We start from the raw sequence: 72,089 nt of genomic DNA, 5'->3' as shown, positions 1-72,089 counted from the left end.
GCTCACAGATTCCTGTGGTATTGCCACTCTCTGAGCTGGTAAATCTCAGGGATATAAAGAAGAGAATTCATATCCTGTCTTTAGGTTGGAAAGTGGAGAGGAGAGTAAAAGACCTTTTTTTCTTGTGAATATCTCTTCTGCTTTCAGCCAGAAAAATGGCAGAGTTCCTGCGTTTTGATTTTTTTTTCTTTTTTTGTGGGAGTACTGAGTGAAGTTAGGGGCTCTCTACCACTGAGCTATGTCCCCAGCCCCCCCTTTTGGACAGAATACCTTTATTTTATTTATTTTTATGTGGTGCTGAGGATCAAACCAGTGCCTCACACATGCTAGGTGAGCACTCTACCACTGAGCCACAACCCCAGGCCTCCAGACCTTTTTTATTTTTTTATTTTGAGATAAGTTCTCACTAAGTTTCTGAGGCTGGCCTTAAATTTGTGATCCTCCTGAATCAGCCTCCAAATCCCTGGGATTAGGGGCATGTGCCACCATATCTGACTTCCCCCATATTTTGATTATCTTCAGCTCAATAGTCTTTTATATTTTGGGGAGAAATATTTTGGTTTCCTTCACTTCCTTAATACATCCATTTATTTTATTTTTTTCTGTTTCTCCCTAGTTCTTCTCTGTCTCTCTGTCTCTGTTTCTCTCTCTCTCTCTCTCTCTCTCTCTCTCTCACACACACACACACACACACACACACACACAACACACCCTTTTTTGCTCTCTCTCTCTCAACTTTGTGTGCATGTACTTTTATGCTTACTTTTTAAGTTAACACTATGGTCTTAAAATACTATTTTCATAAATTATTACATCATCTTCATAATTACATTTTTGTTTCAGTATAACATTCATCAATTAGTGAAGCATAGCTTTTTAAAAAACATTTATTTTTTTAGAAGTAGTTGGACACAATACCTTTATTTTATTTATTTTTTTATGTGGTGCTGAGGATCGAACCCAGGGCCTCACACAGGCCAGATGAGTGCTCTACCACTGAGCCACAACCCCAGCCCAAAGCATAGCTTTTAAAAACCATTCTATTAGCCTGAAATCTTAGTTACACAGGAGGCAGGAAAATCACAAGTTCAAGTTCAGCCTGGACAATTTAGTGAAACTCGGTATCAAAATAAAAATAAAAATGGCTAGGGATGTAGCTCAGTGGAAGAGAATCACTGAGTTCAATGCCTAGTACTTAAGACAATAAATAAATTAATTAACAAAAACAGAACCATTCTTCTATTATTGGATGTTTAGGTTTATTTTTAATATAGACTCTTATATAGAATTATCATTTTTCTGCAGATAACTCTTTTTCAACTGAATTAATCCCTTACATCAATTCTGAGTAGTAAGATGATCAAGTGAAAGTGTATGGGCACTTTTACATCTCTTGATACCAATTATCTTATTGTTTTTTTTAAAAAATGATAGCAATATATGCTGCTAGATCCAGGAGCATTTCAGCACAATGTCTCTAGCATTAGAAATTATCAACATAGAATTTTCTGGTGGTTTAATAAATGCAAGATAATACCTCATTATTGCATTACTTTGTAAGTTTTTCAGTAAATTCTGGTTGAATTTTTTTTCTTTTTTTTTTTTTTCATTACTGGGGATTAAACCCATGTGTGCTCTACCACTGAGCTACAATCCCAGCACTTTTTTTTAGTTGTTGATAGACCTTTATTTATTTATATGCAGTGCTGAGAACCGAACCCAGCGCCTCATACATGCCAGAGAAGTGCACTACCGCTGAGCCCCAGCCCCAACCCCAGCACTTTTTAATTTTTATTTTGAGACAGGGTCTTGCTAAGTTGCTCAGGCTGGCCTTGAACTTGAGATCCTCCTGCCTTGGCCTCTGGAGTTGTAGGGATTGCAGGTGTGTGTGCCTCTGAGTTCTGGCTTTAGTTGAAATTGTAATGTTAATTATTATTCAAAATTTCTCCTGTGTCAGAGTTCCTTGAAATAATGACATTTTATAAATTGGAAGGCATTCTCTTGCCATTATCACTATTTAGAAGTGAACTGAAAGCATCTCTGAATAAAATTCAAGTAGAATCAATTCAACAGTATATTGGAAAGAACACCAGACTGGGAGTCTGTGGCCTCTAGTTCAGGTCAAGTCAGTTGCCACCTGTATCTTGAGAATGACTTAGACCACTAAAAATTTAAGAAATCTCAAAGTAGGCCAGACTATTTTGATTTCTTTTTTAGAAAAGAAGTTTGAAAGTGACAGAAACCAAAGATAGAGACTGGACAAAAGGGCTTCAGTCCCCCTTCATGCCCTATAGAATGCTACCATAGTAGCTGGAAGTAGACAGCTCACTTCTCCTCTCTTCCCAGAGCGTGGCGTCTTTTCCTCTCCCATCTAGAGCATGGAGCTGACCAGCATGGTTCACTTAGTCCTTGGCAAAGGGTGTTAAGTGAAAGAGAAGAGGTGTCAGGTATCTGAAGCAGATCTTTGGTTGGCAGAACTCTGAAGTAGGCCAAAGTGAGATGGAGTTCTGACCTAAAAAATATTTAGGAGAAATAGGTTAGTTAACATTGTTGCCAGACAACAGTCTCAAGCCTTAGGCTCTTAGTCCAGCAGATGCACACTCACTCAGACCACAGTGATTAGGTCAGGGACCCAGGCAGGCTTGTTCTGGGGTGGAGCTGATGGTTGGTTGAATAGAGGGTCATAGGGAGAAGTTGCAGTTCTCACCAGGGCCAAGATGTGGCTGTAGAGTTTGAGAGTGGTGAGGAAGATGCAGAGGATCAGGCAAATGATGAGAAGAGTTAGGATGTCAGTCTTTGTCCTCATTAGGCTCTCCAACATGAAGGTATCAGTGTCAGCTGGTTGAATGTTCTGTTATTTGCTCCATCATTTACACTAAATTTTGAGGCGTTGTACCCCCCTTTCAATCCCTATCAGCTGCCACCAGATTTCTCAGTGATATCATTTGCCCTGGGGTTAAAGCATCTGGTCTGGTGGTCCCCACCCTGATTTTCTTGCCTCTCCCCCTTATTGGGGCGAGGGCAGCCTGTCAGAGACTTTACTGAGCTTGTCAGGGTGGGGAGAAGTGACTTGTTTATGTCAGGGCTATGCCTGATGATCATATTGGAGGGCTCCATAAGCATGCCTGGTGAGACTGCAGGTTTCAAAGTGGAGTTTTTAAAATGGAGTTGCTTAGGCTAAGGCCTAAGTCCATCCTTACAACCACTGACATCCCAAGCCTGGAACTCTGTAATTTAATGAGGGAGACAGCTATTAAAATAATTGTAACTACAAAATGTAATTATAACTATAAGACTGTGGTAGGTCTGGGGATATAGCTCAGTGTTAGAATGCTTGTCTGGTATGCATGAGGCTCTGAGTTTAATCCCCAGTATCAGAAAAAAAAAAGACTGTTATAAATGTGGCTTATTGTGAATCATGTGTTTTAGAGTTTTATCATTTTAAAATATTTTGTACTCAATTGAAGCAAAATTAAGAAGTTAGAGGCCTAAAAATTTAAAAAGAGGCAAAAATATCATTACTTGAAAGTGATATAGTGGCTTACCCAAAAGCTGTAAGATAATTAGCTACAAAACTATTAGTAGGAGAATGCAGTAAAGTGGTTGTAAGTTAATATACAGAAATAATTTATGCAAACAATGAGTTAGAAATATATAGAAGATACCCCACTTACAAAAAAACTTTAAAAAGATAAAATACCTACATAGGAACTTAACTGAAAATGCATAACACTTACATAAAGAAAATTTTAGAACACCAGTCAGCAACACAAAATTTGAGCAAATGAAAAATCAAAGCATTTTCTTGGAGAGGGTGATGAGCCATCATCATAAAGATGTCTGCTGTTTCCATATTAATCTATAATTGCTTCAATCATTCCCTCTTAATTTAATTAGCAAGCGAATCTAAAGTTTATATAAAAAAATAAAGCAAGTAAGAAAGACCAGGAATATGTTCAAGTTAATTACAAGGGGCTAGCCTTCACATATGTTAAAACATAAGACTATATTTTTTAAAAAAAAAGAGTTCTGGAGGTCAAACCCAAGGTCTCATGCATGGTGCTAGGCAAGTCTCCAGCCCCAGCTACAATTTTTAACTCAGTACTGTATTCTAATGACTTGTAAACAAATAGATCATTGGAGAATACAGACATCTACGAATGAACTCAAATACACATGGAATTTTGTATAGAATAAAAGTGGCAAAGAGGCATATGAGTCAATATGTAATATTAGGAAGACAGTGCAGTAGGGGCTGTGGTGTACCATCCATACCCTCTTCAAGACCAGGGCACTGGGGGGGGGGGGGCTGGGGATATGGCTCAAGCAGTAGCATGCTCGCCTGGCATGTGCAGGGTGCTGAGTTTGATCCTCAGCACCACATAAAAATAAAATAAAGATGTTGTGTCCACCAAAAACTAAAAAAATAATAAATATTAAAAAAAAGACCAGGGCACTGATTCCCTTTGCTGCCAGTAGTGTTGTTTGCTTAACTTATAAGAAGAGAAATGCAATTCAAATCACACTGAAATTCCACCTATCAGCTTAGCAAAGATGACAAAGGTTTAATTTCAAAAGGGCCAATGAAAGTCTAAGGAATCACATTTACATGGCCACTGTATGAAAGAAAAAATCGGTTCTAAGTTATAAGAGCATTTGCCTTTGGCCCAGAAATTCTATTCCCAGGAATTTATTCTATATGAATACTGTAGTTCTGACATATCACAAAGTTATTGATTGCAATATCTTTTATATTAATAAAAGTTTGGAAATTATCTGAAATTCCAAGAGTGAAGAATTTGTTACAACTATTTCAAAAGGAAAACAAGCTTTGGACTGAAGGAATAAGTGTCAAGGGATTTGTGGAGTTCCACCCTTCAGGTGACACCTGAAACTCCAAGAAGTTTCACCGAGAATTTGGGTAAACGGATGAGTCTAGTGCTCTGAAATATGGGTGATCACTCCTTGGTTCAGGGAATTGGAGTCCTCCGTGTTCTGCAAAGGAACTAAGGGCTGGAGAAAGAAACACAGAAACTTTATATAGTTAATGCTGGGAAGGCTGCCAGATCATTAATTCTGAAGAGAGTTCCAGGGATCTAGACAAAGACATGCACACAAATATTTTATGCTGATGGCTTCACAATTTGATACACTTATTAAAAAAATTATTGAAATGGATGAATTATATGACCTGCACAATGCCTTAATAAACTCATTTTTCATAAGTTCCTGTGCAAGATGCTATCTATTCCTGTAGCTGTGGAACCTCTCTAGTGAGGTTTTGTTGGTGGCCCTTTCCTTACTCTCCTCATTGATCCTTTGCTTTTTGCCAGCTAGAATCATCCTTAGCAAAGACTGGTGGATCAGAGAAAGGGTCAGGGAAGTGGGCCGTCCTTTCAGAAAACCAAGAGTGATGTACTCTCCTGCTCTAGAAGGAGAAAATAGGAAAGAGCAGGGTGGCCTGAGCCACAGGTTAGTGCAGGAGGGGAAGCTCCAGGATTTTAAAGGAAGACCCTCCCTCTGCCAGCTCTGGACTGGAGCAGTGCATGACAAGCCTTATTGGCCAAGAGAGGAAGTATAAACCCAAACTGAGGTCTTGTCTCCTGCCAGAGAACAAGGAAGTAGAGTCTACGTCAAGAGGATAGTGAAGTTTCTGGTCTGGATTGGTCTTCTTCCTTGTGCCAGGTCCTGAGCTTGCACACATAAGGCCACTCTAGACAGCACTGCTAAGGATACATACCATCTAGGATATAGAAACAGAGTCCAGCAGGAGGGTCGCACAGAGGCCTTTGAGATAGTGCTTAGTTTGATTTCATCATTATGTGGCTGCTACAGTGAGGTTCTAGTAAGAACTTAGAACCTCACTAGTTAGCCATGTTTACATGCCCAGGGTATGGCCATGACAGGAAAGAAAGACAGTGTAAGGGGATATGAAGGTGTTGAACGGCTGCAGTCCTTGATAAGGAAAATGCTGAGAAAAAAAGGAAGGAAAAAGAACCTACAGGAAAGGTGCTAACGGTGGCTCAGATAATCTGCTTTGCCATCATTCAGACTGGACTCTGGTTCCAGGCTACCACTCACTACTGACGTATTTGTCCTTGAAGAAACTGCACAACCTTTCAGAGCTTCAGTGTTTTTCACGTGTCAAATGGATATATAAAGAGAGAACAGTGACTTCTGCATAGAATTCTTATGGGGATGAAAGGATACACAGCATGTAAATGATTGGCACAATCCCAGGCACGTGGCGTTTGTGACATTGGGCAATGGTGGAACATCAGTGTGGCATTTCCTCTTTCACAAGCAGCAAATAACGGTCAGCCCACACTCCCAGGTGATGTTGACATGTCTTGCCAATGCCGTAAGAAATTGGTCCCAAAGAGCATGACCATAACCCAGGAGTAGGTGTGTTCAAGGACTTGCCATTTCCCACCCTGTCTCTTTAACCTTGAAATCAGCCTGGATTAAGGCATCGTGGTGACTCATAATAACCATCTGCGGAGGGGACAAAGGTGCTTTCTACTCTGGTCAGAGAAAGCATTAAAAGCCATTTTGTAGTATAATCTTCCCAGTCAGAATGCCAGACTGGCCCCTGGCCTTGAGCCTTAGAAGTCCTAATAGAAGCATCAGTGACTGTGAAAGTTTGGGGGAGGGGCAACTTTTTGAACCTTAAATATGTACAAATAAATTAGGTGGCTATTTAACATTGAGCATGTTAATCTTTATTTGTAATACAACTGATAGAATGTGTGCATTATTTAAAATGCCCTGTGGTTTCAATTTTGTAAGATTTATGAGATGGTGGCTGTGTTTGCACTTGAATTAAATTAGAAAGATGGGTCATCATCTATCATGTAAGCCTAATTTAAATGGGAAGGCCATCTTTTCCTGTTTTTATATCAAGTATGCCTTTATCCCTCAAGGGTACACCAAGGTCACCAAACTGCCTTCACTCAGCCAGGACCTTTCTTCTTTAGGTGGGTCTAGTTGCAAGGCTGCAGGACTTGAACTTCCTCAGGAATGTCAGTTCTGCAGTGTGCACTCAAAGCCTGGTTTTCATACCCTAGAAAATTCTACGACTTTTCTAATATTTTTTAAAATGAGTTCCTTTTGTTCTTGAATTAGCTGGAATTGGCTTCTGTTGTTTTCTATCAAAAAACCTGGTACATATGCATTTTCCATATATCATTTTTTATGTAAAATATGGTTACTGTTAGCTATGTTCACCCTAAATAAGACATTAAAATGTTAAAAAAGTAGTCTAAATATCTTTCTTGAAAATAACTACAAAAAAGAAAATAACTACAAAGAAATTATTGCCCATTTCAAATGAAATTAGACCATTTGCTTTTATTTCCACTAACTCTTATTTTTCTTTCAAAGAAATTTAAAGGAATTAAGTAAGTAAGAATAATGTCCTTGAGTGGTTTGAAAGGTGGTTGATATTTAAAATACTTGTAAAGTATTTTGGTAGTAAGAATATTATAATACACTGGACACTGGATATTGACATCTTACTTAATGAAAGAGGTATTATATCTGAAAAATTTTAGAAAGTTTTGAACTTCTAGAAAAAAAGGAGATATAAAATATAAGATATTCTTTTTTTTCCCTCCAGTATGGGGATTGAATCCAGGGTGTCACAAATGCTAAGTAATTGCTCTACCATTATGCTACATCCCAAGCCTTTTTTATTTTATTTTAAGATAGGGTCTCACTAGTTGCTGAGGCTGGTCTCAAACCTGTGCCTCTGTTTCTAGAGTAGCTGGGATTTTAGGTGTGCACCACCACACCTGATTAAGATATCCTTATTTAAGCATGCTATAGAGGACTTAGACACAAGTCCACATTTAGTTTTAAGAGACAGCAGAAAAGACAATCTGTGTTCTGGAGGGAAAAGAACTAGCTGATCACTGGTGATTCTACTATATGGACCAGAGAAGAGTGAACCTAGGGGTTGCTGTTATATGGGTTTCTTCTACATAAAAAAATAGAAGTACACAAGTGAGGCCAACTGTATTGGATTCCCAGCACACACACACACACACACACACACACACACACACACACACAATAGCATTGTCATTTTAAACAAATGCATAAATATTTACATTTTAAATTCTTTAATCAATGTAGTTTTAGTATCAGCTTTGTGTTTCACATGACGTAAATATTTTTCTCACTTTGTAAGATCTCTGTTTTGAAGAGAAAGTTTAAAAGAACTAAGGAGGAAATACATGGAGATACCCAGTCACAGAGGACAGCAGTGAATCTGGCAGCTGTCAAAGATTGCAGAATTGATGATTAGTGCTTAGTAGGCAAATGATGACGTATCAGGCCATGTGAGAAAAATGGTTAATTAATATTTAATTAGCATAAAGAATAGTGGGCATTTTCTCCCTGTGTCCCTGTTTTCCATTTATACAATGAAGACTGAATAATTGTTTTCTCAATTTAGTGCGGAAAAAAATGTAAACTCATGCTCTAATGACTTCACATATGATCAAACATGAAACAAAGTCAGGCATGATGGTGCATGCCTGTAATCCCAGCTGCTCAGGAGGCTGAGGCAGGAGGATTGCAAGTTTGAGGTCAATCTGGGCAATTTAGTGAGACCTTGTCTCAAAATAAAAAAATAAAAAGGGTTAAGGATGTAACTCAGTGTGAGAGTGCCCTTGGTTCACTCCCCAGGGTAAAAGAAAAGAAACCAAAATAAATCCATGGTTCCAAGTGTTGTAAAGTTTCCAAGGAAATTTGCTTGATTTTTCACACTTTTTCCTAATGTATACGGGTTACATTATGTTTTCTTCTCTATGTTAGCTACGACTGAAGTCCTTGGAATTTAGTATGTTATAATGATGAGTTTAAAAGAATAAAAAGTAGGATTTGTGCTTTCAGAGAGCACAAGGTCCTGCTAGTCTATGTCCCTGAACACTGAACTTTGTCTAGTTCTCTCTCTTCCCTGCAATTCATCTCCCACAGCCCATGTCTTGTTTCTGATCTCCTTTCAATTTTAGGCACTTTGCATTGCTCTTTAACTGCTATAGGAGGGCCTGGCTATTCTCTCTTATTTATTGAAAAAATGTTTGATAAACACTTACTGGCTGTCAGACACTGTGAGAGGCACTGCAGATACAGGAGTGAACAAAACAATCCTACCTCCATTCTCCCCTCCACAGGGCATGATAGACTGTAAACAAAGAAAATCATGAAGTAGTTCCTCTTGTTTAGTGTTGCAAAGGCAAAAGCAAAGACAAGGACACTGGGTAGCTATGGAAGAGTAACAGACAGTACCTAAATTAGATGGGAGGGAGGAGGCAGAGTGTGAAGGGAGGTCTCTGTGGGAGTGACAGTAACAGAAGATGGAAGGATGGAAAGGAATTAGGAGGCCAAGCAGAGGGTGGCAAGAAGAGTATTCCAAGCAACAGTATGTGCTAAAGTCCTGAGGTACAAAGGAAGGAGCTCAGTAAATCTGAGGAACTGAAAGAAGCTGGGGAGAGGAAAAGGAAAGTGGAGAAGCCCCTTCTTATCAATTACCTGAACTCCTTAAGCCAAAGACTTCATTTTATTTTTGTGTATCACCCCCCATTCCCACACTGTGCTGAGTGCAGTATTTAATATTTAGAGTAGATACAATAAAATGCTGAAGGGTTTGGCTTCCTATTGATTGATGATTTTACTCTGATATCAAAAGTGCCTGAGAAATCAGAATCCAGTATGAAATAAGGCATGATCAAGCAGAGCAGTCTCAAGACTTGTAGATCCCAGGCATTCTTACTCTCAGAAGCTCTACTACCCTTACAGTAAAAACATATTTAAATGAACCCATGGTTTACATCAAGCATTTATGTCACTACCTAAGATTAGAGTTGGGTTGCAGTTAACTAATTTTCTTAATGTTAAATCTTAGACATTTAAAAATATACAATTTTGATTTCACAATTTTTTTAAAATAATTTTTCAGCTCTCAAACATTTTCACAGAAAGCACTGTAAGTTCTGAGCACTTTGCCCAACTAGACAAAGCCTAGTAATCCAGGGCTAACCGGAATAGAATAGGATAAAATGCAAGTGCTGGAGGGATTCAGGGAAACACCCAGAATCAGGAAACAAGTAAGAGGAGGGTCTGGGGATATAGCTCAGTAGGCAGAGAGCTTGCCTCACAGGCACAAGGCCCTGGGTTCCATCCCCAGCACAACAACAATAACAACAACAAAAGAAGTAAGAGGATACTGCTACTCTGGCCTAATTTGGACCTCAAATTTCCTCAAAGCAAAAACTAGTAGGTCAATTTAAAGCCCTAGGAACCTTGGAAAAAAGCATCCATGTCTCTTTAAAGTTAGTACTACTCAAGAATGGACATGGTCAGGCTGCCATGATGAAAGGCTCAAACTACCTAGTTCTTACAGGGCTGGAGGCTGGGAAGCCCAAGATCAATGTGCTGGAGAGGCAAGTGTCATTAAGGCCCCTTCTCTTGCCTTGTCTTTGGTGGGCGTCTCTCTGTGGGCTAATGTGACCTCTGGTTTCTGTACGGGGTGTGGAGGAGCAAGCCCTCTGGTGCCTCTTCCTGTAAGGCCATTATAATTACTTCCCAAAGGCTCACCTCCAAATACCTCACATGGGGGCCTGGACTTCAGTTTGTAAATTTTCAGGGGGCAGAACTCAGTTCATTCCAAAAATGTACACTTTTTTTTTTTTAAATAGGGACAATTCTTTTCTGGTCAGCCATCGTAATAGATAAAGCCAAGAATGAATTATTACTTGAAAAAACAAGCACAATTCTTTTTTTAAAAAAGGTTATTGCAGAAAAGAGTAGGACTTCAGATACAGAAGACCTGGGCTGAATCTTATTTACTAACCATATAGATTAGGAAGTAACTTGGATAAGTTATTTAAAATCTCTGTCCTCAGTTTTCATAGCTGTAAAATAGGATTAAATATGTTCGCATCATAAAGCTGTTGTAAGCATTGATGAGATAGAAGATTTAAAGTATCTGACCCAGAGAAAGAGCCTTCGAAACATTTCCCTGGAGCATGGAAAGTACAGACATGTTGCTCAGGAGCAGAGGTTATGGTGATAATAGGTGATGAAGAAAAGCTGTATCATACTGAAACACTGTTTCCAAGAGGTTTGCTCTCACTGGATACCTTCCAACTCGGAAATCCCATAAATCCACATATCTGTGAGGGAACAAATCTGTTCATTTCATCTGCTTAGTTGTTACTATCAATTTGTGCTCAACACTCTTACAAATATTGTCTTAGTCTTGACTCCAGCCTGACAACCTAACAACAGCAGCAATAATAAGAGCTATTATTAGTTCCATTTTACAGATGGACAAACTGAAGTTCCCAGATTTGGATAACAGCCTAAGGTCATACCTTTGGAGAATGAGATTTACACCCTGGACTTCTTGGCTTCCACAAATAGCAATGTCCCTGTTCCAAGACTGTGAAGTAGAGTGTTCTTCATTAGAATATCATCAAGAAGACGCTGAAGCACAAATCGAGTAGGGGTATTATAAGAGAATGACTTGCTTTGAATAGCTGACTCCTACCCTGGACAAATCCCAACTAGGATCCCAATAGAATTTATATAATGAGAAGACTATTGGTATTTTTTCAGGGACTATAGAGCAAGGGAGAGATGCCAGAGGCTATGGATGGGCACACACTGTTTCAGTTTGTGAAAAGGGGAAGAAAGTTAATTCTGCAAACTAGAGACAAAGTCCTGCACAAAGTTCTTGAAGGGCAACATATGAACATTAAAAAAAGGGAAGTAATTGCTGTCACCCGTGCAAGTTTCTGCTGAGAAGAGATCATTACAGCTGTGGTTCATTTCCCTTTGTGATAAGGCAAAAGACTGGTATGGTTCTATTTAGACCACATAATAAATGAGTTGGAACTGTATAAACAGCTAGAGTCATAAGAAGTAGAAAAATCAATTATTTTTCAAAATTAATGAAGAATTTCAAATGTCACTGCTTCTATTAAAATATAATTCTTTAATTATTGATTTTTCAAACTTGAGATAATTATAGATTTATATACAATTACAAGAAATAATACAGAGTAATAGCCTTTACACTTTACCCACATTCCCCCTGTGGTTAGATTTTGTAAAACTATAGTGTAATAGAACAAATAAGATATTGGTAGTGATAGAATCTACAGATCTTTCTTGGATTTCCCCAGGTTTAACTTGCACCCATTTGTGTGTGAGTCTTAGGTTCTACAAAATTTTTTTGGTGAGGTAGTAATTCCTGTTCACCACGGTTGTCAGGATGCCGAACAGCTCCAACTGAAGAATCATTCTCATTGGGAGAGACGGAAATTTAAGCCTTGAAAGAAGAAAAAGGGAAAAGAATATGGCAGGGGAGAAGAGCAGAACAAAAATCAGAGGCATGGATGAATTAGTTATAGACAGGATAGTTAGCTCAGTTAGGTAAGAAGCATAGCCATGTCATAAATGTCCTTGAAAATCAGTGACCACACCTTTATATGTAAGTGTAATCTACTGCTTACCTCTTAGAAAGCATCAAGATAATTATTCCAGTGGCCAATGGTACAAAGAAGCATCAGTGTTTTTGTAACTGCTGTTCCCTCTGCATAGGACACTCTTCGCCAGATAGTCTCTGTCTATCTCCCTCTCATTAAAGTCTCAGTTTAAAGGTCACCTCCTCAGGGAAGCCTTCCCTGACCACCCATCCTACAATGCTGTCTATTTCCTATATCTCTGCTTTATTTCTTCTATAAAACTTATTATTTTGCCACACTGGGGATTGAACCCAGCCCCTTGTGCATGCTAGACAAATGCTCTATCACTGAGCTACATCTCTAGTTCTTTTTATTTTAAGACATGGTATCACTATGTTGCCTGGGCTGGCCTTGAACTTGTGATCTTCTGGCCTTAGCCTTCTGAATAGTGGGGCCTACAGGTATGCACCACTATGTCTGACAGAGCTTATTATTCTTTTTTAAAAAAAACATGTATATATTTATTTACTCATTCACCCCCTCCATATAAGTTTCATGAGAAAATAAATCTTGAGTGTTTTGCTTACTGTCATAACCCTTTGCCATTTAGGATGTAGGCACACATTAAGTATGTAACACTTGAAGGAATAAACAGGCTATCCACAGAAGTTCTGGCTCATCCCACCTTGAAGTTCCCTTAATTTTACCTCCTCCCTTTTTTCTTTCCTAGTCTGCTTAACTTTGTGAGTTCAGACAAAATGTTTTATTTTCAGTTTTCTAGACTTTTTCTCACTTGCTTTCTCTTTCCTCTCTCCTTTTGTCTTTTTTCATCTTAGCTTTTTCTTGGTGAAAGCCACGCTCCCAAACCGCAGCACCCAGCTCAGGTGTCCCCTGTCAGGTAACACCCACCATCCAGGAGCTAGCCCTGCAGATCAACTCTCTGTTGTGATGGGATATACTTTAAGGAAGCACCAGCTTGGAACAAGTTGATAAATTTGTTCATTACCAGTGTTAGGGATAAAGCCATTATCCCAGGCATCTAAGGTCTAAAGCAGATACTCTGAAATCACAGGTTACTTCCTCTGGAAATTTGCTGTTTACTATTCTTTAATGCCAAAGTCCACCTTCCACATCCCCAAAGTGTAGACCACAAGGGATGGAGAGAGAGATACTTCCAGGGCCCTCAGAAGTGAGAGGGACCTTCCTGTAGGTTAAAAGTACCTGAATGTGGGGCAAAAGGAAATAATTGAATCTCCATAAAAGTTTAATGGGAGTTCATTAAGCTTTTCTAGAACATTCTGTAAGGTAGACATCCTTGGGGTGGGGGGGGGAAGCAACTACTCAGACATGAAGTCTTCTCAGGCCTTTAATCCCAGCTTGGATAGCTGAGACAGGAAGATTGTAAGTTCAAGATCAAAAGTCCAAGTTGGATAATTTAGGAAGACCTTGTCTCAAATAAATAAATAAGATGAAAACAAACAAACAAACAAAAAAACACAGTAGCAACAATAAAGAAAACAGCTAGAGGGAGGAGGTTTGAAGGTGGGAGGAAACCTGGGCGGGGGTGGGGGGGGGGGTTGGGGAGCAGCTGTGGGTCAAGTCAGGGCATGCTGCTGTCTGTCTGTCCAGAAGTTGATGAGGCTGTAAGGTAGTCAGGGATGCAGGATTTGTGCAGGATGGGGTGGACACCTCACAAACTCTTGGCTCAGTGCCCCTGGCTTTAATAAAACACCTTTTCCTTTAGAAACCACCAGAGGAAGGTTAATGTGCTGGTGAAGGAACAAACCTTTAAGAGAATGTAGAGATCAGAGCAGTTAGTAAAGGTGCTCTCCTACTAACAAGGAAAGACAATGAAATGGAGAGAAAGAGCTGGAAATGCCCCTCTACCCATCTTTTCTCATGGGGTCCAATGAGACCAATCCAGAACCACTGAGAGAAATTTCCATGGCTTCATGTAACCCGAATTAATAATACCTAAGGAAAAGAATGGCAAAGTACTACTTATCCTTTCTCCCAATTGCTGATCTAATAACCAATGTGAAATCCAGTGACTACAGAGGCTAACTCACTTGATCCACTTTGCCTCTCATAATTCCTAGCACATAAGAAGGACTCAATAAATATGTGAGGAATGCATTGCTGAATACTCCTGTAAATAAGATTTACAGGAGACCATTTGTTTGGCCTGAGCTCTTTCCTGAGCCTGACAAAACAAACCAAAATGTAGTAACTGGGGTTAGGGGTGTAGTTCAGTGGTAGAGCACTTGCCTGGAATGTGCCACCTTAGTCCCAATCCACAGTGCTGCAAGAAGAAGAAGCAAAAGCAGTAACTTGTGCTAAAGTTCCACATCACTAAGCTGAAACTAAATAATTTATCTGACTTTCCAAGAAATCAGAAGAATAAAAGATAATGTCTGAATCCTCAAACAGTTCAGTTTTAGGAAGTCCCCTCTATTTTAACCTTTATAAGAAAATAATTTTGAAATGACCTGTCCATTTTTTGTCATCTGTTTCTGTTTTCCTCAGCCTTTCTAGTCTCTAAATCCAACCTCTTGTGATTACTTTATTGGAGTACTTGTTCTACTTTATAGAACAAAGCGTTGCCTATTTCTAGAATTGCAAATAAATGCCAGTTAAGATCTTTGAATTAAATTTGTTATAATTTGATGATTCATAATATTTATTACATTGTATTGATTATACTACTTTAGAAACAATTTCTAATGTATTTGAGTTACAGCCACCTTAGTGGACATTCTTTGAGAGCTGGACTTCTAAACTAACCCAAGGATGGGATGCAAGAGCGTCAGAGGTCATTAGGGTTAGGTGAATCCAACCTACTTGTTTTAAAAGAGCACTTGAGACACAGAAAGGGAAGGTAATTTTCTTAAGGTCACACAATCTATGGAGCTGGTGTATAAGCACATCGTCCAACTCTTAGTCCTGCCTAGTGTGGACATCAGCTCTTAAGGAAAGAACAGCCCAAAGGACATGTCATGATATTACGGATGTAGATTTTCATTAGGAAAGAAACAGCAAGAAAGTCATTGAAGTACAGAGGAGGAAAGAGTGTTGCAATGGTGGGTCAAGAAGTCCTTTGCAGCCTCTTTGTTCTAGCAGTAGGCAGCTCACAGGACTTTCCAAGTAACTTGGCAACGCTGGAGCCCTCAGACCCAGAAATATCCAATGCTAATGGTAATGTCTACTCTTTCTTGTGGGTTTTCTTTTTCTTTTATTTCCTCTTTCATTCATTCATTCTTTCTTTTTTCTTTTCTTCTTTTTTTTTGTTTTTTGCACTCCTGTGAATCAGATTCTTCATAATAAAGATATTGAAATTCAAAATAATTTTTTCAACTAAATGTCATGTATGTTAGATTGGAAAGGGTCTTCTTGCTTTTTTGTAAAAAAATAAAAATAAAAAAATAAAAAAGCAAACAAATAAAAATATCACTTCATGTCCTTGCTTGTGGGGCCACCTGTATTAATTAAGATTCTCTAGAGGAACAGAAAGAATCAATAATAATAATTGATTATATATATTATATATGTGTACATATACTTTATATATACATATATAATCTCCTATAAATAAAGGTATTTATAGGAGGAAATTTATTAGATTGGCTTACACAATCAGAGTCTGAATAGACCCACAAGGGCCACCTGCAGGCTGGAGTAGCTGCTCAGTCCAAGAAGCTGAAGCCCCAGAACAGGAGGAAACAATGATTTGGCCCCAGTGTAAGGCTAAAGGCCTGGAAGCTCCCTATTGTGTCACTGGTGCAATCCATGTTCAAAGGCTGAAGGCTCTGAAGTCTGATGTCCACGGTCAATGGCAGTAGATAAAAGCACATCCACTCAAGAAAAGTTGAGTGTGCAGGTGCATGTGTGAGCTTCCCCCTTCTGCTTTTTGTTTCCTCAGAGCCCTTAGTCTATTGGACAGTGCCACATTTAGCAAGTCTTTCTCACCCAGTTAACTGACCCACATGGCAACTGTCTCTGGAAACACCTTCACAGACACACCCAGAAGTGTGCTTGACCACTTTTCTAGGTATCTCTCCATCTGTGGAGAATCAAGATTAACCGTCACAGGACCAGACGATAAAGGCAAATAAAACCAAATGGTGATGTAGTTGGTTTTTTTAGGACACTCCTTGATTTTAGTGTATAGAAGAAGTCTTCCTGTAGAATTTTGCTTAGGTGTTTGGCAAAAAGAGTCAGAAGTCCAGGAGAAATGAAAGTTCTTTAGAAGGAGGAATTCAGGAAAGGAAGTCTGCTAATGAAGAAAAGAATTCAAAATGATACCTGTACTCAGGGCCTGGTATTATTTGTTCTGAGCTGTTTTACCCTAGCTCTTGTGCTGCCAACTGAATTGCTAAGAAAATGGATGGAAGATGCTGATCTGTGATTGCAGGATACAATTACATTCATACCCACGATCAGTTCTTAATGGAAGGCATTATATTCATCAGCTAACTCTGCCCTTTGCTTCCTGGTACCCACACTTAATCTGGGAGAGAATTTAATTGATCTTCATTAGAAAAGGCACACAGACTCACACACAGCTCTCCCCAGTTCAGCTAATTAACACCCATGACCCCCAAAGCATACTCTGTGGGTCAGACTCCTGAGAGTCTGCAACTTTTGGCACAAGCTGTCCTGCAAATGGGAGCCATGGCTACTATGCTTGTCGCTGAGAAGGCACTTGTTCCAGCCCTAAATCAAGCCATCCTCCATACATGGAGGACCCACACAGGTTGTCTATTCTCTGCTCACAGAACCACAGATGCCTGCTTTAAGAGTCCACAGGACCAGGACTCTCATCTGAGCAAGCAGACTTATGCCTAACAGGTAGAGACAAATCTTTCACATATTTTAGAAGACACATTAATGTATCTACAAAAAAGTGTTTCAGCATCTTTAAAAGCATACCACTCACTTGAAATTGCCTCTTTCTGTGCTTTAGAAAGAAGCCACTAGGCCCTATTGATTGGCCTCTCCAGTGCATCTGGGCCTGAACTGTGGCCAAGCTCTTTGGGGTGTCCAGATCTACTGCTGAGTATGTTTTCCATGAGGTTGTACATGTTATTTGTTATCTTTTGGCACCTCCTGGAAACCAGCCCATCCTGGAGAAAGTCTTGGAGATGTTCTAGACCAAATATGGCTTCTGATGAGTGCTAGGTCATTAGGGGTACATACACTGTGTATCTTGCTTTGAGGGTCAGGATAAGAATTTTTGTAATTGTTATCCATAATTTTTAAAGCCATTGCTGGTCCTGACCTTTGTTTCAGGCAAGTATTTGTAGGCTGCCCAGGATCCAGCCATAATCCATATATGTTAGAGGCAAGTTGGTTTTGCTATAGGGGAGATGGAGGCCCTGTCTTCCATGCTATCTGAAAGAAAATAGGGAAGCAGACCTTGGGGTGTGTCCTTGTGGGTGATGAACCTTGTGGGGGTGTGTGTGGCGGGATGTGTGTGCTATACAAACATTTAGACAATCTTCACAGACACAACAAGAAATAATGTTTACCCAGATATATGGGAATCCTGTTGCCTATTCAAGCTGACACATAAAATTAACCAACATGGCTACATATCTCTTGAAGGTTCTTGGGGAGAATCCTGATTTTTCCATATTCTGAGAACTACTTACATTCCACATCTTTTTGTCTTCAAGGCTGCATAGCATCTTTTCACTTTTCTGACTTCTTCTGCTGTCACATCTTTTTCTACTCCATCCTGATGCTATTGAGCTCTGAAACCCCTTTTAACTCTGATAGTTAATAATTTCATGTTCCTAAGCTAATATAAAGTGCTTAACAACTGGAATTGAATATAGGTGTATTAAAGCTGTCCTGGGATCCTTCGAGGCATGGAGTCATCTCATCTCTCAATCTCTCCTTACTACATATACTTCCCATCCCCTCACCTACCCATATTCCCCTCAATTCCCACTAAATATATATTCATATTCCAGTACTGGAGATTGAACCCAAGGGCACTGAGGCACATCCCCAGCCCTTTTTATTTTTTATTTTGAGACAAGATTCTACTAAGTTTCTTAGGGCCTCAATGGGTTGCTGAGGCTAGCTTTGAACTTGCAATTCTCCTGCCTCAGGCTTCCAAGTCACTGGGATTACAGCCATGCACCACCAGGCCTGTCTTCCACTGATTTTGGAAGACTAAACAAAAGTTCTCTTTGAATTTCTATGTATCCACCATCATCATTAAATTGCCTGATACCAATAAAAAATCACTTTTAATTTTTTAACCACTTAGAAGAAAACAGTGGTATTGGCATAAACTTCAGACCAAGTAACTTATGAAATTTTGTCACACTCATGTCCCTCTAGCATGCAAACCAAAATTATCAATTATCAACTTTCCATAAAAATCTTCAAGTTTTCTAACATTTACATTTTTGTTCAAATATAGAATTGTACTTTTTAAAAAAGATTATTATTCCACTATTACTATATTGCTTAGTTAGGATTTTTTTTTCACTTTCTACATTTGTACTGGTTTATTATAATTGTATAGAATGGTGGGATTATTACATAATTGTATATGCACATGATGTAACAATATAATTTGGTCAATATCATTCCCCAGTATTTCCCTTTTCCCTCCCCTTCTTCTCCCTGATCCCTTTCCTCTATTCCACTGAACCCTGTACATGTGAATAAAGATCTCTAAAGTAAACTCCACTCTGGAATATCCTGGAGTGATCTTTGAAATCTATTGCACTCTTCAGTGATGGTAACAAACCCTTGGGAAGTAGTGCTTGCTGTTTGCCAGGTATTTTCTTTTTTCCCTCACATTTTTTATTGATGCATTATAGTTATACAAATGGTAGGATTTTTGTTACATATTAGTACAAGCACACATTATAACAATATAATTAGCCAATTTGAGTCCCCAGTTCATCACCTTCTCCTTCCCCACCTCGTACTCTCTGGTCCTTTCCTCTATTCTACTGATCTCCCTTTGATTTTCATGAGATCCCTCCCTTTCTATCCCTTTTTCCTCTCTGGCTTCCACATGTGAGAGAAAACATGACCCTTGAACCTCTGAATTTGGCTTATTTCACTTAACATAATGTTCTCAAGTTCCATCCATTTTCCTGCAAATGACATAATTTTATTTTTCTTTATGGTTGAATAAAACTCCATTATGTAAATATACCACATTTTCTTTATCTATTCATCCATTGATGGACACCTAGGTTGGCTCCATAGTTTGGCTATTGTGAATTGTGCTGCTGTACACATAGATATGCATCTATCACTGTAAGTATGAAGACTTCAAGTCTTCAAGATAAATACCAAGGAGTGGTTTAGCTGGGTCATTGGTGGCTCCATGCCTAGTCTTTTGAGAAACCTCCACACTGATACCTATAGTGATTGTACTAATTTACAACCCCGCCAACAGTTTAAAAGTTTTCTTTTTCCTCCACGTCCTCTCCATCACTTATTGTTGTTTGCATTCTTGATGACTGCCATTCTGACTGGTGTGAGATGAGTTCACAGTGTAGTTTTGATTTGCGTTTCCCTAATTGTGAATGATGTTGAATATTTTTTTCTTATATTTATTGGCCATTTGTATTTTTTATTTTGAGAAAGTTCTGTTCAATTAATTTTCCTGTTCACTAACTGTTTTTTTTTCCTGAGTTATTTATATATTCTAAATAGTAATCCTCTGTCAAAAGGGTAGCTATTCTGTAGGTTTAAGTTCTTAATGATTTCCTTTGCTGTGCAGAAGCCTTTTAATCTGATTCCATCCCATTTACTAACTGTTGGCATTATTTCCTGAGCTTTAGGGGGCCTATTGAGAAAGTTTGCTTGTGCCTATATGCTGGAGTGTTGACCCTACATTTTCTTCTAACTTCTGATCTAATTCCTAGGCCTTTAATCTGTTTTGTGTTGATTTTTGTGCAGGGTGAGAGATCAGGGTCTAATCTTTGTATATGTATTGACAATCAATTTTCTCAGCACCATTTGTTAAAAAGGCCATCTTTTCTCCATATATGTTTTTGGCATCTTTGTCAAGGATCGCATGGCGGTATCTGTATGGGTCCATCTCTGAGTCTTCTATTCTGTACCATTGGTCTGTGTGTCTGCTTTTACGCCAGGTACCATGGAGCTTTTGTTACTATAGCTCTGTAGTAGAATCTGAAGTCAGTATTGTGATGCTTCCAGCATTGCAGTGCATATACTTTTTTTGTTTGTTTTGTTTTTGTGCTGGATATTGAACCCAGGGATGCTTAACCATTGAGTCACTAAGTTGCTTAGGACCTCACTAAGTTGCTGAGGCTGCTTTGAACTTGGCAATCCTCCTGCCTCAGCCTCCTGAGTCACTAGGATTACATGAGTGTACAACCACGCCCAGTGAGTGCATATACTCTTAAGGTCATTCATTCACCAAACATTTAATGTGCCTCTTAGGTACTAGGCAGTAGGTATGCAAAAGTGAAAAAGATATAATACTTGCCTTCAGGAATTAAGAGAAAAGCTGAATAAACTGACAAAACACAGTAAGAGAGTTATTCTAAGAGCCAGGCGCTACGGCTACCTAGAGGAAGGACACCAAACTGAGTAGGCCCAGTTAAAAGTTACCTTTGTAAAGGATAAGATGATGAAATTAGCTCCAGGGACTGGGATCTGCAGTAGGCACAGGGACAAAAGCAGCATGGTACTAGTTGAGCTAGGGGCCAGGGCGAGGGGGAAGCAGGCAGAGGCCTGCATACCAAGCTAAAAAGGTTGAACTTCTTCCTAAGAACCAAAGGGAATCACTGATGAAATTTAAACAAGGGATGACATGATATCTTTGCTTTTTTAGAAAGGTAACCCTGAGATTAAAGATTAAAGTGTGATAAAGTAATAAAGGTGTCTGGGGACAGGAGGACCAGGTAGCAGGTCAGTGGGATAATATGTGAAAGCTGGATGCTGAATTGTACCCGTGGGTATGCGTGTGCGTGAGGGAGTGTACAAGGGTGAGTGTGGGAATATAGTATCAGAATACCCAAATAAAGTCTACCTTGTTAAGTATCCGCCCTCTTCTGGTTGTGATTGGTTAAACCAGGACTGTATTTCAGGAGCTTATTGGATGGTGGAGCTGTTCATTCTCGGTTGGTGAAGCGGAGGGGCATCTGGAAGTTGTAGTTTCTGCAGCTGTGCTCCCTCCTGCAGTTTTGTGAAAACAAGTTTCATTCCTTGTCTTCCCTCAGCCCTCCTCCCCAAGGCATCCCACCCAGCAGCTGAGGCCAGGCGCTGCCATCTTTGAACATCCAGAGACTTCAAGAGCGAAAGGCAAACACTGGACAGGAATTCTGCACAGCTGGAGGAGGAGCCTCGGGTTCTCCATCTTTAGAAATGCAGCCAGACAGCACCCACGCCCCGCTGTAATTTCACTTGTGTTTACCGTGTTCTCCTCCTGTCTTCCGGTTTTCTCTACTTACATCACACAATTTCTACTAGTGCAGAGGTGGAGAGGAAATGTTGGGGAATTTTAAAGTGAATGATTATACTTAAGTTAGACTGTTCTATTAGTTAAACAAGTATAATTAAAAAAAAAATATTTTGGTTAGTCTGTAAATCCTTGTTTACTTCCTTTAAGATTTATGGGCTGGGTAGGGTGATAGGTAATTTATAAACCATATTTAGGTGTACAGTTCAATAGTGTTATGATTTTTAATGTTAATGACTACACTAAGGTAGAGAGGGAAGATTTTATTTTGGTGAGGGGCCCTTGTTTGGAGAGGGCAGGTGTTTATTTGTTAATCTGAGAGTAAAAAGGAAGAGGCCTAAGTCTCATTTCTGAGTGTTTAAGAACTGAGCTGAGGTGAATGCTGGTTCTGAGACTCCTAAAGCCCAGAAAATTCTAACAACTGACATCAGTTGTTAGTGATTATTGGAGAGTGGCTGCATTCGAACTTGGATCAGAAGATTAAAATAGTGCGTTAGATCCATCTTTTATCTGCCCCAGCACTCTGTCAAGAGATAACTGTGCCAGGAAGATGATGGTTGTTGGTCTGTTGAGATTATAGTAATGCCCTGGGTAAACCTTAAACTTGGAAAAGCTGTAGACTTGGGGACTAGGGAGGCTACTGCCCAAAACTCCAAGGTTCTAGAACCTCTCCAAGCCTCAACTTTTTCCTCTGCAACATGAAAGAGTCCAACTATATTCACCAAGTCTAACATTGCATTACTTCTGTTATAAAAATATCTTTTCTATGTGCTCATGGTAGACACATGAACATTCTCTGAGGCCCCAGACACCTCTAAATGATAATATCAGAACTGATCCCAGGTCTTGGGTGAAGACTTATCAGCTGTTTGACAGAAGATGGGAGGAGTGAAGAGACTCTGCTACTCCTGTCCCTTGTCATTTTTAACTGCTGATACCTCAAAGGCCTACATAGAGCCCTGGGCCTTGGATACCACAAGACCCTGGGCTACTTGGGGATTTGTGCAGTTGACTAGAAGCTGAGATCATCAGAGGAGCAGAGGGAGGGAAGCCTCATCATTTGGCAAGAAAGCATCAAAAGAAGCATCTCTTACCTGACGAAGGACTCATCCTTTCATAGAGGTTGAAAATATTCAGTTAAAACACCTACCCTCAAAGATTAGTTGGAATGAGCATTTGTGAGTTATGTCTTTGTAGCTCTTCCTCTCCCCTCCCCTGCTTCCGGTGGTGCCAGGGATTGAATCCAGGCCTGGTAGATGCTAACCATACACGGTACCGCTGAACTACATCCCCCAGCCTCTTCCTCTTTTCAATATGACTCTAAATGAGATATCAAAGATGCTCTGAAACTGTGAGGCTGAATATAGGTAGTATCTACTCATAAAAGACAAAAACTGCTTACTACAATACAAAAGAATACTCCAGCTTCAGCTCAGACCACTGTCACCCCAGCCCCTCCTGTGCACCAAGGAATCCAGGGATGAAGAGGCATTGTGGTGTTTGTGCTGACTAAGGAGACTTGCTAACACCACTGCTGCCACCACTGTCACTGCAGTCATCAGAGCTGGGCTTGTAATCGAGTTGTAGACTCATTTCAAGACTTCACATTTGGAGAAAAACTGAAAAGCAAGACTTTCTCTGAGGAGCCTACAAATATCTAACTTTGGTGACAATCAGAGACACCTGATCGTGTCACATAAAGGAAGTCTGACTGCTACATTTACCTGATTACTCTTGTTCCTTATAGTGCTGCTCGTTTACTTTCAGGTTCACTTAATGATTTTTTCCTATTAAAATTATAAGGGTCAAGAGGGCAAGGATGATGTGTAGTTTAGAAAAACATGTAAACCTTCCCATCTAAACTATTTTTAGGTGTACAGTTCAGTAGTGTTAAGTATATTTACACTGCTGCCAAAACAGATCTCCAGAAATCCCGAACTTTTTAATCTTGCAAATCTGAAATTTTATATCCATTTGTTTTAGTCCTTTTGGGTAGCTATCATGAAATTCCATAGACTGGGTGGCTTATAAATAGCAGTCATTTATTTTTCAGTTCTGGAGTCCTGGAAACCCAAGGTCCAGTGCCAGCAGTTGGAGAGTTTGGTAAGGGCCCACTTTCATTGTGTCCTCAAATGATGGAAGGTGCAAGGCATGTCTTTGGGGCCCTATTTATAATGGGCACTGCTATGATTTGAACATGGGTGTGCCCAGCATAGCTCATTCATTTTTGAGGCTTAATTCTTCAAAGCAACAGTATCAGAGGATGGGGCCCTCACGAAGTGGTTAGGTCACAGGGCATGTTCTCATGTCCTCATGAATGGATTAACGTTGTCTCAAGACTTGATTAGGTCCTACTGGAGTGACTTAAGTCTTGTGGAACTAGATTATTTACCACAAAGGTGGGTTCTTATCAAACAACCTGGCACTACCCTTGGTCTCTCTGGCGGATGTGCTCCTTCTGCATGTGCTTACTTCCCCTTTCTGCTTCTTGGCAATGATAGGATGTAGCACAAGGTGTTCACCAGAAGCTGACCATATGTGGCCACCTGATCTTGGATAGAACTATGAGCCAAAATAAACCTCATTTCTTTATAACTTATCTACCCTGAGGTATTTTTTTTATAGCAACAGAAAATAGCCTAAGACAGGTACTAATCCATTCATGAGAGCTCTGTGCTAATGGCTTAATCACCTCCCAAGGCTCCATCTCTTAAGACCAACATTTCAGGAATTAAGTTTCAATAAATGAATCAGGTGGGGGGACACAAACATTCAGACCATAGTGCCATTAAATAAATACCACCTTTTGATCCCCTCCTTAGCCTCTGATGACCATTGTTAATGTGTGTGTGTGTGTATTTGATTACTTTAGATACTTCATATTAATAGAATCATACAGGATTTGCTTTTGTGATTGGCTTCTTTTCCTTAGCTTAATGTCCTCAAACTTTATCCATGTTGTATCAGGAAACAAGATTTCCTTCCTTTTTAAGGCTACATGGTATTCCCCTGTATGTGTATACCACAATGTGTTTATCTACTCACCCAGCAACAGATATTTGGGTTACTTCTACCTCTTGGCTATTGTGAATAGTGTTGCTATGAACATGGAAGTGACTATATGTCTTTAACATCCTATTTTCAATTGTTTTGGATACACACCCGGAAATGGGATTGCTAATTATTCTATTTTTAATTTTTTGAGGAACTTCTATATTGTTTTCCAAAGATAATGTGCATTTTTATTATGAATGAATACCCGTGCTTAATATAATGCCTGCTCATAAAGTAGACCCTAAATGTCTCTTGAATTAATGAAAAATAACAGAAGGGACTTGAGGGGTAACCACAAGAGACATGGACCATGATTCTTCTTGGTTAAGGCCTGGTCATGATCATTAGAAGCCCTGATCCAGGCACCTGTTATGCCTCAAAGCCAAGATAGAATGAAATATGAGGGAAAAAACCCCAAATCATTAAATGTTTTCATATAAGTATCTTTCAATTAAAAGCTTAAGTTCCCTTAGCTTTAGTTCACCTTGTTATCTACCACATTAAATTTTCAAATTTCTCCTAAAAGAAAAGGAGGGGAAAGGCTGGGGGTGTATGACTAAGTGGCAGAGCACTTTCCTAGAATGTGTAAGGCCCTGGGTTTGATCCCTAGCACTGAAAATCTGGGTATTGCAGAGGCTGTGGATGTGGCTTTCATTTCTGCTTCAAATAACCAAGAGATAACCTTAGGAGGGGTACTCTCTCATGGACATTGTATTAGTCAGCTTTGCATCACTATGACCAAAATAAGTGACAAAGCAAACTTAGAGGAGGAAAAGTTTATTTTGGCACATGATTTTAGAGGTCTCAGTCCATAGACAGCTGACTCACTGGTTTGGGTGAGATGAAGCATCAGGCAAAAGGGCAAAGTGGAGGAAAGCTGCTCACTTTAAAGTACAGCTAGCTGCATGAGCTTTCTTAAGCATGACAGCTGAGGTCACCTTTAGAGACTGCTATTATCTGATGTCCCCCAAATTTATGTGTAGCAATTGAACAGGCAGTGTAACAGTATTAAGGATGGAGCCTTTTAAGAGGCAATTAAGTCACAAGAGCAGAGCCCTCATGAATGGAATTAGTACCCTCATAAAGGGCTGGGAGGAAATAACAACCATCCCCCTTTGCTCTTCTGCCATATGAAGACACAGGGCTCAAGACACCATCTTGGAAAAAGAGACCAGGCCTTCACCAGACACCAAACCTGCTGATGCCTTGATCATGGACTTTCCAGAATCCAAAACTGTACCAAATACATTTCTCTTCTGTATAAATTACCCTGACTCAGGTGTTTTGCTACACAACACAGACTAGGCAGTGACACATTCCAGTGCAGTGGGAAGTCAGGCTAACATTTGTTCAAGTCTCTTAGTGTAGCATGAGACAAGTCCTTTGTGCTATGAGGGAGTTCACAGGAGGTTGCGGGAGAGGAAGACTGGTGTATTTCTCTCCTGGGAGGGTCAGGCTTAACATGAATGGTCCTGTACCCTGTTTCTACTTCTATTTCAGAGAGTGGCTTGTCTGTCAAAAGAGGAGGGACAATGTTACTGAGGAAAGAACCCCCTGAGAAGACCCCAATCCTGCAAAATTTACCAAGGCGGCTGCTTTTTGTGCTCCATTAGCTGCTGAGGATCACCGGTGAAACTCCTGGTAGAACAGAAGATGCTGTAGAGGCTCCAGATCATTGAGCTTGCTAATGTCCTAGGCCCTGTGCTTTGCCATTGCTTTGATCAATCTAGAGCCTATGGCAAGGAAGGAAGGAACCAGAGAATTGTTCTACAGGCTCCTCTCCACCTAGGCTACCTGACTAAGAGTCCATAGACTTTGTAGGACCCAGAGAGACTGGCTATTACACAGGGAGTCTCCTTGGCCAGCCACAGCCACCCCAATCTGTTGACAGGGAGAGATAAGTGTAGACCTGTTGGCTGACAAGGAGAGAGAAGTATGGACCTGTTAGTCTTGTCTTCTTCTGAAGCAAATATCAGACTTCTAAGTAAGCCCCAGGTGACTGTGCACCCACGCAAGTCTGCCTTGCTGTACAGTGACTATGCAAACATCTAGTGACATTCAGCCTTTCTCCCAACTTGCCCCCTCTTTGACTTAACTCTTTAAGAGTTCACTGATGAAAGGCCAGCAGGTCATGCATTGGCTGGCCATGGACAGGAGGCAGATTCAAGGTGAGGCCAGCTGCTCTCCAGCAGATGGGGGTGAGCCCAACATCTTTGTTGGAAATTCTCTTAAGCTGCAACCAAGTGGAACAGACTGGTTCTCACAGCACAGTTGACAGAAATATCTTGGGCCAGACTGCTTTCTTTGTTAAGATAGTACCACCCACAGCAGTATGCACAGCTGATTTCTCTTGCAAAGTGGATGGTTATCTTGAAGACCAGGACTGACTTTGGAGGACCAGGGCTGGTGTGAGATAATGCTTGTAGAGCTCTAAACTTCCTGGGAAAAGGAAGTTTAGGGCTCTACAAGCCCTAAACAACCTGGAAAAAGAGGAGGAAAGATAAGAAAACTAGGCATCAAGAATTGCCACAACCCTGCTCTCTATCCTCTCTACCTACTATGGCTCCCTGTCACTCACAGCTCTCATGAGGTTAAAAATCTCAGGCTCAGGTATCTGTGACACTCCTGGGACTCCAGAAAGTTCCTGTTTTCAGACACTGTCTCTAATCTGTCTTTCTCATCTTCCTGAAAAGGCACCTGTGAGGCACTGGTTTGAATGGTCCAGTGAGGAGCCAAAGATAAGAAAAGATTAAAGGTCTCAAATTTTGATGTCCTGAAAGAGGGACCCTTGAATTCCATAAAGTAAAAGAGAAAGGCTTGGGCTGGGTATGGTGGTGCACACCTGTAATCTCCACCACTTGGGAGGCTGAGTCTTTCGATTTGAAGCCAGCCTCAGCAATTTAGCAAGACTCTGTCTCAAAAAATAAAAAATAGGGGCTCATTGGTAAAGCACCCCTAGATTCAATCCCCAGTACCAGGAAAAAAAACAAAACAGAGAAATTTGGAGGTATTACAGCTCAAGAATGAGAACAAGAAGTCAAGAAATCAATTATGAGTTGATATTATACATTCACTATTCATTTGACAAACATTCATTAATGCGTATTCCATGTCAGGTGATGTACTAAGTGAGCACTCCAGGTGAGAAGAATAGGACATGGTTATTGGGAAGGTCAGATATATAAACGCTAATTGTAAGAAAATAAAAGAAGCAAACACTCACAGAAAAATATCCAAGCAAGAAGGTGAGGTCATTCCATCCCATTTCCTCTACAGGCATGTGTTGCTGATGGCTCTCTAGGCAAAGGCAGTTGGGAACCCTCCACAATAGCCTTCTCCTTCCCTCTTCCCTGTGATCCCTATCCTTTTCCTTTCTTCCCTTTTCTTCCTCTCCCATTGCCATCCAATGGATCTCAAGGGTATGGACTGGTTCCACTAATAGAACACAGTGTTAAATAAGTTGCTGATTCCTATTCTAAGGAAATAAAATCCCTCGGTGGAACTGGAAGGCCCAGCTCCTCAGTTCTGTACTGTGGAGAGGGCTCATTATTTTTGCTTAATATTTTGTGAACCAAAGTTCCCTAAGCAATACAAAATCAAGTTCAATTCCTAAAATTTTTAAACCCTTCAGATAGAAATATTACAACACAGACAAAAAAGTATCTGAATGGTTTGGCTTAATGTGTTTCTTTTGAATTTTAATTTTTATTTACAAAAGATAATAATTTGCAACTATTATACATTTCAAACAGAATAACTAAAACCCCATACTCATCACCCAGATTTTATACACATTAACATTTTTTTCATATTTGTTTCAAATGTTTCTTTAAAATAAACTACTTAGGAGTATGGACCATTAGTTGACCCTTTCTGTGCTCATCTTCTAGAAGAAGCCACTATCCTAAAGTGGGTCTGTGTCATTCATTTCCATGTTAATAAAATAGTAAGTTTACATGCTTTAAAACTTCACAAAAAAGGTCTCATACTATGAATATCTTTGCTATCTGATTTTTTTTTCACCCAGTATTCTCTGGATGTGGGAGTTCCATTAAACTTCTGTATTCCATTGTGAGAATAAACTAGGTTTTTATTTCTTGTGATATTTCCATCTGATTTATTTCTTCTACCTCTTCCTATCTTCAATGTATTGTAGTGCTTTCCTTCTTCTTTCCCCCTACACCTTGTAAATGATACATTTTATTTCAATTTTCCAGTCCTTAAATATAATTTTCTTTCCTTTCCAAAAATGTCCTAGAACTTTAACATGAAAAACTTATTTCAAAATCTCTGTTCTCCTCCCAAATAACACAAAGATCTGAGAATATTAAACTTTGGTTGGCTCTGGCCACTTGCAATTGTCTAAAGTGGTGCTGTCTAATATAGTAGCTGCTAGCTACAGGTGGCCATTTAAATTTAAATTAATTGATGTTAAAGAAAAATTTTGAAATGTTCTTATTCAAACAGCCACATTTCATATGCTTAATAGCCACAAGTACTTCTGGCTACCATATTGGACAGAGCAGATATTAGAACATATTCATCACTGAAGGAATAACTATTAGACATTGCTAGTTATTTCCATCTAGTTTCTATTCCCTTATTAATGGTCATCATTAAAAGCGTCTACTCTGCTTTTAACTAGGTTATTAATTTATTATTTCAATAACTATATTTCTCAGTTCTAAAAGTTTGATTTGCTCAAATCTACATCTCTTTCAGAGTCGTGTTCTTTATTATTTCTCTACCTTAAAAAACAAACAAACAAACAAAACGTCTTTGCCAGGCACGGTGGTGCACATCTGTAATCTAGCAGCTGGGGAGGCTGAAGCAGAAGGCTAGTGAGTTCAAAGTCAGCCTCAGCAAAATGGAGGTGCTAAGCAACTTGTGAGACCCTGTCTCTAATAAAACACAAAATAGGGCTGGGGATGTGGCTCAGTGGTTGATTGCCCCTGAGTTCAATGCCCAATACAAAAAAAAAAAAAAGCCTTTTTGTTTTAAATAATGTTGAACTTAGTCTATATCCAAATTTTTCTGAACCACAGTTGTCTAAATTATGAAATGAGGCTTTAGACTAAATGGTTAGTAGGGTGCTTTATAGCTCTGAAATTCTAGTATGTAGCATGATTTTCTGGATTTTTTTAAAATAGACATTTGTACTTTGTATTTCTAAGTAATGAGGATGTCATTGGTGTATGACAGTGTGTAAAGAATGATTATTTTAAAAGCTATCTTACCCAGACCTTTGAGGCTGTGAGCCAATACCTCTGGCTTTCTCAGATCCCCTTGCTGAATTAGCTATAGGGAGAAACAGGTGGCTAACCAGATGGACACAGGCCAGGAAAATTTTCCATCAGGTTTGGTTTCAGATCAGAGATATTTTTTTGGAGGCTCATCAAAGAATCCAGCGAAAAACTGGGAAAGTGGTGAACATGAAACCTCTCAGCTTCTCAGAGATCTTTGTTTGGATCCTTATGTCCCATAAAATATAAAATTAGAGTGCCAATGGTTTTTCTACCCTCTCTAAAATTAACAAAATATTGAAGGATTGGAAATATAATGAAGACTTGTATTGCTTTTTATCTGAAGATTCCCACAACCAAGTTGGAAGAATGTAATAAGATGCTGCAGGAGAACTCTGGGTAGGCGCTTCGGTGGGGAGGGGGAAGTGCAGTATTTTACACATACTTTTCTACTCCTATTTTGTCAAATGTTCAGAGTAGAGGAAGTAGCAAGGTTCATTCATCTTAACTCTGGCTTCTATAAAGCTGCTTGTGAATGTGGAGGTCAGGAACTGTAAATTCTCAGGCAAATGGTATGGATCTAATTAAAATTAATATTCAACTTACTTTGAAGTGGCACTGGCTCTCCACCCTGTTTCTCTCTAGCTGCAATAATGAGGGTTTTTTTTAAGTTTTATGAGTTGATTTACTAATTTTTCTTAGAGTTTTAGCATAAACCTGATTTTGGTATAATTTATATATATTTTGCCTTTTTAAGTCTAACTTATTTGTATTTTGTTCAACAAAATATAATTTTCTTTCCTTTTCAAAAATGTCCTAGACAAAGTTTTGAAACTAAATGTCAAGGTTGTATTCCTCTCTTTACTGCTGCTGTTTTGGGAGATTTAGTGGTCTTTCAATTTCTTTTCCTTTTTGTTTTAACTGCAAAACAATTGTTCATTCTAAATAAAGATCTAAGTAAAGACCATTAAACTCTGTATGCTTTCTGTAAGCCCTGGAGGCAGTGTGTCTAATTTTTACCCTACCCTCTCCTTCATTCCTTCTTCTATCCAAATACATAGCTTTCAATTTTGGCAGTTTTCCACCTGAAATGTGTCACCCTCATTTTTTTTCCCTGAGTTCTCTTTGAACAGCCCTTTCTGGCCTTGTTTCTTTTATGTGATTAAAATAATCCATTCTACACATGCTTTGGCCAGATCCCTCTTCCTAAAGTACAACATTGATACCGTCTATCCTTTGCTCCAAAGCTATCCCTGGCTCCCTTTTGCTCACTATGTCAAGCACAGTCTACCTACTCTGTTGGTCAGTGTCCTCTAGAGTCAGATCTGATGTACCTGATTGCTTCCAATCCTACCCTACCTTTCCCCCCAGTCCTTCATTCTGGGCTTTTTGGTATCTCTCAAGTGTTTTGCTATAACTACAAAGGATGTTACTACTGCATTTCTCCAGAGGCAACACTGCCCACTTTTTGATCCCTCAGTATCCAAGGAGGATTGGTTCCAGCTGCACACATCCACACCTTTGGAAGCTTAATATATATATATATATATATATATATATATAATGGCATGGAGCCTGTGCATACTTTAAATTAATCTGTAGACTACTTATAATACCCAAATAATGCTATGTAAATACTATGTCATGTAAATGTAAATGCTATATTTTGTTTAGGGAATAATGACAAGAAAGAGTTCATATAGCATAGATACAATACGTAATATTTTTTCTAATCTGGGATAAGTTGAATACACAGACGCAGAGCATATGAATATGGAGGGCTGATTTCTTTAACCTTTCCTTATTACTTCAGGGTAAATTTATACCTACTATTTATCACTGCAAATGATTTTATACCAGATCTATAACATGTTTTTTATTAATTAAGGTATTTTAAGATATAAAATATTTGTTTACTTAATATTTAAGTAACTAGAACTGAATTTTATGAGCCAAATTCTGCATTTAGATCTGAACATACTCATTTGGTCTTAAATAGTATTTGATATAGCCACATAGACTCACATCCTATCCCTGCCTCTATCCCTTATTGGTGAGGAAATTTGGGATCTTTTAGGCTTCAATCTTTTCAACATAAAATGAGGATTAAAAATAACAGTCTTCCAAGGTGTGGTTAAAATTCAATAAGACTATAAGGTAAAGTGCTTAGCACAGTGTCTAGTACATAGTACATGCTCAATGAATGGCAGCTCTTATTTAAAGCTCTTATCTTTCAAGAGATAGATTTTATCCTCTAAAGCTGTTTGGTCCAATGTGGTAGCCAGTAAGCAAATGTGGCTAGTTTGAATTGAGATTTTTAAAACTGGATTTTAAAGTCAAGACAAAAAGTAATATATCTCATTAAAGCATTTTATATTGATTACAGTTTGAAATGGTAATATTTTAGCTATATTGGGTTAAATTAAAGATATCATTGAATTAATTTCACCAGTTTCGTTTTACTTTTTAAAATAAAAAACCTTTTATTTAAGTACTGCTAGAAAACTTAAAATGTATAATGCATTCTTTTTCTGTTGAGCAACATTGATCTGAAATCTTCTGTCCAGGACAGAATTAGATAAACACATGTTCAGATAATATTTGTTTTGTTGATATAATTAAGTATCTTCATTGTTTTGTAATATTAACAGACTATGTCTTTAAAAATACCTACTTAGAGCCTCAGCAGTGGCACATGCCTTTAATTCCAGAGATTCAGGAAGCTGAGATAGGAGGATTGCAAATTTGAAGCCAGTCTTGGCAATTTAGCAAGACCCTTCACAATATAAAAAATAAAAAGGACGGGAGATGTAGTTTAGTGGTAGAGTTCCCTTGGGTTCAATCTGTAATACCAGTAAATAAGTAAATAAAATGCACAATTATAACAAATCCAGGCACATTTATCAAATGGAGTTATTATTAGGGAATCTCACATGCCATTTTATATTCAATCAATTAGTTTTTGACAATTAATTACCTTCTGCAATCTGTGCCTCTGAGCATTGAGGCAAAGCTCTTCAAACAGATTCTCAGTAAAGATTTGTGTCATGAAGAACGGAGATGACTTCTCAGGGATTAAGAAATCAGACTGCTGAAATTAACCTTGGCAAATGACCATGAATCACAAATTGTTGGCAGGCCAACTGTGTTGCAAATTCAATGGTAAAATCAGGATCATGATGCTCCCTGGATCCTAGACCTTCCTGCTCTTTTAATATTTCTAACCTGAAGGACTATAGGAATAAAAGATGGGGGAATATGAGAGATAAAAGACAGGCCAGCAGACTCTTTCAGAAGACACACTGATTGATTCCAGGGACCATTTGATATTTCATAATATTCTTTAAACATGGGACAAATGTGCCTGATGGCTTTCAACACTGGTAGAACTGGAGTCAAATAATACCCTGTCTCTGTGTTACTCATTTAGCCAACTGGATTTCCAGTAGACAAGGTCTTATTTAGGAAGTGTTTGGATTGATTCTATTGGAAGATTTTGGTAGGAGTGGGAAGGGAGCTTGAATTTGGTTGTCTGAATTGTTCCAGAATGCATCAGGGTGCTGTGTCACCGTTCTCTCCCCATCGCTTGACCCCTCTTCAACCACCAATACCATCACCAATACTGTTCGCTAACATTAACGCTTACTACATACCAGGCAGTTTTCTCAATATTTTATATCCCTTATCATTACAATGAATCATTCTTTGAGCTACATATTACATACAGTCTAATTTGGAAGAAGGAATTGAAGTAGTGGTTAAGTAAAAAAACTGCCAGCCGAGAAGCCAGGAAGTGACTAACTTTACCTCTGTCTTGTGCTTGAAACCCTACCTATGACACCTGGAGAAGTTTCTTACTAGTCCATACCATAGAAGAGAAGAGATCTACTTGGCTGGGACAAGCCTGCACCTTCAGATTATCCCTTAAACTTCCCTAGCACCCGGAAACAGATTTTTCTAACCTCTATGCTTTTGTGGCTTATAAACTAGTGTTGAAGAACTGATAATGAATTTCCTGAGGGCCTAAAACAAGCTATTAACCATAAGGTATTGTTTAAAATATTTTTCAACATAAAAAGTTGCTTACTGGTTTAGGGAAAAAAATTATATATATATATTACCACATACACACACAGACACACATATGCATATATGTCATTTAGGAAATATTAGTAATGTTTATTATAGTTTTTTATTGTGACATTGAGTACTTTTTGGTCCCTGAGGACAAGGAAAAATGGAAGTATTATACATAATTTGTAATCTGTATTCCACAGTTTTCTTGCACATTCTGCACTCCAGGGAGCCCCCTAGCGTTTATTCAGCCTTGGTAATTAAGTCCATCAAGCTCTAAGGTAGAAATAAAACAAGGAAGAAAGCAAGAATTTGAGCAAATATAGAAACCATAGATACATTACTTCATTAAATAATGTGTGCTTCTTCGTTTTGAGTCAGGAGTAGAGCAGGTGGGACACTGGTTAAGCTTACGTGGACTTTAAATGAAATATGTACAAATGTCCCTAATTTTTAAGAACAACCCAGTGGTTTTCTCTGGGCAGTTTGAAAGAGTGGGAGATAATCAAGGAAACATAATTTCTCTGATTAATGATTTCATTTCATCATGAAAACAGGGAGAAATACCAATTAAAATATCTACGTGTCCTTCATGGTTGAAGATGATGACATTAGGGCAAATCAAGTTTTTATCAAGGACCATGGCATAATTCATTAAATGGAATTTGTCTTTACACATTAAGCCATAGACTTAATGAAAATGTTAGAGTGGAACTAATTTACTAGAGATTTTCTAATTTAATTTCCTCATCTTCTGTATGAAGAAACTGAAGCCTAGGGGGAAAAAAGTATGTTAGAATCAAAGATGTGGTTACCAAACTGTCACTCCTTTGGACTTTTCACTGCAAATGACTTAATTCCTGTGCTAATTTGAACTAGGTTTCCTGGTTCTAGTGTTAATTTCAAATTGTTTCTAGAGCAGAGATTATTATCAGTATTGCATCCAATATATTCATAAAATGAGAGTTATGATCAAGTGATAAAAATATTCTTAGGTTAATAAGTAATTATCTCAGTAAATAATTGCAAACAGGATCCTTGTTCTAAATTTTTTTCTTTTAATTTGTCATTTATTGTATACAATATTGTATACAAAAACAAGCAGTCAAGAGACATCCTTTTTTCTTTGACTATGGATCAATTTATCTGCCCACCACAATGGCACAAAACATGTAGTAACTATAAATTGAATAATGATAACTAGAAACACATATACACATACAAATAAATGGCATGTACATTTTGCTTAGGCAGATTATATTTAAGATATTTACCAGCGCATAGTCCTGGACACCTTCAAACATAAGTTAATAATCAGTTGATGGAAATTTCAGCTACGGAGTTATCAAATATTTTTTATTAAACAATCTGGTCTTTTAGATTACTGTTCAGTAAAATTAAAAATATATGCTGGGGCAATGGGTAGGTTCTTTATTGTGTACTGAGTGATTACATGGGGATGTACATAGGTAAAAATTAATTCAGCTATAAACACTTAAGACATGGGCATTTTACTGCATACAAATTGTACCACAAAAATAAAATTAAAAAATACAAAAAAATACTCAAAGAACTAAAATGAACAAAAAACTTGGATATGCAATTGATATTTTAAAAATTGTAATTTCAGACTTGCTGTACAGTATCTTAATTACTAATTGATATTTAATCAATGGTATTATGAAACACCTTTCCCCCCTGGTGTTCAATTTTTGGTAAAGTAAGTTTCTGTGGAGAGCAGGATGGTATCCTGCTCTGAGTTACTCCATGATGTATATAGAACAGTAGTTCTCAGACTATGCCTAAGTTACTCTACTTTATAAAGCAATGTGCCATGAGCTACTCCATTTTAAGTCCTGAGGTGGAATGACTATATCTTGTTTATACAAAGTAAACAACCACCCTCTGCCTAGCACAACCCAAAGCACAAACTGTCAAACAAATTAATTGTGCTAAAAAAACGAACATCTGTGAACTTATAAAATTAATCGGAAGCACATGGATGCACTGGTTTATCAAACTCAAATCTAAAACTTCAGACCCATGAGCTTATGGAACACATCAAACCACCAAATAAAGCAACCTTCTCACGCAGGCCCAGAAAAGGAGGAACAACCTGAGCCTGGCTACAGTGAATCCCTGACCCCATCACCTGGTCACTCCTCATGAGTCTTGCCCAGAAAAATTGCCACAGTGAGTATCTTCTCTGTCCTCGGCTTCAGCAGAGACCACACACCCCATTCCAAGCTGACATCTCAAGCTGACATTCTGAGACTGCCTTCTGTCCAGACCTTGGCCGATAAGTTCCTGCCCTTTGACAGTTCTGCGACCCTGAACAAGTTCTTTGGCTGGTTCTAATCTTATCTGAACGCCTACAATGACTGCATTTTTATCTGCTCTCTGCCTTTGCTCTCACTTCAGCCTCCCCAACCCCTGTGGTTGCCTTAACCCTTTCTTAACCTTTTAAGATTGGAATAAAAGAATTTGGGATTGCCTGGATTATGACTATAAGGTGACCTACAAGTATTCGATGAACTGCCACCGATGAAAGTGGTATAACCTGGAATATATTGTTATTCAAAAATTCTGACATTGTGGAAAAACACACTAGTGTTTGGTCTGTTATCACCATAGCTCGCTCACAACAGTTATTTAAAAGGATCCAGTGATCTTTTTATAAGGTGAGAAAGCCTTTAACTTACCGGTTTGCAAGTAAGATAGCGTGGTAATTCTGTTCAGAATTCTGTATAAGAATACACAAGGAGGTTTCTATTTTTTGCAGGTGTATCTTCACAGACTTGGTGCCCTGCTATTTTTATAAGATACTTCAAGCAACGCTATTCAGATAGCAAATGGGTCCTGCATTAAATATACTTTTCCTTAAGATGCTGATTCTAGTTTCGATCCCATAGATTCTCAAAATCAACTCCCTCCGCCATGCCCTTGAGGGCAGTTATGATTTGGATACATTCTAAAAACCATTTGCTTTTATGTTTTCATCTCCCTGCGTTATAAACCTCCATTCTCGTATGTTTAGTTTGCTTTTTGCTTAATCCCATTGCCGGATTAAGTTGGACACTGCTGCAAGCCAAATTGAGGTTGTACTAACAGCCGGAAAAAGGAAAGGACTACAACTCCCAGAACGCAGCGCTTTCCCCGTCTCTTAGAGCTCTTCCTTGCAGCGGCCCAATGAGCAGGGTCCGCTCACTTCTTCTCTACCCCATTCGTTAGCCTTCTTGTCCGAAGGGGCGGAGTGGGGAGGAGTGCAACGTAGGACCCCGGAAGGCATATTTCCCGCCACCTCAAGACGCCAGGCGGAAACCCCGGAAAAACAGCGTCTCGATTGGATGCTAGCATTTTGGAGTTGGAGGGCTAGCCAATCATAATGTGTATCTACTCCCTGAGTCCCGCCTTTTCCTCCAGGAAGGCTTTGTGGCGGGAAAAGTTCGGAAGTTTTTGCGTCGGAGTGGAGCTCATCCGTGGGGGTCTCCGCGCGGCTTAGTAAGAGGCAGTTCCGAGGCAGCAGGCATGGCAGGGACCGTGGTCCTGGACGATGTGGAGCTCCGGGAGGCTCAGCGAGATTACCTGGACTTCTTGGATGACGAGGTGAGGGGGTCGCCGGGATCCGGCTCCGGCGCTTGGTGCCCTTGCTTCCGCAGGGAGGCCTCGTGGGTTGCAGCTCCTAGTCCGAGCAGCAACGGTGCGGGGAACTAGAGGTAGTCCACATCTGCAGCTTGTGTGCAGCGGCTGAGCTGGCGGATCGGCACTAGAGCCTCTCAGTGCGATCTTGTAATTTCTTTCGCGGTTCCCGGAATCGCTAGTGAGTGTTCTATAGGTGCCCTCTTGGTGATCCTGTAACTTGCCCCTACAAGCCTTAAAAGTGACGGCCCCACGCGCGAAAGGCAGCGGATTACCAGCAAGTGCAAACAAAATGGCAAACCCAGCCCTGGCCTTTTAGGCATTACGCTTGATCTTCATGGGGAGTGGGGGTAGGGAGGGAGATGGGGAGCGACTGCTGTAGGACAGTAGTGACCTGTCCGCCAAGTGGTAGGGTGCTCAGATTGTAGTAAAGGAAAAAAGACTTCCGAATTTGGCTGCTTTCTTCCATACTAAATAAAATGCAGATAAAGTGTCTTGTATTCAAAACATTGCAAAAAGGGGGTTTTTGTGTGCAACTTAATTTAAAGCTATCGAATGTTGATAAAGCATGTTGAAAGTTTGATGATAAATTAAAAGCAGTTTAAATGAGAAATTTTTAAAGAGTCCATTTAATTTACACTTTCATTGTATGTGTTTAAGGTGTATGACACGTTTAGATACATGGAGTGGAATGCTTACTACAGTCAAGCGAGTTAGCATTGTTAGGGTAGTTGGCACAAATATCCACAGAGAGATACATCTCTGAGTTCAAGCAAAGGTTTATTGACAGAGAATATCTACCAGGCTGCCTTTCTGCTAGGTGCAGCAGCCTGCTGGAAAATTTCTTAAGTATATAGTCATGTACAACGCAGTAGTTAAAAAAAATAACCCGTCTGGTCCTGTGATTGTTACTGTGGTTTGGGTGGTTAGGGACTTTTTCAAGGTGGGCCTAACTGGAATGTCATGCCTGGGTGGGCAGGTGCTGATTTTCAAAATGGAGTTATTTTGGCCTAGGGACCTAACAAGCATATCTCTATTAAATTTCCATTTTTTAGCAAGGCTTTTAATACTGTCCTTTTCAGATTTCCTATGAGCTTATTTTAATTCCCCCCAAAGAAATGACAGCATATAGAAGAGCTGTTCTGATAATGGAAATAAGGAAGTCATTATTACTTTTTGTGTACTGGGGATTGAAAACAGGGACACTTAAATGTGAGCACATCCTCAGCCCTTTTTATTTTTTTTTTTAGAAGATCTCTTAGTTGCTTAGGACATTGCTAAGTTACTGAGGCTGTCCTTGAATTTGGGATTTTCATGCCTCACCCTCCTGAATACTTTGCCACTATGCCTGGCTTTCTTTATCATTCTTATAGTGTCCCCAGTAGGGTAACAAACTTTTAGTTTGGTGTTAGTGAATGAAAAGGAGAAATTGATGAACATGTACTTGGGATTCAGCTCCTCTGCAAAGACTGAGTTATTTATCTTGCTATGGAGAACAACAACAACTACTACTACTACTACTACTACTACTTCTTCTTCTTCTTCTTCCTCTTCTTCTTCTTCTTGCTGTGGAGAGCTGCTTCTTTTTTAAAAAAATATTTTTAGTTCTAGATGGACACAATACCTTTATTTTATTTAATTTTATGTAGTGCTGAGGATTAAACCCAGTGCCTCACATGTGCTAGGTGAGCACTTTACCCCTGAGCCCCAAACTCAGCCCAGAACTGCTTCTTTTTAGAAACATATAGTTTTGAATCTGTTCGTTTGAATTTGAATCTGCAGGAAGATCAGGGAATCTATCAGAGCAAAGTTCGGGAACTAATCAGTGACAACCAATACCGGCTGATTGTCAATGTGAATGACCTGCGCAGGAAAAATGAAAAGAGGGCTAACCGGTGAGTGGCAGAGGTCTCTGGGGGGATTTCCTGGCTCAGAGTGAGCATGACTCCATTTCTCTTGCCCATATTGTAACAGGCTTCCTAGGAAAGGGCTGGGTAACATGGGATTGACTACAAGCCTTCATTGCCTCTCTTGTACCTATGTTGTTTACTTTCAAAAGGAGGTGGTGAGCATTTTCTTTTCAAGTGTCCCTCCTTCCAAAGTGAATCCTTGCTAAATCTTCATAAGGTGGAAGAAGAAAGTAGGAGCTGGATTTTTTCCTTGACCATAATTATTTAAGAATGTTTACTTCTGTTTTGAGGGTCAGCCTACCCCCCACCCCCACCCCCTCCCCAGTTCTGCATGCTCTGCCTAATTATTTTTTCTCTTGCCCATTTGCAGCCTCCTAAGCAATGCCTTTGAGGAACTGGTTGCTTTCCAGCGGGCTTTAAAGGATTTTGTGGCTTCTATTGATGCTACCTATGCCAAGCAGTATGAGGAATTCTACATAGGACTGGAGGGCAGCTTTGGCTCTAAGCATGTTTCTCCCCGGACTCTAACTTCATGCTTCCTCAGCTGTGTAGTCTGTGTGGAAGGCATCGTCACTAAATGTGAGTGGGCTAAAGGGAGGCACCCAGGAATGGAGGTGGCACAGACTGAGGGAGGCCAGGAAAACAGGAGAGGCAAGGTAGATCAAGGTAGCTTCTAATTTCAGAGAAGTGGAACATTGAAATTATATAGTAAAACTTAGAGGAGCTTAGTTTGTGCACAGTGATTAGGGGGACTTTTAGTGGTGACATGAGCTGGCACAATTGATTAATTCTGCTGAGAACTAAAGGAGTCTTAGCTCTTGACATTCTCAGTTCAGCTATGAATTCCTGTAGTTCTTGGTCGGGATCGCTGGCACTTAAAATTTTTCATGGACATGGTGATGTGTTATATATACATATATAAAAACAACAACAACAACAAGTAGTGTTGAAATAGCTTAACCATTCAGGAAAACACAGCATTAGGAGTCATCATAGGCTTGCGTGGATTTGGAGCCCACCCCTATCACTGTGTAACTAGTTGACTTTATATGCATGTTTTCCATCTTTAGGTTCTCTAGTTCGTCCCAAAGTTGTTCGTAGTGTCCACTACTGTCCTGCTACCAAGAAGACACTAGAGCGACGTTATTCTGATCTTACCACCCTGGTGGCCTTTCCATCTAGTTCTGTCTATCCCACCAAGGTGAGGGGAAATGAATTAATTGGACCTCTTTTTGGGTTGGATTCAAAAGATACCTTTAATTCAACTAATTGTGTAATAGCTGGTCTTTCTTCTAGAGATAGGTAGGGTGAAAAATAAGGTTAAATCCAAAGGAAAGATTCAATACAGGCTAAAGTTTAATGTGAAAATCCCACATTTCTTATTTATTTTTTTTAAAAAGAATACTTACTTTAGAAAATATGAAATACTATGGAAGGATTGAAAGAAAAAAAGCTACCTATGTAGATATTTTTGCAAAGTTATAATCATAATTTTATGTGTGCTTTTTTTAAAAATGGGAAATATTTATGGTTCATTATGTTTTTGTATAATCTGTAAATATTTTACTGGATTTGGGAGAGGTTAACCTAGAAATGGCTTTATTGTTCAGATGGATTTAAATTAAAGACAATGCAAGGATTTCTTATATATTTATGAGACAGAAGATCATTAAAATAAATTACTTTGATGTCTGAACTCAGTATGTAAAGAATTCCACTCCCCCTGGTTTTATAAAATTTTAATCAAGAGTTGATGTATCCAGAGCACTGTTAGGCACTATGGAGGACAAAGATAAAATATGAGTGGATCCTTGTCTTCAATCTTGTCAACTGGTAGGAAAATCAAACATGTAAAGACCTAAAACAAGACTGTCAGAATCGTAACTGAAAAACATTTCAGAATCTCTTGGTCTACTTCTGATGAAATGCGGACATTTGGAAAGCCTAAGTGACTCACTTATGGCTCCAGTTAGTGATCAGCCTAAGGATTAAGACCCTTGTGTCTTTAGTGTAGGCCAATTGTATTTCTTAAGTTCCCCTGTTGTCTTCATTAAGTTCTCTATTTTCAAAAATTCTTCTTCAGAGACACTCTTCTGCTGATGACTATGGCCAAGTTTTTTTTGCTTGTGAAGTGAATTATGGTGGGCCAGGTCTCCTGGGTATTGTCTATGTGGTACTTAAGAACATGAACTTTGAAGTTACACCTGCATTGAGCCCTGGTTCTGCTACTTACTTTTTGACTTTGGGAAACTTAACTTCTCTCAATCTATTTCCTTGACCATAAAGTGTGAAAAACATCTTCTTTAGGCTGTGATAATTACATGAGATAATTTCATAAAATTATAGCATAATTCCTGGCACATAGCCAGTGCACAATAAGTGGTGGGGTTTTGTTTTGTTTTGTTTTTGTACTAGGGTTGAACCCAAGTGTGCTTTATCACTGAGCAACATACCTAGCCCTTTATTTAATTTTTATTTTTTTTTAATTTGGAGATGGTTTCACTAAGATGCTTAGGACTTACCTAAGTTGCTTATCCTCGCCTCAAGTTGCGATTCTTCTGCCTCTCTGTCTTGAATCACTGGGATTACAGATATGCACTTCTATGCCTGGCTGATTATTTTTAGAAAATTCAAATATTGAGGAAGTAAAACAAGAAGATGTGTACTTCTATGCCTGGATGATTTTTTTTTTTTAGAAAATTCAAATATTAAGGAAGTAAAACTAAGAATTCTTTATAGAAGTTTACCATGCATATAGGAAAGCTCACTGAAGTATATAACTTGATTTTTTTTTTTTTAAACCAGCATCCAGACAGGAAACAGAAATTTCCTAGCACTCTGAAGTCCTTCTTGAGAGCCATGCTATCCTGATGTCTGACAGTATAGATTAATTTTACCTGTTTTACATAATTGCTCTTTTATGTGGGGCTTCTTTTGCTTAACATTGTGTTTGTGAGAGTCATCCATTTTGTTTTTAAGGGTGTTTCATATATTTTCATTTTTGTGTAGTATCCATTTATGGGACTAGACATGTTTATTTAACCATCCTATTATCAATGGTTTGGATACTTGTTGAATTTTTTTACTATCGGGAATAGTGCTACTGTGAACAATGTAGTGAAAGGCTTTGGATGAATGTTTCTATTGAGTATTACCTAGCAGTGGAAAAACTGAGTTTAAGCATATATTCACCTTCATAGCAGGAATAAAAATCCTAATTTAGATGTTAATACAGCCACAGTTCCATCATAGTAAGTGTTGTCCCTTAATTAGGTAGTTTATAAATAGACCAGAGATAGGGTTGTTCCCGGGTGCTAAAATTTTATGAAGTCAACTCTGAATTATGTTTCCCATACCAGATGAGTATGGCATTTTTAAGACAAGACTAAAATAACACTATTTTTTACGCACCTTTCTGTAGGATGAGGAAAACAATCCCCTTGAGACAGAATATGGCCTCTCAGTCTATAAGGACCACCAGACCATCACTATCCAGGAGATGCCAGAGAAGGCCCCAGCTGGCCAGCTTCCCCGCTCTGTGGATGTTATTCTGGATGATGACTTAGTAGATAAAGTGAAGCCTGGTGACCGAGTCCAGGTGGTGGGGACTTACCGTTGCCTTCCTGGGAAGAAGGGAGGCTACACTTCAGGGACCTTCAGGTAAAGAGTCTGCCATGAAGTGCTTGGGATGCTGTTGGGAGTTCTGTTCTGATAGTGTATTTCTCCAGCTTGCTGTATTTTAGCTTGGAGCATACTTCCTGCCTACAAAATGGGATACCTCTGATACCACTTTTCTGTCAAAAGTAGGAGTTATTGCTGACAAGATTACGGCCTCATGGCTTTAAATTTCTCACTTACTCCCACCTCCTTCCCATATACACTTCTGTCTTAACCTCTGTAACCCAGTAGGAGATAAATAAAGTTTAGCAGTGGGCATCATTGACCTACTTGGATCACAGACAGAGCAGATCAGTTGTTCATTTCAGATAGCCTTATTCTCTGGATTTGCTGTTCTATTTCAGTAGCCTAAAAAGGCATACTGCTACTGGAGGAACTAGCTCCTGATGTTGGGAACTGAATATAACAGGCTTTATCTTACTCTCCTCTTTGCTCTAGGACTGTCCTGATTGCCTGTAATGTGAAGCAGATGAGCAAGGATGCTCAGCCTTCATTCTCTGCAGAAGACATAGCCAAGATCAAGAAGTTCAGTAAAACCCGCTCCAAGGTCTGGGCCCCTTTCAGGGGACTAAGGGTGGGAATGGACTTAAAGAGTTGTGTTTGAGTGTGTCACTATCTTTGTACTGGATCAGGAGGAAGGTCAGGTGTTTTTCTTTGAAGTTAGAATATCAGTGTACCATAGAGTCTTATTTATTACTGAGGACATGAATGATGTATTATTATATAAGTTTACAATGCTATTATTTTTGTTTTAGTTTATTATTATTATTATTATTATTATTATTATTATCCTTTTTGTGGTAATGGGGATTGAACCCAGGGCCTCGCATGTACTATATGAGTGCCCTACCACTGAGCCTCAGTGTCTTGAGAAGCTGGGATTACAGGTGTGCACCTCTCTGCCTGGCTTTTTTCTTTTTTTAAAAAATGAAGACAGGATATCCACATTTAGAGTTGAATAAAATATATCAATGTGTGATAAAGGTTGCCGCTGAAGTATAGTACACACTCTTATTAAGCCTAAAATGTTTTGAATCAGGAAACACTTTTTTTTTTCCTTTTGCTGGAAGATTAAACATCTACACAAGTTTTGGAACTAGACTCTGTATCTGCTCTGATGATGGTCTGATAATGTGATTTGTCTTCAGAAGCTGTTATAATTCAGAAGAATGTTCAGGCTTGTGTATTTCTCCAAGCATTTTCTGTAGACTAGCACATAAAATAGAGCTCTGCAAAACTACAATGAATCTCATTAGGCTTTATACTCTATTGTTATTCCTGCATTAGGATATCTTTGACCAGCTGGCCAGGTCACTGGCCCCTAGTATCCATGGGCATGACTATGTGAAGAAGGCAATCCTCTGCTTGCTCCTGGGAGGGGTGGAACGAGACCTAGAAAATGGCAGCCACATCCGTGGGGACATCAATGTTCTTCTGATAGGTATGGTGTTGGGGATTTGCTTTAGACTCTTGCTTTGACCTTGAAGACTGATGATGACAACTTGTAATATGTAAGATTGTGTATTCTGCACCTAGTAGTATTTCAGTCCTATCAGAGAGCAAAAGTGGATCTTTTTCCTTAAAATCATTCCTGGTATTCCTGATTTATAATATCTGAAATGTATCCTTCCATGAGTAGTAAAGGAAAAAGTGAAGAAAATAATATTTAAGAAAAAGTTACAGTACTGTACATCTTTGTGGTGTTAAGAACTATGCTGGAAAAGTAGAACTCACTGCAGGGTGGCATGAGGGGCATTTTCTAAAGAGTCATTACCACCTCCATCCCACAGGAGACCCATCAGTTGCCAAGTCTCAGCTTCTGCGGTATGTGCTTTACACTGCACCCCGGGCCATCCCCACCACTGGCCGGGGCTCCTCTGGAGTGGGTCTGACAGCTGCTGTCACCACAGACCAGGAAACAGGTAAGAGCAAAAGGGTCTTTAGCAAAGACCCAGAATGAAATCAAGCATGGAATCTTGAACTTGATCTAGGCACTGGCTTATGTTTGGCAGATAGAGCTGAAAGATTCGTTGGGGCCAGGTTGTAGAGGACTGAGTATCCTGCAGTAATGGGTGAATTATTTTAAGTCTTTGGGTGAGCTTCTATTGACAAGAATGTTTCCTAAAAGATGATTTAAAAGAATTTCAAAGAGGAAAGCTTAGTAAATTAGAAGGAAAATAAAAATGAAGTCTGACAGTTTATCAACTGAGGAAGGGATTTGAAGACCAGTGAAAAGAGCAGGGAGTCTATCTGGTTATCACTTGAAGAGGAGGAGGAAGAGAGAATCTATGAAGGAAATTTAGAAGAGGCTAACTTAGGGGTCAAAGTGAGACAGAGATACTGTTCAGGTTGGACTGAAAAGGTGAATTCGCTAGAGTTTCCTGTAAGCTTCAGAGCCAAAGTCTTTACATGTGCGTAGGAAGGAGACTATAATCCCTCTTCTTTGTCACCTATAACTCAGACTCAGACCATAAGAAAAACTCTTATTTTTCTTTCTTCCCAGGGGAGCGCCGTCTGGAAGCAGGGGCCATGGTCTTGGCTGACCGAGGAGTAGTTTGCATTGATGAATTTGACAAGATGTCTGACATGGACCGCACAGCCATCCATGAAGTGATGGAGCAGGGTCGAGTGACCATTGCCAAGGCTGGTATCCATGCTCGGCTAAATGCCCGCTGCAGTGTTTTGGCAGCTGCCAATCCTGTCTATGGCAGGGTGAGTGGAATAATGCCCTGAACCATGTCCTTGGCTTTGTTTGGTTTTGCTGAATGACTGGGCCAAGAAGTTAATTCTGGGGGAATAACAGGCCAAAGTAAATTTACATATTGTTTTTTTCGGTTGTTGTTTTATATATATACACACACTGTGTGTGTGTGTGTGTGTGTGTGTGTGTGTGTGTATGTATGTAGTTCTAGACAGACACAATACCTTTATTTGTTAATTTTTTTTTATTGTGGTGCTGAGGATCAAACCCAGTGTCTTACACATGCTAGGCAAGTGCTCTACCACTGAGCCACAACTCCAGCCCTTATTATCTTGTTATTGTGCTTGGTTTGGAGTAGTGTGTTCTTACCCATTCCTACACAGCAGAATTCTCTGGAAAAGCTATTTATTTAAAAATAAATAACTTTTTCAAAATACAAAAAAAAAGTAAACAAAATGATCTGTAGTCTCACAATCCAGGTAGCTTGTGTTATTAAAATGAAAGTACTGCTTCATGCCTGTGCACGCCTTCGATCCCAGGGACTTGGGAGGCATGGCAGGAAGATCATAAGTTGGAGGCCAGCCTGGGAAACTTAGCAACACTTCATTTCAGAATAAAAAAGCTGGGGATGTAGCTCTGGTAAAATGGTAGGGTTCAATCCCCAATACCACAAAGAGAGAGAGAGAAAAGATTGTATTCTAATAGCTTTATTTTTGTGTTCTACTCCACACCATTTCACTGAAATTATAGGCTGGGAGTGGAAGAGACAAGAGTTGTGTTTTTGTTGCAGTATGGGGGCTGGAACCTAGGTCCTTGTGCATACTAGGCAATAGTCTACTGCTGAGCCATATCACCAGCCCTAATAGCTTTATTTTTATCAACTTCTTTCTTTCTCTCCGTAAAGTGAGGTAGGAAATTGTTTTTGTAGATGAGAAAATGGAAACATAGGTTATATAATTTATGAAGTACCACAACCAGAAAATGCAGGATTTGAATCCACAGCTCAAATGATGCTTTGGCAGTTAATAATCCCATAGTGTGTATTTCTGAATCCAAATCTCTGGATTGGACCTCTTGATAGCTGTGGTTGAGGAAGGTTCTATAGGTTGGTTTTAATGTGCAGCCTGGACTGAGAACCATAGGTTTTTAAATTGCCAGTAATGTGTTTTTAATCCTTCTGAAGAAGGATTGGGAAGTATAAGAAAATGGCAGGATCTGAATGTGACCATGGTCCACATTTTTTTTGTTATTACCAACAAGATTGTTGGAATGCTTTCTGACCATGAAATGTGAGAAGACAGGCATCAGCCCAAAGGGGCCAAAACTGAAAGATGAAGAGTGTCAGGGTTTGCTTGCCTAGCATGCCCTGGGTTTGGTCCCTGGCAAAACACACACACACAGAGAAAAGAAAAGAATCCAATAATTCAGTATCATTATTTCTTCAATATCAAAGAAAAGTCCCTGAACTCCTAAGACATTTTTGATTTCTAGGTCATTGGCCTTTTTAGCTGAGATTTAATTCATCACCTCATAAGAGATTCCAAGGTTTCTAATCTCTCTGATCAAACTAGCTGGTCCTATATTTATGACAGGTAGAGGATGGACTCACCTCTCAGTTGGTCCTGTCTTGTGAATGAGACCAGCAGAATCAAGCTTGGGAAGGGCAGGGCTGGGGTGATACCATGCTCAGTCTGTTAGAGTGCATGTGCTAGGAAGTGGGCTCCTAGTTAGGTTACCTAAGCTTCAGTTAGGTAAGGGTCGCAAGAAGAGATGCTGTATGTATTGTAATAATTTTAAAATCCTTTTGTTTTTACTAGTTCTTGTCTGTTTTTTTATGGTCCAGTCTTCTATTTTTGCTCCCAGAATCACTTTAGCCTTGTGCTTTCTTCCTATGGATGTCACTTCTGCTTTTTTCTTGTTCCCTAGTATGATCAGTACAAGACCCCAATGGAGAACATTGGACTCCAGGACTCACTGCTGTCTCGATTTGACTTGCTCTTCATCATGCTGGATCAGATGGATCCTGAGCAGGATCGGGAGATCTCAGACCATGTCCTAAGGATGCATCGTTACAGAGCACCTGGGGAGCAGGATGGCGATGGTGAGGCCATGAGAAGAGTGACTAATGGAAGGGGTCCTCAACAGATGCTGTTGTCTCAGGCTCAACCCAGGGGAAAGTGGGCGTTTCAGATGCTCTCAACTTTTTTTGAGTCCTGCAATACCTTTGGGCATCTTGTTTGGGCAAGGCTGTTCTACCCTTATTTGTTGGTTCCATGTGTCTTTGTCCTTCTGGGTCCTTGGTTTGTGAGTCTTGGTTTCTGTTCCTTCTCTGCTATAGAAGAAGCATTTCTCTGGATTAAATAAACTCTTTCTTACTCTCCTTTCAACCAACTTGGGTTTCCCAGCCATGCCCTTGGGTAGCGCTGTGGATATCCTGGCGACAGATGATCCCGACTTCACCCAAGATGAACAGCAGGACACCCAGATTTATGAGAAGCATGACAACCTTCTGCACGGGACAAAGAAGAAAAAGTGAGCATTTCTTTTACCTTCCCTTAAGCGATCAGAGATTTGTACCTCTGAGCTTACTTAGGGCATTAGGTGCTCATGCCAAGGTCATGCTTGGAGTCATAACTGTGTGGGCCTGTTTTCTTCTTTTCTGAGTCCACAGATACATTATGTATTCTGGCCAGTGCTTTGTAAATGGTGGATGATTCTAAAATGTTCTGATGACGTGCCCACCTCATGGTGGGTATGTGATACCATCCTCATAGACTCCATGTAGTTGTTCATGATGAGTTTATGGTGAAGGGTCAGTAGATAGCAAGCATTGGAGAATTGCAAGTGGATTTGGGTAAAGGAGACTTGTGATCGGGTGTTCAAAGCATGAAATGTGGGATTGAGTGTGTCTGTTTTTGGCCTCGGTACAGTAAGAAGTATATAGTATAATTGTCAAAGCCATTTTAGTTTGCTTATACAGAATTTTAGAGTCAGAAAACTGAATTTGAGTAAACTTTAGCTTCTCTGTAATTTCTCACCTAAAAAACAAAGCAGATGATACCTAAACTTGGTATCTCAACTACCTAACTTACAAATTAAAGTTAAATAAAAATACATGAAAGGGCCTTATGTATGTTTTATATAAGTAGGGCAATTATGATATTGGATTCTTTGCTCTGCCATTTGATCTTGACTTCTCAGGCCACTCACCCAGAAGGTAGTAAGGTGTGGCAGGGTAGTGTAATTCACTGTGCCTGGGTCCAGGGAGAAGATGGTGAGTGCCGCATTCATGAAGAAGTACATCCATGTGGCCAAAATCATCAAGCCCATTCTGACACAAGAGTCAGCTGCCTACCTTGCAGAAGAATATTCACGCCTACGCAGCCAGGACAGCATGAGCTCCGATACTGCCAGAGTAAGTGTCCAGAGTGAGCCTTGCCGTTGGGATCCCTTTAGTGTATCCTTGGACAGGAATATGGTATATGGGAGCTTTGGCAGCATTTTAACTTAATTAAAGTTTAATTAAATTTTTAAGATTTAATTTCAACCTAGTTAAAATTCCTTCCTGGTCTGAAGGGCTTCCTATTGACGCATTTTTAAATAAATAATTTTAAAAAAGAAAATGAGGGAGGTGGGGTTGTGGCTCAGTGCCAGAGCGCTTACCTAGCATATGTGAGGCACTGGGCTTGACCCTTACACCACATAACAAATAAAAGAAAGGCATTTTGTCCATCTACAACTATAAAAAAAAGAAAGAATGAAAAAAAGGATTTTATAGATAATATGCATCTCCTTCAGCAAAATATGAGTGACTTCTGGGAACTGACCTCATTTCTATTCTTCTGTGCAGTTGTAAAAATAATAAGCACTATCCTCAAAGAACTTCAGTTTGAGAGTGGTAGGTAGAAAGGTAGATATAAAGATCACGTATACATATTTAAATATACATACGCCAGTGGAGTACTCATGGAAGAATGAATGAGTGAATTTGAGTGCGGATGAAGAAGATGCTGATTTTTCCTATAGAATTTTCTGGACGGATTTGAATGTCAGTGAAGGACTCCCAAAATGTGATGTTTGGGCTAGACTTTGACAAATAACCAAGAGTGAACAACCAAGAGTTGAACAACCATGATGGTTACTCAGAGCAATTTCTAGTAAGATAATATAGCTGCCCTTGAATTTCTGTAAATATTTTGGAAGCAGTATAGTTCACATAGGATTTCATAGCAGAAAGACCCAAGTTCAAAGCCCTCATTATGTAATACAGACGCCTGGATGTAGGCATGATCATCTACTATCTACTCCAGCCTCACACCCATTGTCTTCTGGTATTCCTGCCCCAGACTTTCCACCCACAACGGCGGCATATTTAGCACATTACTGTATTGAAGTCTTCGAATAAGCTCTTATTGTAAGGGAACTTAGAATAAAGCATAAACCTGCTTCCCCGTGACTTCCACTCATGTTATTGTTTAGATATCACTTGTCTTCTTCATATGAAAATAGCTCCCTTTCTTTTTAAATGTTCTCCCCACACACGAACTGTTAGCGTGTCCAAGAGCCTCTCATTGAACCAAGAACTGATCATAATGCAGCATTTTAGTTGTGTTCCTAGTGGGTTTGACAGATCTTTCCATTTGAATTTTCCAGTTTACTAGTGCAGACTGGGGTTTTATCACTTGAAACTGATCCCATTCAGAAAATAAAAAGCACCCGTCCTATGAGAACCACTTCCTGGAAATATGCAGGATTTTTCCTCTTCTTCTGGACTTATGTGAATTTACACAACTTTTAAAAATCTGTCCTCAGATAACCAATTTTATGCCACTCTCTTAGTGGGACCTTGGATAAATTACTTTAAACTCTGATTACCATTTTCCTCATTTATAGAACTTTTCTAAGTTTTTAAGAGGGTTAAATGATAGAACAAATATTATTAAATGATAGAACAAATATTAATATTCCTGGTGCATTGTAGACTGGCAATTGTTTTTCTCCTTTATGTACTTTTTCTAACCTTTTAACTTTCCAACTGTAAGATGTCTAATTTTCTTTGTTCATCTGCCCCTCCGTTTCTGAACTTTCTGATGTAAATTTCCTTTATCATTTTCTTTCTAAATTTTAAGTGAGATAACAGTTCAGAATTTTTCACTTGGACGTTCTGGAGCTCTCTGGGTAGTGTTTTCACCTCCCTTTTGCTGCAGTATGAATGTTGGGCATGTCTGTAGGATTCTGAATAAGTAATTCTTGTTTTCTTCCCCAGACATCTCCAGTTACAGCACGGACACTGGAAACTCTGATTCGATTGGCCACGGCCCATGCAAAGGCCCGTATGAGTAAGACTGTGGACCTGCAGGATGCAGAGGAAGCTGTGGAGCTGGTCCAGTATGCTTACTTCAAGAAGGTGAGGATTGAGATGGTTGGGCCTGAGAGGTTCTTCTAAATAATCAGAGGTACACTGACCTCTCAGGATGGCTCACTTCTGCATTTGGGTTAAAAGCATAAAGTAGCATTTGCCTGCCTGTTCCTCTTTTCTTCCTTGGGAAGGAATTCACAGTTCTCCACCCTGGCTGCACCTGAAATGTTGTGGAAAGCTCTGTGATACAGATGCCAGGACTCTTAGAGATTCTGGTTTAATTGATGTCCTACAGGTTCATTCTGCTGCTTCTTTACATCTGCTTCCTTTGCATCTTAAGTAGATATTTCCTGAAGAATTGTCTTTTGAGACTCCCCTCTTCCCTTTGTACCTTTCCCCTTGGCAGTCTCTTCAAGTGGCCCATTGGCATCTCAAATACTCATGTCAAAAGAGGAACTCTCAAACTTGCTTCTCATTTTGTCTTCTTTCTGTTGGTGACATTGCATCTCCATCATTTTAGATACCAAGTCTCGAAGCCTTGACCCCTTTTCCTTCTTTGTTGCTTGCTCCATTTGGTGAATTGCAGCCCTTGGGGATTTAGTTGTGGGTTTGTTACACTTTTGCTCTTTGTTGTGTAGGGGGTTGTCCTAAATTTCAATTGAATACCTGATTTATAAAGGAATGAATTGTTTTCCACTTGACCATTGTGGTTTCGAACCCCATCCCCATTTGTTTCTTTATTCAGTAAACATAATATTGAGTATTCACTGTAGGAAAGGCCTCCTAGCATTTTAAAGACAGGTAGCAGCCTTACTCCCTTCCTGGGATTTGGGGACAAGAGAGGTTAGATAAATCATTAGACATTTGGAAGGCATTTCTGCTGATGGTGTAGAAGGGACCCTTACTTAAAAGTTCTGTATTCAGTTCCCTGGCATCAGTGACCCCTCAAGGAACCCACACTTCTCTTGTTTCTAGGTTCTAGAGAAGGAGAAGAAACGTAAGAAGCGAAGTGATGATGAATCAGAGACAGAAGATGAAGAGAAAAGCCAGAAGGACCATGAGCAGAAGAGGAAGAGGTAGGGTGGAGCTAAGCCAAGTAAGAGGAAAGTCTTATTGGAACTGGGGAGAGAGGTAGACAGGGTGCCATTGCTACTTTTTCACATCAGGGGCCTATTTTTGTTTGGAGATTGTCTCGTATAGAAAAAGTAGTATGGACAGGCCTGGTCCTGGTGTTTCACTTCAGTTGTAGATAGTTCTGTTTCTTTCTGGTCAGAGGCACAGGATAGGGCTCCCCAAAGTCTCACTTAACTTCTGTGGATGTTTTAGGAGGAAGACTCGGCAGTCGGATGCCAAGGATGGAGACTCTTATGACCCCTATGACTTCAGTGACACAGAAGAGGAAATGCCTCAAGGTGAGTGAGCCTTCCCGAACGGATCAAAGAGGCTGTTTCTTTGACTTCTGATCTTTTTAGAAGTGCACAGAGATGCACTGTATTTTTTCTTGGTCTCCCATTTGGCTCCCTACTTAGAGGGGCCTGTTTTGAAGAAGTTTGTCCCGAGACAATCTCGGGGGAAACTTACATAGGAGGAAATAAGTTTCACTCAGTTTGCTTCCTCCTCAATGAACTGTGATCTTTTGCCAAGCCTGGTATAAGCATCCAGGCCTGACTTCTTTTCTTTATTGTTCAGTTGTGATTTTCCTTTTTCTAATTGTTCTGCTTGGCCCATAAGAACCACAGGAAACAAGATGTGTTTGCAAGCTTTGAGGGTTGGAGAGTGGAGAATATAACTTCTTTGGTGTGGGTGGCAGTGGCTTCACTTTGCTGTTTTCTCCATCCTCTTCTGAAGTGCACACTCCGAAGGCAGCAGACACGCAGGAGACCAAGGAATCCCAAAAGGCAGAGTTGAGTGAATCCAGGTGAGTGGAGAACTTGGTCCTGCAGTGGGTGAATTCCTACAGAGGCAAGAACTTGCTCCTAGGGTGGGGAGGGCGTGCAGTGAGCTGCTTAGCAACAGAGTAACACTGGGGATCTAAGAGGTTTTAAACACTTCAGAGTCTGGCTATAATATCAAACTTAGAGGAATGTTGCAAGGGTAGTATAAAGAACTCCTGGTAGCTTTTATAACTTATAAAAGGATATGTACTTTTTATTTTTCATTTTGTTTTGTTCCTGAGGCTTGAACCCAGAGGAACTTTACCACAGCCACATCCCCAGCCCTTTTTATTTTTTTTTTTTTTATTTTGAGACAGGGTCTAAATTGCTTAGGGCCTTTCAAAATTGCTGAGGCTGGCCTTAAACTTTCTATCCTTCTGTCTCGGTTGCTGGGGTTACAGGTGTGCACCACCATGCCTGGCTAAAGGCCTCTAGTTTTAAAGTGGTATTATTTCTCAATGTGCAGGAAGCTTAATAGTACACCAGGTTAGCTTTAAAGAAAGATACTCATGAGCAGCCATCAGAGGTGAGGGGTGTGTGTGTTAAATGAGAATACTGGGAACACTTCTGCTGTATTGTCTCACTGGGTTTTCCCAGTATGGATCATGCCTGAGAGCGTTTGGGTTTACTGTTCATTACTCTTTCTCCCGTTTGGGCAGGTTGAAGGCATTCAAAGTGGCTCTCTTGGACGTGTTCCGAGAAGCTCATGCCCAGTCTGTGGGCATGAATCGCCTCACAGAATCCATCAACCAGGACAAAGAAGAGCCTTTCTCTGCAGAAGAGATCCAGTCTGCGCTGAACAGAATGCAGGATGACAACCAGGTCATGGTGTCTGAGGGTATCATCTTCCTTATCTGAGAAGACCTCATCTCTGAATTTGGAATTGTGCTGAGAAAGTTTCTCTCAAGTTTCTAAACCCTTCCCTGGCACTAGCTTATACCTTTAAAAAACAATGTGTAAGTTGAGGGACATGGGTGATGAAGTTGGATCAGCACCTGGTGGGAGCTTTGGAAATGGGTGATGAAAACTGCCATGAAGTAAGGCAAGAGAAAGTGGGGAGGACTAGAACTCTTTTTATCATCATTGCAGAAGGACTGGACTGTACATTGCACTTTCCATCCCAAACAGACCGAGAATTGTTTTATGTACATAAATGACTTTTTTGAGTCTTTTGGGGGCACAGCTGGTTTCTTTTTATCCTTTCTGTGTGTGTTGGCTGTTTTCCTTTTCCTCCAGAGCATTGGCTCTAGAAAAGGCTTTGAGTTGGATCTAGAAAAGACTTTGAGTTCTATGCTAGTGGAGAGGCTCTGAGGCAGGTCATGAGAAAGCTTTTTTTTTTTTTTTTTTTTTTTTTGCAGCGAAGACCCATATGTAGTTTTGAAGTAAACATCAAAGACATTGAATAAAGTTAACCATTTTTGTACACAAGGATTTAATAATGGTGCTTTTATTTATTTATTTATTTATTTCATTACAGTATGGGGCATTGGATCCAGGGGCACTCTACCACTAAGCTGCATCCTCAGCTATTTTTATTTTTGAGACAGGGTCTCACCAAGTGTCCGAGACTGACTTGGAACTTGCAGTCTTCCTTCTCAGCCTCTTAAGTCACTGGGATTATAGGTGCCTGTGCTTTTTATGTACATATTTACTTTTTTTTTTTCTTGAAAACTTGGCCAGCCGATTTTCTGCACCCATGTTTGCACCAAACTACCACAAGGTGGCAGCAGGCTGCTGCCATCTCTTTGGGGATTATTTCTTGCTATTGGGCCAATTTTCTTCTTCAGTAACATCAAAACATAAAAGAGACTAAGGTGGTTGATTTTGTGTTCCTGAGTTTCTCCCTTCCTTACCTTTCCATTCCTTGACGGCTCCTGTCCTCCAGTCAGTATGGCTCTCACTCAAGTACTTGTCACAGGGAAGAAGACTCTTACTTCTAGCTTGTGACAATAGATTCTTTAGCTTTCTCCCAAGGACTGGGATTTTTCTGCCCATTGTGAGGAGTGCTACCTTGAAATAGCCCTGCAAGGTAGGGTCATTAGAAGATGGAGGATAAGAAAGCAGAAAGACTCAGAAATCAAAGACAGCCATTTCTCGTTTCTCTCGAGTGTCTAGACTATACCAGTTGTCCTAAGGACTCCAGATTTTCCAAGGTGAGATCTACCTGAAGGGTCAGTGGATGAAGGCAGGTGTGAGAGTTGGCTGTGTATTGACTTCGTTAGATACCCAGGATAGTAACACCTCTAAGAGTTCTTCATCCCTGCCAGCCTGTCTCCCCGGAAGCTAGGTAGTACCATGTCAGGTTCCTGCAAGTGAGGAGGTGGAATGTTTTGCTTGAGTTTCATGGGAACCTTACCAGAGGACCCCTAGCTGGCCAATGGAAATGAACCCTGCACTAGTGCTTTTCGGTTCCTTTTCTGACCCTGTATCTAAGTGTTGTGCCAAGCCAGGCAGGCCACATTCTTAGAGGGACATGCATGGTTTCTTTGGGGAAGCAGTGGTCAAATGAGTTGACTTCTGAATTGCCTCTGGTAATTCGAATGAGTCCACACACCCCTGGCACACTGGATAAAACCCAGTCAGGCTGCCTGCAGAGACAGGTCTGAACAGGCATTTTGTCACCTCAGCAATCCACCAGGGATACCAAATCACAGGATGCTCAACACATCCTCCAGTATGTTTTAAATCATCTGTAGATTACCTACCCTTAATTCAAAGGATTTTCATTTAATTCCTAGAAAGACTTAAGAACAAAATTAATCTTAATTTTTTATAGTTGTTAAAATATAAACCTCGTTTACTTTTTCAGGTCTGATGCTTCAGGGATGAGTCTTATATTCTGGCTGGTCCATTACTAACCAGCATGTAATCCTAGTTCATTCTCTTTAGTTTTTCCGAAAGGGAAAGAATTAAGATTCTAAATTATTTTCCTGAATATTTTTTACTATTAAGTCCTGAGTATTTTCCCACAGCCTGTAGGAAGATATTAGCTTCTGCTGTGATTTACCATTCAGATAATAGTCCTCTCAGCAGGTACTTTTGTAGCAAGCTAAGCTTTTTCTACCTTTAGGTACTACAATTCAACTTTGCAATAGAAAGGTCAGTTCATGCCAGCTTGTGTAGGGAGGTATTATTCTAGTGATTTAAGTGGATGGGGTCCAAAAGGAAAGCCATAGTCAAGCCTAGTAAAATCTCCAAAAACAAAGCATAAAATAGGAATTTAACTCATATCATAGCTCTAGTTTTTCAAAGTATTATGCATATAGCAACATGGAATATTAGGAAAGTAGAGAACCAAAAATTACTACCCTAACATGATTGCTATAGTTTATTTTTGGTGAACTTTAAAGCACATCTTAATACTTCACAATATTTCCAGTTGTATCAGCAAGTTTGAGATAAAACAGGTAATTAAGATTTATAAACTGTAGTCTGTTGCGATTTAGGGACTAAGGATGCTTTTACAATTTTATGAATTTAAAGTCCAATTTTTAAAAATTGGGCTAGAGAAATGCAAACATTTTCATGTCACACTTAACCCTAATGGATAATGAAAAGCCAAGCAAATTAGTTAGCAATGGATGATATATAAAAATATAGATTCTAAGCCACCAACTATACTTTGACTCCCAGAAAACTAATTAATGCATTTGGTAATTAAGTAAAAAGGAGTGGTCATGCTATAATATTGCAAGCACCATATAAATTATCTTTTTGATCCTTCCCTACAATCCTATGATGTGGATTTTATTATCCCAGTTTTATAGAAGAGGAAATAGGCCCCCCAAATAATTTCTCCAGGAGCTTCGAGCTAGTAGATGGTGGAGTTTGAATTCATACTCAGAGTTGTTTGATACATAACTACTCTGTTCTGACCATGATGCCATGTTGCTCTCTTGGAAGGACTGGGGGGTTGGAAAGGTCAGAGCTACATCTCTCAGTGTACCTGGTGGATGAGAATTCTTGTATGAACAGGTCTGTAGGGACACAATCAGGGACCCCACACCGAAAACAGGACCCCTCAGGACTAAGGGAAGAACACCTCTCAGGAGAAGTAGCTAGCCAGGGTAGGTCTCAGTCTTACAGTTGTAATGCCAGATTCATGGGACCCCAATAGACCTCTAGGAGCCGAATCCGATGCAATCACACAAGAGTCTTTATTGCAAGCTCGAGCCTGGACTCAAAACTGTTTCCAATGCAGTGGTCCCAGGGAGTGAGTCCCCGTCCTTTGTTCAGTGAGATTTTATAGGTTTTGGGGGATACTCTATGCGTCACAACATCACAGCAAATCATTCCATACCGTGGGAAAATCAAACAAAAACTTTTAACATTGATTAGCACATTCACTGGCGGGAACAAGTTGGGTAAGGGTGATTGGTTAGTACAAGAGGGGGATTCCTTTGAGCTGATTGGTTTAAGCCATGAGGGGTGTACTTGCTAAACTACATGGTTTCCCAACATGTTACCAACCACCATAAACTACTGGGGGGTCATCTGGCATTCCAGGTATTTTCCCTGTCTCATGCTGATTGGTGGTTGGTAGGGGGTTGCTATGGGTCCTCACCTAGCCTAACTGAGTCAGGGACACATGGCACCACAGATCTCTCCTGTTATTTGCAGACAAACAATTCAGCAGGGTGGGTATGTACCTAGAAAAGCTCTGTGGGTTTTTCCAAGGACAAGGGTCACACCCCCTTCCTTGGACAGGCTTTGCTCTGAGGTAGAGGCTGGTTTCTCAAAAATGGAGTCACATCAGTTTCTCACAGTCAGACCAGAAATTAGGAATCAAATAGTGAACTACCTCAAAGCTATGGGAAGGAGAACAGGCCTGGAGATAGGTGGCTGGGAAAGGACACTTTCCCAGATGATAAGGGCAGCTCTGGGTGGTGGAGGTCCTAAAGTGGGTATCAGTGTTTAGAGCTGAAATTCAAACCTTCCTTAGCCGGTTGACCTCTCTGAGCAATTTCAGGAATGTGCCCTGTGGGCAAAGAAGCCAATTTGTCAACTGTACCTGTAACTCATTGTTAAGGAAGTGGTTTGAAAATTCTTCCTATCATTAACAGAGTGAGTGTAGAAAAAGCAACTTTTCAACACTCTATACAATCTTTGAGAACTAGAGGTAAAAAGTTGGCCAAGTGAGGCATCTGAAGAGCTGTCACTGAAACTATAGGGCCTGATTTTGTTTCCATTTATCTTGGTAATGAAGCCAGAATTAGACAGGCAGTCCATATAGATAGATAAATCCAGTCAGGTCAGATCTAGGAGGCCAATTTTGAGTGACTCTAGAAGTTGGAGACTGTCCCCTGAGGGACTGAAATGTTAATTCCTGCAGAGCCCTTCCTCCACCCTTAAAAAGAACTTTCCCCTGCTCCAACCCTTTACTAAGGTAACCTGTCCCAGGAATTACCCCTCCCTACAGGGAGCTATAAAGTTGTATAAATGTATCCAGGGTTGCTCCATCCTGCCCTTCGCCCTTTAGCCCATCTGTTTCCCACCTTTTGGCCAACCTACCTGAGCAGGTCGCCTAGTCATAAGCAGGAAGGAGAGAGATAAGAGGAAGAGAGCAGGAGAACAAAGGAAGCCTGAGACCTATAAAAAGGCAGAACACCCTTACTATAAGGTCAGGCACCCGTGATCAAAAGGAGGCAGATTAAAAGCAGCTGAACAAGACTTTATTGAGATTTGCTCCTGGTGAGACCCTCTGGTCCAGCAGAGCTGGTTGCGGGGAATCACACCCAGGTTCAGTCGGATTGGAATTTTATTGGGTTTAGGGTAGGAAGGGAGGGCTTGGGACAGGAAAGGGTGGTTTTTAAAGTCCCTTATCCTCCTGGGGTTGGTCAGGAGACCCTGCTGATTGACAGGTGGTTATAAGGCACCATCACTGCTTGTCTCTCGGTGCTGGTGCCTGATTAGTTGTTCTTTCACGTGTGTGGGTTGCCTGGTGCTTTGTTCCCTTAGCTCCTCAAACCAACCTATCACTTCTTGGGATACCAGGATACTAGCTATAGCCCACTTTTCCCTCATGGTGATAGACCCAACCTGATCTTTTATTAAAATTGGGAGCCATCTTGCCACAAAGCCATGAAAAGCTAATTTCGGCTTTACTATAAATTACTGCAAATTCTGAACCTGCTTGGTATGCCTGCCCGTGCCTTGAACTCACCCATGCCTGGCTCTTTGACCAGATAGCAGCCCTCTCTGAAACTTTAGTGACACCTCATAAATATTGGCCTTCCCTGGCCAGACAACAACCCTCTCTGAGGCTCTAATGGTCCTCATAAATTCTGATGTTGGGGCCAGCAAAAAAAAAAAAAAAAAAAATGTAAACTATCATTAGTGTGATGCTTGTCAGAGTTCTGTTATCTGTAACCCCCCTTTTGTGTAACTTTCTGGGCTATAAAGCTGGGCTATAGGAAAGGTGGGGTTGCTGTCTTGTTCCCGCCGTTTGGGGAGGGAGATACAGCCCGGCCGGTTGAAATAATAAGTTTGCTTTAATTTGATTTTAATTGGAGTCAGTGGTCTTTTCTTGCGTCCTGGTCTAACAATGGGAGAAGTCTGTGTTACCCCTTTTTAAATAAACCCGCTTTATATGCTTGCCTCAGCGTGCTTCTCTAATGGCCATATCAGTAATACAAGGAGCAATGCATGTAAAATAATGTGCAAAGATTGAGAAGGGTTCAGAATCAAAAAAGCAAAGACTGGTTTCAGCTCTCATCTTTCATTATTTTCAAAGAGCAGACAGAGTTGCTCATGACCCCAGTGCCAGACATATGTAGCAGATGCTGCTGTCTTTAAAGTTTGATCTTCTGACAACCCCTCACCTTTCCACCATGGGCTATGCATCTGTTCCCAATATTCTCCAGCCTGCATCTGAAGAAAGTGATTTTCTTCTTCTCTGGGCTCAGAGTTAAAATATTTTTGTTTGGATTCAGCTCTGCTTTTAATAGGTGTATGGCCCTGGACAACTTCCAAATATTATTCCCACCCCCTTTAAGGTCCTTGCTTAGCATTTGAGCAGCTATCTTAAGTGACAGCGGCTATTTTAAGAAAAATTTCACCTTCCAGCCCAAGGGTGATTCTGAGAAAGGCTCACCACTCCCTCATACCAATCCCACCCTTAACCCTGCCCTCCCATTAGGACTCAACTGGCTCTAATTCCTGAGCTGGCCCCATAAAAGTCCTGAATTCCAAGCCTGTTTTGCCTCTCTCCATCTATGGCCTTTATTTGTCAGCTCTGACAAATAAGCTCCTTCCCAAGGAGCACAGGTGACTTTGGGAGCAAGCTAGAAATTATGCTGATGAGGTACATCAGACCTCCCCTGCCCATCCAAATGGCACTGAAGCAGTTCCTGATCAGGACCCCCATTTGGGATTATAATTACTGGAGGAATAACTAGAGGAAACCAGTTCATTACTTGCCTCATGGCAGGATTTAGAAAGGCAGCCCATAAGGCTAGCAGTTATGAAAAGCTGCAGGAATTCATCCAAGATAAAAATGAAAACCCTTCAGCATATTTAGACCACCTGACCAAGGCTTTATTAGAATATACTAATCTGGACCCCGAGTCTCCATATGGGAGACAACTACTAATGACCTGCTTTTTCTCCCAGAGTTTCCCTGATATTAAGGCCAAACTAAGGTGCCTTGAGTGGAGGCCCCTAACTCACCAAGCAGAGGTTCTGGGAATGGCCTTTAAGGTGTACAACGGGAGAGATGGAAGGCCCAGAAGCAGAAATATCAGATGCTCTCTCAAGCCATCCAGCTGGCCTTAGCATAGTCCCTGGTTCCCCTGGCCAATGGACGGGTCCCTGGGACCACCTGGCCCCTGTTTTAAATGTGATCAGACGGGTCACTGGACTTATACATGTCCCAAGCCTCATAAGCCTCTGGGCCTTTGTCCTAAATGCCATCAAGAGGGACACTGGACCATGACTGTCCCCAAGCCCATCCAGCCCTTCTGGTTTCCCTTTCCCTTTTCCTGGTCCCCATCACCTGACCACTACCATCACTCCACAGGGAACCCAGGGTAACTACATATTTCAGGTAGGCCTGTCTCCTTCCATGTAGACACCAGGACTACATATTCAGTCCTCAAGGAGTTCTGGGGGCCTATTACCAACCCTTACATACACCTAGCCTTGTTTGTGCTTTTGACTCTCTAATTTTTACCCACTCCTTTTTGATCATTCCACAGTGCCCTGTTCCCCTTATGGGAAGGGACATCCTCACAAGTTGGGGGCTATGCTTTCCTTTCCCCCCACCACATATGCTTCCATCCAGACTTGCCTGCCGCTCCCCTGATCCTCACCCTTACCTTAGGACCATCCCCTATCCTGCCTGCCAGTGCCTTCCCATGACCTACTTCTGAGGTGGACTCCACTGTCTGGGATGTTTCAAGTCCTTCTATCGCCTCACACCACAAGCCCATTCACATCTGTCTCAAAAATCCCTTCCATTTTCTAGCCCAATCACAATACCTGCTTTTCCACTTTGCTGGTGCTGTCCCTCTCTTTTTGTAGTATAGCCTTGTCAGGTTCCTGACAATAAACCCACTTCTTAGGAGTTTCTTCCACATTCCTCCCACGTACAGGAAGGCCCCTTGCTCCAAGCAACATACACATGGTTCAAATGTCTCCTCCTTCCTTTAGGAGGGAGTTCCTTGGGCAGGGTATGCTATAGTCTCTAACCTTGGTTGTGGGAGCAGCTCCCCTCCCCAATAATATATCCCATCAGCAGGCTGAACTTGCTGCCCTCATCAGAGCCTTCACTTTGGCAAAGGGAGCCTCCCTCAATGTCTACACTGAGTCTAAATACACTTTCTACATATTTCTCTCCCATTCTGCTACTTGGAAGGAGTGCAGATTCCTTACCACCAAAGGAACTTTAATTACTAATGCCCCCTTTATCTCTGATCTCCTTCAGGCCTCAAAACTTCTCATTGCCATTGGAACTGAAGGACGGCAGCTAAGTAACCCCCTTTTCCAGTGGACACTTCCTTTCCTGACCTCCTCCTTGTCATAGGCCTTTTGCTGATGCCCCCTGAATCATTAGATTTATTCAAGATCAGATTCAAAGGATCTCTAACCAAACTGTGAATCAGCTTCTGTTACAGGACTTCCAACCCCTCACCAAAACTGGGCCATCCAGAGTCAGCATCGCCGTGTACCTCCTGACCATCAGTATGGCCCTAATGACACCCCATGCCCCTAACAAGGGTCCAGACACCACCCCTTCCCAGCAATAAGAAGCTATTTCCATCTGTAGGAAATCCATTCAACCTCTATGATCAGTCCAGAGTCTTGGTCCAGATTATTTCCAAAGTACTGAGCAATTCCTGAAGTCTCTGATGGGGAAGACAGCAAAGGGGAGATGCCTTGCCTGTCCTAATGGCTCTGTGCCAGGTTTATGGGTACTCTATAATTTTCTCAAATTCTCTAGTTAGGGACAATTCTTACAGACCACACTACATAATTATATAGATACAGAGAGCAGAGGAATACACCCCACTGTAGTGGTTCCCCCCCCCACCCCATGGGTCATCATATTGGAAAATTTGACGTGACAGGAGGAAATCAGTAATCACAGCTTATCCTCTAGGTCTTGGGCATGCAGTGACACAAAGGCCCTCATATCCTCTCTGGTAAGGCAGCAATAAATCTGACAGAACCAGGTATCAAGAAGTAGATTTGCTGGGCAGCAGAAGCCCATTAGAGAACTGTCCCTAACAACATGGACAATTTCTCTGACACAGGCATCTGCTTTCTGTTTTCTCATATTCAGATAGAAGTTTAATTTCAACAGTTATGCCAGGTAGACCACTAGCTTGCGTACTGAAAAATTGGGGCAAGGTTGACTCACAGATGCTCAAGAAAAAGTGCCTCATTTTCTCCTACTGCAAACATGGCCTCTATAAACATGGCCTCAATTCAAACTTTCCGATAGAGAATCATGTCCTTCAGAGGGAAATATAAATTTTAATGCCACTGTGCAGCTTAGCCTGTTCTGTAAAAAGAAAGGAAAATAATCAGAAATTCCTGTGTGTAGGCCAAAGGAAAATACCCAAATTGCACCAAAAATGCAAATTAGATTCAGCTATGATCATTCTGAGTGAGACCCAATTTCCCCCCAAAAGTTCATTAGCTATGGTAGGTTCAGCACAGACAGACCAGGATTTATTACATGAAAGACATCTAAGGGTCTCATAGTCTCCCAGGGTAACAAGTCACATGGGAAGAGTGGGTAATCTGGAGGCTTACATTTTTTTCCTGACCATCCATGAAGGAGGAGAGAGGTTATGACCACACTGATAAGGTAGCAGTAAAATCCAGAGGCACAAAGACACATCAAGGAAAGGAAACTTCACGAATATCCCTGATGAACATATATGCAAAAATTCTTAATAAAATTCTGGCAAATCTCATACAAAAACATATTATTAAAAAGATAATACACCATAATCAAGTGGGTGTTCATCCCAGGGTTGCAAAGTTAATTCAACATATGGAAATCAATAAACATAATTTATCACATCAATACACTTAAAGACAAGAATCATATGATTATCTCAATAGATGCAGAAAAAAAAACATTTGACAAAATACAGCACACCTCATGTTCAAAACATTAGAAAAACTAGGGATAGTAGTAATACCTCAACATTGTAAAAGCTATCTATTTAGCTAAGCCCAAGGCCAACATCATTCTAAATACAGAAAAATTGAAAGCATTTCCTCTAAAAACTGGAACAAGACAAGAATGCCCTCTTTTACCAATTCTATTCAACACTATCCTTGAAACCATAGCTAGAGCAATTAGAAGAAAGATATTAAAGGGATATGAATAGGAAGTCATGCTGATGACATGATTCTATATTTAGGAGACCCAAAAAACTCCACCAGAAAACTTCTACAAGTCATAACTAATTCAGCAAAGTAGCAGGATTTAAAAATTAACACCTATAAATCAGTTGCATTTCTATACATCAGTGATGAATCAACTCAAAGGGAAATTAGGAAAACTACCTGATTCACAATAGCCTCAAAAATAAAATAAAATACTTGAGAATCAATCTAGCAAAAGAGATGAAAGACTTCATCTTAATTCCTCTGCTCTGTGTATCTATATAATTATTTACAAAGAAAACTACAGAACACTAAAGAAAGAAATTAAAGAAGACCTTAGAAGATGGAAAGATCTCTTATGCCATTGGATAGGCAGAATTAGCAAAGTCAAAATTGCCATACTACCAAAAGTGCTATATAAATTCAATGCCATTTCTATTAAAATTCCAATGACATTCTTCATAGAAATGGAAAAAGCAGTCATGAATTAATTTGGAAAAATAAGGGGCCCAGAATAGCCAAGAAATCCTCCGCAGGAAAAGTGAACAAGATCTTAAATTATACTGAAGAGCTATAGTAACAGAAACAGCATGGTATTGGCACCAAAATGGAGATGCAGACTAATGGTACAGAATAGAAGACACAGAGAAAAGTCCACATAAATTCAATTGTCTCATACTAGACAAAGGCACCATAAACATACATTGAATAAAAAAATGTTGGGGCTGGGGATGTGGCTCAAGCGGTAGTGCGCTCGCCTCGCATGCGTGCGGCCCGGGTTCGATCCTCAGCACCACATACCAACAAAGATGTTGTGTCCGCCGAGAACTAAAGGATAAATATTAAAAATTCTCTCTCTCTCTCTCTCTCTCCTCTCTCACTCTCTCTTTAAAAAAAAAAAAAAAACTTAAAAAAATGTAATCTCCTCAATAAATTGTTGAGAGCCACAGCCAAGTCGAGATGGCGACTGGCATTAGCCAGTCAGAGTGGTTGAGAGGTGACACCAGCGAGCCATTAAGATGATGATAATTAAGTTAAGCTGTGTATAATTGCTGTGACTGGATGATGCTGGATTGAAACAGGCTGTGTATTCAGTTGTATATAGACCTCTGCTGTCCGGCAATAGGGCGGCTCCTGCTGCCTCGGGCGCCCGCTACTTTTGAGTTCTCCTGGAGTTCCTGGAGAGTTCTCGTGAGCCCCGTTGGGGGCTGGGAGAGTTCCCGGGGAGTGCTCGTGGAGTGCGGGTGGAGTTCGGGCAATAAAGGAGTTCCTGTTTGAACCTACAAGTGCCTCGTGGTGGCTCGGTTATTTTATGCCCAGCCAGACTGTGGCAATAAATAGTGCTGGGAAAACTGGAAATCCATATGTAGCCAAGTGAAATTAAACCTCTATCTCTCACCCTGCACAAAACTCAACTCAATGTGGATCAAGGACCTAGGCATAAGACCAGAGACCTTGTGCCTACTAGGAGAAAATGTAGGCCCAAAACTACATCATGTTGGCTTAGGAACTTAGTTCCTTAACAAGACTCTGAGAATGCAAGGAGTAAAATCAAGAATCAACAAATGGGATGGAATCAAACTAAAAAGCACACAGCAAAGGACACAAACAATAACATAAAAAGGAGAGAGGCTCTAAACACACTGGTACAGAATGGGAGAAAATCTTTGCCACCTGCACCTTGATAGAGCACTAATCTCCAGGATATATAAAGAACTCAAAAAACTTAACACCAAAAAAAAAAAACAATGAATAATCAGATCAATAAATGGGCAAAGAAACTGAACTGGCATGTCATAGAAGAAGAAATATGATTGGCCAACAAATACTTGCAAAAATTTTAACATCTTTAGCAGTTAGAGAAACACAAATTAAAACTCCATTGAGATTTCATCTTATTCTAGTCAGAATGGCAATTATGAAGAATACAAGTAACAATAAATATTGGTGAGGATGTGGGGAAAAAGGCACACTCATTCATTGCTGGTGGGACTGCAAATTGGTGCAACCACTAGGGAAAGCAGTTTGGAGATTCCTCAGAAAAGTTGGAATGGAACCAACATTTGACCCAGCTATCCCACTCCTCAGTTTATACCTAAATGACTTAAAATCAGCATACTACTGCAACACAGCCACATCAATGTTTATAGCAGCTCAATTTACAATAGCTAAACTATGGAACAAACTTAGGTGCTCTTCAAAAGATGAAAGGATAACGAAAATGTGGTATATTTACACATTGGAATAATAGCCATAAAGAATGACTTTATGACTTTTGCAGGTAAATGGATGGGACTGGAGACTATTATGCTAAGTGAAATAAGCCAATTCCTAAAAATGAACGGCTGAATAATGTCTCTGAAATTCAGATGCTAACTCACAATAAGGGGTGGGAGCATGGATGAATAGAAGCACTTTGGATTATACAATGGGGAATGAAGAGAATGGAGGGGGGATGAGAGTAGGAAAGATAGCATAATGAATGGGACATTACTTTTCCATATGCATATATGAATACATGATCAACATAATTCCACATCATGTACAACTAGAAGAATGGGAAGTTATATTTCATATATGTATAGAATGTCAAAATACATTCCACTGTCTTGTATAACTAATAAGAGCAACAAAATTAAAAAATCTAGGGGTCATGGAAGAAGGGGTGAGAACTGCTGACCACTAGATGATCCAGGATCAGGGAGATGTCCCCTAGCCAGAGACAGTTTCTATTCAAAGGGGAGCCTCATCCTCAAAAGCAATGATGGGAGATGACCTAATCACAGTTAAAAAAAGTTGTATTATAATAATTTACATCCAAACCAGGCCTGATTACCAGCCAGGGGAATAAAAAATAAATGACCTAAAAAGGAAATATGACTATAAACACACCTTAAGAGATTGAGTTTACAAAAGTGAGAAGAGAAAACAGTCAAAAGTTCCCAACGCATGAGGTTTTGCTCCTCAAGCTCAAAATGGTAGTTTCCTTACTTCTTAGCTTTCCATCAGATCTGTTTCTCTCCAAGGTTTCATCTGGAATGTAAGTTTCAGAGGTAATTGTCCAAAACTAATTTGAGATCAAAGGGAAAAAAAGTGTCATTTTAAAATTTAAGCCACTGCAGGACCTAAATGGCTCTTGCAATTTGTCACCCTTCATTCTTAACAAGTTCCTCCCTAAATGCTACCACACAGAGAGAGAAAATAGAATGATCTCGTATATACAACCTTGAGAACCTTTACCTGAGGATTTTGGAGCTCTCAAATTCTTTAAATATCTGCACTGACTCTAAGTTGACCCAAAAGTTCACTGTGATCTGATAGTTTTACATACTCTTTTGCTAGAGTTATTATGGCCATGCCATTTTTTTTAGAACTCCTGAAAATTTTTTTTAATTTCTACATATTTTTTTGAGATTATAGTTTTTGGTGATTTCATGTTTAAGTCCTGTGCACTTAAATTAATATATTCTGTTCTGATCAGTCTTATTTTATCTAACTATAGAGGTTTTTTTGCACTTTGTCTTTATTTAGAAGTCAATAACTCAAGGGAAATCTCAAAATTCTTGTTTCCTGTTGGGTTTTATGTATATGTGTGCATGCCTGTGTATTGTATGTGTGTCAAAGTTTGTGCCTCCAGCTACATATCATTTACGTGGTACCAAAATTGGCATATAGGTAAATGAGTACTCATAAATCAAAATGTGATGGATCCAAATCCCTTTTAGTTCACGGGACTTAAGAAAAAGTTCAATTTAAATTGGTTAAACAGATGAGAGTAAAGATGTCTTTAAAAAATACTAACTCACAAGTTTTTCTAGGTGATCAAACAAATGTTGGCTTCTATAAAATGTCTAAAATGTAATATCCATTGCTTCCAGAATTTTTCTTCAACAGGAAAGAGATGGCTTATACTGTTAACTACACATATCTGATTTCTTGATTTTATAGTTAAAAATGAGTAAATTCAATTTATCATAAATGGGATTACTCATCATAAATATATTTGTTACAGAGACATCTGATTAATTTGCAAAGTTAAAATGCTAAAACATCAACTGCTAAATATAAAATCAAGCACTCTTGACTTCTTAAATTCCTTAAATAGGGTAATGTATTTTTAAACATTAGGGGTGTTTCTTAAACAGGGTAATGTATTTTCAAACATTAGGTGTGTTTTCATAAATTGGTAAATGGGAAAAAGAGTTTAAGATTGTTTTGTTTCTGTGACTTCACTAAAAGCAAGTTTACTAAGAGTTAAAATTCTATCAGGTATAATTCTATATACGAAGAATACAAAAGGTCTCAGTTAAAGTATTATAAACAACAAAGTATTTCATCTTTTAAAATGAAATAATTTGCCTAAATTCAGAAATTTTATAAGGATTGTTGCAGAATGTAAATTTAAAAAGGGAACAACAATTAGAAAAGAGATATAAGAAACTTCTAGTTATGGAAATATATTCTATTTTGAAATGGGAAAGGAAAGGAAAAAAAATGTTTCTGGATGAGAAAGTCTTTTGTGTGGCAAAGTAAATAAGTTGTAGAATGTCTAAGTAAGGTGTGCAAAGGGTAAATCTCAAAAAGTTTGTGTGTGGCTAAGTTGGCTATAATTATCACAATCAGTTAAAATTATTTAAGATTTTTTCCTAAGGTAAAATATTAGTGTGGTGATATAAGCCAGTTTAATCCTCTATGTGTTAAGTCACAAGGATTTTTAAAAACATTAATATGCTCCTATCAAGATAATTACTTGTGTTTGTTAAGTTTTATTATTTAGGAGAAAGTAGTCTTAAAGGAATTAGGGCTTGTACAACTCTGGCTAAACAACAACTGTTATTTAAGAATATTACACTATACTAAGATTCCAAATTGTTCTTTAAAAGCTAAACTTGGTTAATATAAGAATATTAGTATAATTGTGGTGCTGTTACTGGCTTCTTTGTTTATGAGATGTATTCTTATCTCCAAATATACAAGTCTTTAAAATATAGGTTTAGAAGAACATTTTACCAAACTGGTATTTTTCAAACTAAAGTTTTCTGTAGTAGTAGTCTCTTTCAGACTTATATAAAATAGCAAATTTAGTTGGAAATTTATTTATGTCATTTAATATTTTAAAATTGGATTAAAAATAACTTATCAATAATTTATATATAACATTTTGTGTTATTCTTTACACTGGGATAGGAATTTAAGTTTATTTTTGAAGGTAACAGGAAAAGCCTAATTTATTTAAAGGCTAAAAATGTGGCACATAAAAAGCTTTTGTCACTCTCCCACAAAGAAAAGGGGCTAAAAGCTCTCTTAGCTTGTTTGATTCATGTTTCAGATGTAATGTTGTATTGTGTTAACTGATATTTAAATAAACTCAGGGAGTAATAAATGAGGGCTTTGTAAAATAATATTTTAAAAAGAGACAAAGTTCAGTTTCAAAAATAAAACATTTTAGGGCTGGTGTCGTGGCTCAGTGGTAGAGTGCTTGCCTAGCGCTTGTGAGGTGCTGGGTTTGATTCTCAGCACCACATTAAAAAATAAATAAATAAATAAAGTAAAGATTTCGTGTCCATGTATAACTAGAAATATTAAAAAATAAAACAAAACATTTTACCTAAGATTTTTCAGGAGGCCACCTAACTTAAAACTCTGTCTCTTACCTTATTCTTTGTTAGGATCACTACTTAAATTCATTTAAAATTAAGTCCAAAAGATAGATTTTTTTGGTTATAAAAATTATTATTACCTTAAAGTAAACAGGGAATATAATATATAACTAAATAAAGTTTTGAGATTATAAAAATTATGCTCCTTGGTTCATAGCTATTATACAAACTAAATATGTTTTTACTTTTGTTAATTTCACTTTGTATTTTCCAGATAAGCTTTATAACTTCATCTGTTAGTGCCTTACAGAAAGTACAACTTCTAGTAAAACAGCCTGAGTTAATTTGAGATAATGGTCATCACCCTAGGACAGACAGGATATAAGATTGACTTCCAGTACCAATACTGACCCCAAGTAAATGGAAGGGGTAAATAACTATAAAATTATGAACATTAAAGTTAAAAACCAGTACTTCTACTCCAAGATTGGTAAAACTAACCTGCTAGATGTTTAAACTCAAAATTTGGAGACTACCTTAAAGAAAATAAAAAGGCCAAGGAAAATAGCCAATATTTGGCTTTTGCCCTTTGAGTTCAGGTTGAACCCAGGGAATGACAGGACTACTCTATGGGCTTTATTACTCTGGGCCTCATGACCTCCTGATTAGGGGGAATCAATGGAACCCTAAAGAACAGGAAGCCAACCAGTGCACAATGCTGCAAAGAGGAGGATTATCAGAGAGGGAAACATCCTTAATTCTTCCAAAGGAAACCAACCACATGTGGTCATCAAGACCCTGGCCTATCCTGGAAAATGACACTAAAGAAGTTAAGAGGCTTCTCCCAAGTTCCCATGAGTGACCTCCTGAGGAATCTCAGCTGACCCTTAATAGTAGATAAGAACAAGGGTCAATTTGAACATCTTTGTCTTAAACACCTGATAGGAGAGTTATAACCAAACCACAACCATACCTGGACATTTGAAAGGAAAGACAATGATTCTTTTTTTTTTTAAAGAGAGAGAGAGAATTTTTTTTTAATATTTATTTTTTAGTTTTTGGCGGACACAACATCTTTGTTTGTATGTGGTGCTGAGGATCGAACCCGGGCTGCACGCATGCTAGGCGAGCACACTACCGCTTGAGCCACATCCCCAGCCTAACAATGATTCTTTTAATGTAACTTAAGATGTACACTTGTGTCAGTCCCACCAAGAGTGAGTAAAGCCAGAGGCTATAAAAGAAGAATTCTTAGACAGGAGTTCCCAAAAACTATCAGAAAAGACTATCAGAGTCAGAAACTTTTTTTAGTCAATTTGAGATCTGCATATTTTCCTAACCTTCTACATAGGCAAGCTTGATCTGTGTTTGTTAGTATAATTATCTAGTCCTAAGAGACAGAAATTAAGGGATCTCTTCTATGCACAAAAGTAGTGACAATAGAAAGGTATTTTACAAAAATCAGATGGCATTACATATCTTAACTATATCTTATGGGGACACCTGTGACATTATAAAAACTAAATGTTATGTATGTTTCTAACAACTCTGCTAATGTTTCTAAAGCCTTAACTCACCTCCACTCACAAATCAGTGGCATGTGGATCCCAAATAGAACATCAATGAGTTACCATCTTCATGGTTTTCAGAGATCAGCTCATAATACTGATTGCTTTTATGCTAATTGTTTACAAAAATAATGCTTTGTTGTCTTATTTATTGTTGTCATAGCAGGTTCCCTATCCCATTTCTACCTCATTCAGTTACTCACCAATTGCCACCAGGGACCTATAGACTGTCCTGTTGCTAAACACCCTGAAATCTCCATGCCCCTCCTGATGGAAACAAGAACTTTGGGTTTCCTTCCCTAGGCATCACTCCTTTTCATCTGGAAGGAACCAGAATGAGTCCATGCCCAAATACCCTGAAATAATTTAGGGGTCCAAAGTCCTTGAGGGGAAGTGTAAGGGATCAAATAGATGAGGATGGTGGGAACCTAAGGTTATGAGAATGATTCTATACAATGAGCCCACTGCACTGAATTCCCACGTGCTTTCTTTGCCAAAAAGCAATCTGCCTGCAGCAGGAACATGTCACATTCCTCAACAAATTGAGG

General features: G+C 39.6%; 1 protein-coding gene across 2 annotated transcripts; it reads left to right on the top strand.

The window, feature by feature from the left end:
• Positions 1-37,594: 37,594 nt before the first annotated feature.
• MCM3 (minichromosome maintenance complex component 3) lies at positions 37,595-54,932 on the top strand. Of its 2 annotated transcripts, XM_081296204.1 has the most exons (17): positions 37,595-37,916; positions 39,732-39,844; positions 40,230-40,438; positions 40,930-41,060; positions 43,281-43,519; positions 43,976-44,084; positions 44,825-44,978; positions 45,328-45,459; positions 46,041-46,249; positions 48,165-48,339; positions 48,644-48,770; positions 49,503-49,653; positions 51,505-51,645; positions 52,573-52,673; positions 52,924-53,009; positions 53,446-53,515; positions 54,191-54,932. In XM_081296204.1, exons 1-17 carry the CDS (start codon positions 37,839-37,841, stop codon positions 54,387-54,389), a joined length of 2,424 nt encoding a protein of 807 aa, XP_081152330.1. In that variant the 5' UTR covers positions 37,595-37,838; the 3' UTR covers positions 54,390-54,932. The 2 variants fall into 2 exon arrangements, with proteins under 2 accessions (XP_081152330.1, XP_081152331.1); XM_081296205.1 differs by lacking the exon at positions 39,732-39,844.
• Positions 54,933-72,089: the final 17,157 nt, after the last annotated feature.

This window comes from Spermophilus citellus (assembly GCF_964194105.1).
Source record: "Spermophilus citellus genome assembly, chromosome: 5".
In the NCBI taxonomy this organism is placed as follows: domain Eukaryota; kingdom Metazoa; phylum Chordata; class Mammalia; order Rodentia; family Sciuridae; genus Spermophilus; species Spermophilus citellus.
Note: the sequence above shows the minus strand (reverse complement) of the source record. Positions and strands in the feature narration are given on the sequence as shown.

Excerpts from the sequence above, each read along its gene's own strand:
- MCM3 (XM_081296204.1), top strand. The coding sequence starts at position 37,839 with ATGGCAGGGACCGTGGTCCTGGACGATGTGGAGCTCCGGGAGGCTCAG. Across the intron at positions 41,061-43,280 it reads GTTCTGTCTATCCCACCAAG|GATGAGGAAAACAATCCCCT; the intron begins GTGAGGGGAAAT and ends ACCTTTCTGTAG. Across the intron at positions 45,460-46,040 it reads CACCACAGACCAGGAAACAG|GGGAGCGCCGTCTGGAAGCA; the intron begins GTAAGAGCAAAA and ends CTTTCTTCCCAG.